Source organism: Saccopteryx leptura, chromosome 2, assembly GCF_036850995.1.
Source record: "Saccopteryx leptura isolate mSacLep1 chromosome 2, mSacLep1_pri_phased_curated, whole genome shotgun sequence".
In the NCBI taxonomy this organism is placed as follows: Eukaryota; Metazoa; Chordata; class Mammalia; order Chiroptera; family Emballonuridae; genus Saccopteryx; species Saccopteryx leptura.
In genome coordinates, this window is record NC_089504.1 from 118805874 (window position 1) to 118877962 (window position 72089).

A 72089-nucleotide genomic window follows, 5' to 3' on the forward strand; every position below is an offset into this window, starting at 1 on the left:
GTTCATATTGTTCGTTGAATTCCTCATATGATTGAGGTCATATGATATTTTTCTTTCTCTGCCTGGCTTATTTCACTTAACATAATAGTTTCCAGGTCCATCCATGTTGTCACAAAAAATAGTATTTCATTCTTTTTCATGGCCCCATAGTATTCCATTGTGTATATGTACAACTGCTTTTTAATCCAATTGTCCATTGACAGACACTTGGGCTGCTTCTAGGTCTTGGCTATTATAAACAACTAGAAATCCTGGCGGTCATACGAAATGACCGCTGTTCTAGATATTATAAATTGTAATTAAAATGGTTTGTGCAAAGGTGTCTGCTAATTCAAACTGAATTACCCAGGGCAGGCGGCGAGGACGCCCCTTTGCTTACTGCCCCATGGGGTTTCCCCCTTCTACTTGCTTAATTGCTTAAAGTAGAGTGCAATGAAGGAAACCACTGGTGGTACATTTCTTAAGAGCCACCGCTAGCTCAATAAATAAAGGTGATTTAAATAATAAAATGTTAATTCACATGTCAAAGATCTCTTTGTACACAACATCTCTTGTGTAGATCTTTCCATCATTTTTAAGCTCGCCTTGCAGAGGACCATCAATTATTTTTAATTTTACGTCCATTCTTTCACGAACTCTTAAACAGGCAACATAAAGTTGACCGTGTCCAAATGCAGGCTCAGGTAAAAAAATGCCAACACGCTTAAGCATTTGGCCCTGAGACTTATTGATGGTCATAGCAAAGGCAAGTTTTACAGGAAATTGTCTACGTCTCAATTGAAACAGCAACCCTGTTTGAGATGGAGCCAAATCAATTCTTGGAATGACATGTATTTTACCTTTAGAGGAGCCAGTCAAAGACTTAGCTATTATGACATTATTTCTCAATTGGAGAACCTCTAGTCTTGTACCATTGCAAAGACCCCTTCTGGTGTTAAGATTTCTTAACAGCATAATAATTGCTACAATTTTTAACCTCAATTTGTGAGGAGGCATGCCAGAAGGCGGGACTATTTGAATGCCGTGGCAACTTCACCCCATTGGCTAGTACAGTTACGCAAGCAACCAATAAGCTATTGGCAACAAACAGACACTTTAGCCGCATATAATAAAGATGCTGCCATAAACATGGGGGTGCATTTCTCCTTTTCAAACTGTGCTATGGTATTTTTGGGGTATATTCCTAAAAGTGGGATGGCTGGGTCAAAAGGCAGTTCAATTTTTAATTTTTTGAGGAATCTCCATACTGTTTTCCACAGTGGCTGCACCAGTCTGCATTCCCACCAGCAGTGCAAGAGGGTTCTCTTTTCTCCACATCCTCGCCAGCACTTATTCTGTGTTGTTTTGTTGATGAGCATCATTCTGACTGGTGTGAGGTGATATCTCATTGTGGTTTTAATTTGCATTTCTCTAATGATTAGTGATGTTGAGTATTTTTTCATATGCCTATTGGCCATCTGTATGTCCTCTTTGGAGAAGTGTCTATTCATCTCTTTTGCCCATTTTTTGATTGGACTGTTTATCTTCCTGGTGTTGAGTTTTACAAGTTCTTTATAAATTTTGGTTATTAACCTCTTATCAGACATATTGTCGAATATGTTCTCCCATTGTGTGGTTTGCTTTGCCTTTTTATTTTGTTCATATTGTCTTTAGCTCTGCAAAAGCTTTTTCGTTTGATATAGTCCCATTTGTTTATCCTGTCCTTTACTTCCTTTGCATGTGGAGATAAATCAGCAAATATATTGCTGTGGGTGATGTCGGAGAGCTTATTGCCTATATTTTCCTCTAGGATGCTTATGGTTTCATGACTTACATTTAAGTCTTTTATCAATTTTGAGTTTATTTTTGTGAATGGTGTGAATTGGTGGTCTAGTTTTATTTTTTTGCAGGTAGCTGACCAATTTTCCCAACACCATTTGTTAAAGAGGCTGTCTTTACTCCATTATATGCTATCGCCACCCTTGTCAAATATCAATTGTATATAAAGGTGCATGTTTTTTTCTGGGCTCTCTGTTCTGTTCCATTGATCTATATGCCTATTCTTATGCCAGTACCAAGCTGTTTTGAGTACAATGGCCTTGTAGTATAACTTGATATCCAGAAGTGTGATACCACCCACTTTATTCTTCTTTTTCAAGACTGCTGAGGCTATTCATGTTCTTTTATGGTTTCATATGAATTTTTTGAATATTTGTTCTATATCTTTGAAGTATGTCCTTGTATTTTAATAGGAATTGCATTGAATTTATAAATTGCTTTGGGTAATATGGACATTTTAATGATGTTTATTCTTCCTAGCCATGAACACAGTATATGTTCCCATTTGTTTGTATCTTTCTTGATTTCTTTTATCAATGTTTTATAATTTTCCGAGTGCAAGTCTTTAATCTCCTTGGTTAAATTTACTCCTAAGTATTTTATCTTTTTTTTTGTTGTTGTTGCAATAGTGAAGGGGATTGTTTTCTTAATTTCTCTTTCAGACAGATCATTGTTGGTGTATAAAAATGCCTCTGATTTCTGAGTATTAATTTTATATCCTGCCACGTTGCTGAATTCATTTATCAGATCCAGTAGTTTTTTGACTGCGACTTTATTGTTTTCTAGGTACAGTATCATATCATCAGCAAATAATGATAGTTTTACTTCTTCTTTTCCAATTTGGATGCCTTTTATTTCTTCTTTTTGTCTGATTGCTGTGGCTAGGACTTCCAGAACTATATTGAATAAGAATGGTGAAAAGGGGCACCCCTGTCTTGTTCCTGATCTTAAGAGATTGCTTTTAACTTTTGCCCATTGAATATAATGTTGGCTGTGGGCCTGTCATAGATGGCCTTTATCATGTTGAGGTATGTTCCCTGTATTCCCACTTTGCTGAGAGTTTTGATCATAAATGGGTGCTGGATTTTCTCAAATGCTTTTTCTGCATCTATTGAAATTATCATGTGGTTTTTCTCCTTCCTTTTGTTTATGTGATGAATCACATTGAATGATTTGGGAATATTGTACCAACTTTGCCTCCCCAAAATAAATCCCACTTGATCATGGTGTATGATTTTTTTTATGTATTACTGGTTCAGTTTGCTAATATTTTGTTGAGAATTTTAGCATCTAAATTCATCAGGGATATTGGCCTATAGTTTTTGTTCTTTGTGTTGTCTTTGCCTTGTTTTGGAATCAGAATTATACTTGCCTCATAAAAGGAGCTTGGAAGTTTTCCCTTCTCTTGAATTTTTTGAAATAGCTTGAGAAGGATAGTACTCTTTGAATGTTTGGTAGAATTCACCTGTGAAGCCATCTGGCCCAGGACTTCTGTTTATTGGGAGTTTATTGATAACTGTTTCAATCTCATTTGTTGTAACTAGTCTAATTAGGTTTTCTGATTCTTCCAGATTGATTTTTGAAAGATTACATTTTTTCAAGGAATTTTCACTTAGGTTGTCTAATATTTTGGCATACAGTTCTTCATATTATTTTCTTACAATCCTTTATATTTCTGCTGTATCCATTGTTACTTCTCCACCCTCATTTCTAATTTTATTTATTTGAGTCCTTTCTCTTTTTTTCTTGGTGAATCTGGCAAGGATTCATCAATCTTTTTAACTTTTTCAAAGAACCAGCTCTTGGTTTCATTGATCCTCTCTATTATTTTTTTAGCCTCTGTGTCATTTATTTCTGCTCTGATCTTTATTATTTCCTCCCTTCTACTTTCTCTGTTTTACTTGCTGTTCTTTTTCTAGTTCTTTTAGTTGCAGGATTAAGTTGTTTATTTGAACGTTTTCCAGCTTTATAAGGTATGCCTGTAAAGCTATGAACTTCCCTCTCAGGACTGCTTTTGCTATGTCCCACAGATTTTGAGTTGTTGTATGCTTATTTTCATTTGTTTCAAAGAAATTTTTTATTTCTTCCTTGATCTCACTGTTGACTCAGTCATTGTTTAATAACATGCTGTTTATTTTCCAAGTGTTTGAGTGTTTTTCAGTTTTCCTATTGTAGTTGATTTGTAGTTTCATGCCATTGTGGTCAGAGAAGATGCTTAATATAGTTTCAATCTTCTTAAATTTGTTTAGACTTGTTTTATGCCCTAATATGTGATCTATTCTAGAGAATGTACCATGAGCACTTGAAAGGAATGTATATTCTGCCGCTTTAGGGTGGAAGGTTCTGAAGATATCTATTAAATCCAGTTGATCTAGTGTATCCCTGAATTCTATTGTTTCTTTGTTAATTTTCTTTCTTGAGGATTTATCCAGTGATGTTAGTGGGGTATTGAAATCCCCTACTATTATAGCATTGCTATTGATCTTTCCCTTTCTGTCAATTAAAATCTGCTTTATATATTTAGGTGCTCCTATATTAGGTGCATATATATTTATAATGGTTATATTTTCCTGTTGGATTGTTCCCTTTATCATTATGTAGTAACCCTCTTTATCCCTTACTATAGTCTTCATTTTAAAGTTTACTTTGTCAGATATAAGTATTGCTACCTCAGCTTTTTTTAAAACTTCATTTGCATAAAGTATTTTTTCCATCCTTTTCTCTTCAGTCTATGTGTATCTTTTGTTTTGAGGTGTGTCTCCTGTAGACAGCATATGTATGGGTCCTGTTTTCTTATCCATTCAGCTACCCTATGTCTTCTGATTGGAGCATTTAATCCATTTACATTTAAGGTTATTATTGATATGTAGTTGTTTGTTGCCATTTTATTCTTTAAAGTTATATTCCTCTTTTACTATATTCTTTTCCCACTTTGATCTGTTAACAACAGGCCCCTTAACATTTCTTGCAGCATTGGTTTGGTTGTAATAAATTCCTTGAGTTTTTTTTTTTTTTTTGTCTTGAAATCTTTTTATTTCTCCTTCAATTTTAAATGATCGCCTTGCTGGATAAAGTAGTCTTGGTTGTAGGCTCTTGTTCTGCATTACTTTGAATATTTTTGCCATTCCCTTCTGGCCTCAAGTGTTTCTGTTGAGAAGTTGGATGTCATCCTTATGGAAGCTCCCTTGTAAGTGATAGCCTTCTTTTCTCTAGCAGCTTTTAATATTTTCTCTTTATCTCTTAGCTTTGGTATTTTCATTATGATGTGTCTTGGTGTAGATTTTTTTGGGTTTCTCTGTGCTCCTTGAACTTGTGAGAGTTTTTCCTGCATTAATTTAGGGAAGTTTTCAACTGTGATATGATTGAACAAAGTCTCTATCCCTTGTTCTTTCTCTTCTTTTTCAGGAACTCCTATGATCTGGATATTTTTTCTCTTCATGTTGTCACAGAGCTCTCTTAGAGTTTCCTCAGACTTTTTGAGTCTCTTTTTTTTCTACTTTGCTTCTGTGCCTTTGTTTATCTTATCCTCTAACTTGCTGATTTGATTCTCAGCTTCATCCATCCTGCTTTTAATTTCTTCCATTGTGGTCTTCATTTCTGATATTGTGTTTGTCATTTCTGCTTGGTCCTTCTTTATGATTTCTGTGTCCTTTTGATGCTTTCAATTTCTTTCCTGAAGTGTTTATTAAGTCCCTCCATTGTAGCTTTGAGATCTTTAAGCATCTGAAAAATCATTCTTTTATACTCTGCATCTAGTAATTCAATTACATCTGATTTGTTCAAGACTTTATCAGAGGATTTATCTTGTTGAAGCATATGACTTATGGTTCTCTGCCTACTCGTTATTCTCTATGACCTGTAGGTTTCTTCCAGCTGTGATCTCCTTACCTAGTAGAGCCTCTTTGAAGTCTTGATTTGTTTGTTTTCTTCTCAGTTTTCTTAACTTAGTGGTAGTCTTGTTTACTGATCTCACCAGGGGGCTTATTTGGAGCTGTATCCAGGAATGTGATGGGTGTAACCTGAGACTCTGAAGGCCCATCTGCTCCAGCTTCTCTCCCAGAGGCGGGGTGCTTTCTCCATTTCAGTAGGAGGAGGTGTATCTCAGATCTCCATGGAGACCTGAGTTACTGCCCCTCCTCTCCACTTCCTGTTTTCACCTGTGTCTTGTTCTTATTGGAGCTGGAGAGCTTTCTGGAGGTAAGTCACCCGGAACCACTTTAGGCTTGTGCTTTGTTGAGGGTTCAACCCCTCCCCCAGCTATGGCCACCTCCGCACTGAATGATTCAGCTTCTCAGATCATCCCATGCATTCCTCTGCCTGTCATCGTCTATCTATCTCTCCCCACTTTCCTTTTGGAAGACAAGCCAGCCCTCTCAGCTCATCTCGTTCCCAGGTCCCCAGGCAAGTGGCTGTGAGCAATATTCTCTGCTCTTCTTCTTGTAATAAGAGCCCTTCTGGGTTCTCAGTCTCAGCCCACCTTTGTTTCTGGAAGCAACATACCTCAGTGCTCCCTACCAGGCTTGGTGTGTCTTCTTCTTCGCTCCCTAGTTTTTGAGACCTGTTCTTTTAATTTAATGTTGGTTTTTCACACTGATTGTTTCTAAATTAATTTGTAATCCAGTTTGGTGGTATGAGCTGGGAGTCTGTGCATCTGCCTACTCTGCTGCCATCTTGGTTCTCCCCCTATTTTTAATTTTTTGATGAGCCTCCACACTGTTTTCCATAGTGGCTGCATCAATTTGCAACCCTAAAACAGTGCATGAGGGTTATCTTTTCTCCACATCCTTATCAACACCTATTGTTTGTTAATTTCTTTTTAAAAAATAACCATTCTAGCCCTGGCCGGTTGGCCTAGTGGTAGAGTGTTGGCCTGGTGTGCAGGAGTCCTGGGTTTGATTCCCAGCCAAGGCACACAGGAGAAGCACCCATCTGATTCTTCACCCCTGTCCCTCTCCTTCTTCTCTGTCTCTCTCTTCCCCTCCAGCAGCCAATGCTCCATTGGAGCAAAGTTGGCCCGGGCGCTGAGGATGGCTCTGTGGCCTCTGCCTCAGGTGCTAGAATGGCTCTGGTTGCAACAGAGCATCACCCCAGATGGGCAGAGCATCGACCCCTGGTGGGCGAGCTGGGTGGATCCCGGCTGGGTGCATGCAGGAGTCTGTCTGACTGCCTCCCCGTTTCCAACTTCAGAAAAATGCAAAAAATAAAAATAAAAATAAGAAAATAACCATTCTAACAGGTGTGGGGTGATATCTTATTGTGATCTAAATTTGCACTTCTCTAACAATTACTGACATTGAGCATCTTTTCATGTCTATTGGCCATCTTTAGTTCTCTTTGAGAAATGTTTATTCACACCTTCTGCTCATTTTTAACTGGATTGTTTGTCTTTTTGGTGTCAAGTTGTATGAGTTCCTTAGATATTTTGGATATTAACCCTATATGGTATACATCATTGGTAAATATATTCTTCCATTAAATAAGTTGTCTTTTTGTTTTGTTGATGACTATCTTTGCTGTATAAAAACTTTATAATTTGCTGTAGTCCCATTTATTTATTTATTTATTTTTGTTTCTCTTTCCTGAGGAGAAATATTCACAAAAAAAATTACTAAAAACAATGTAAGAGATTTCACTGCTTATTTTTTCTTCTAGGAGTTTTACGGTTTAAGTCTTTAATCCATTTTGAGTTTATTCATTGTATATTCTTGCCTCCTTTATCATAGATTAATTGACCATTTAGGCACAAGTATATTTCTGGGCTATTTTGTTCCACTGATATATAGATATGTCTATTTTAAATGCCATTAACATGCTTTTTTGATTACTATAGACTTATAGTCTAGTTTGATATCAAGTATTGTGACCTTTCTTCTTTCTCAAGATTGTTGAGACTTTTTGTGGTTCCATATAAAAATTAGTATTATTTGTTCAAATCTGTGAAAGTAAATTCTGTTTTGTTAACTAGCTGGGTGAGCTATAAAAATAACTGACAATTTGTTTATCTAATGAGTAAGTTAAAAATTAAACATCAGAAAGTAACATAATCATAGCTTTTATTATTAAAACCTATTTTACAAACTTAAAAATTGTATAATGGATGTGTGTATCCTTAGATATAAATTAAGCCAGTATTTTCAAAGTGTCTTATGCTAACCAATATTATAAATACAAAAAATATATATACGGTAGTTAAACAGAAATTAGGGAGAAAAACGTGTTGGGTCATTTAAACAATGAACATTTGCTTTAATATATTTGAAATGAACATTATGCATCATTTTTACTACCCAGTTGTCAGAGGCTGTAATCACAAGTGTTGATCAAGAATGTACAAGCTGTGAGCAGGTTAATGGTTGAAGCATGTCTGGAAGGTAAGTTGGCAATGTGCATAAAATTGGAAAGATAAAAAAAATCTTTGAGCCAGTAATACCTTTTCTAGGAATCTATCTTAAGTAACTAATTATTAATGTTCTTCAAGCTTTTGCTAAGAATATTTATCACAGCATTGTTTATAACAGCAAAGCAATTATAAGTAGCCTATGTGTCAAATACATTGATTAAGAAAGTTATGGTACAAAAAAGAGAAATTTATGCTACAATCATATAATGAAATTTTATTTTGCAATTAAAAATTATACCATTCTATGCTTTATTATTATTATTATTATTATTATTATTATTATTATTATTATTTTAAGTGACAGACTCCCATATGCACCCTGACCAGGATCCACCCGGTAACTGCTGTCTGGGTCCAGTGCTTAAATCAACCAAGCTATCCTCAGTGCCTGAAGCTGATGCTTGGCTGCAAGAGGGAAAGAGAGAGAAGGAGAAAAAGGAGGGGAAGAGAAGCAGATGGTTGCTTCTCAAGTGTGCCCTGACTGGAGATCAAACCCAGGACATCTGTAAGCCTAGCTGATGCTCTATCCACTGAGCAAGCTAACCAGAGCCTATGTTATATTATTTGATGAAAAAGATGCCAACGATATACATTTTTAGTGAGTAGGAAAAGTTAGAAAATAGTGTTTAGTGTGATTATGAAGATGTGGGTACACACATTCATGTGTGTATGCGTGTGCACACACACATGCATAGGAAACATCTAAGCTTATACAACAAAAGGCTAACAATCATTATTTCTGAGTAGTAGGTATTCATCTTTTCTCTTTTCCCTTACCTAGGTTTTCTTATTTTTTTTCATGAGCACATATTATTGTTGCAATTTGTAAAATTTTAACTGTTTTAATTTTTAAATAGTAAAATATTGCAGACAACTTGTACAGAGGGCAGATAAGTATGTACAGTCAGTACCAAACCAAGATTGGGTCACACCCCACCCCTAGTAAGAAAGGAGCCTGACCATGAGAAACGGTGCCTCAGGCCAGAGTGTGAGAAGAATGTTATAGTATCACTTGAGGAGCCCTCAGGGATTTTAATAAAACAAAAGGGCAAAGAACACACTCTTTGACAACAGGAAGGTAAATGGTCCGTTCTCTGTGTTTTTCTTTGTTTCTATACCAAAGAAATAACATGTTTCATTTCTAAGAAAGCTCTTGAAATCTTTGAAAGTTGCGGGTGATCTTGTATATCACCTTCTGTTAGTTCTGCTCGTCTTTCTCTCTTCTCATTACTCAGAGTGTGTGACTTTGCTGAAAGATTTCTTTGCTTCATTTTTAGGAGGAAAACATGGCATTTATTTATTTATTTATTTATTTATTTATTTATCTTTTCCAAGTGAGAGGAAGAGAGATAGAGATTCCCTCATGGGCCCTGACTGGGATTTACCCTGCAACCTCATCTGGGGCCAATGCTGTGCTCATTTGGGGCCATGCACACAACCCAGCTATTTTTAGTATCTAAGGTAGAGTTTTCATGAAGTCATCCTCAGCACCTGGGACTGATGCACTCAAATCAATTAAGCCATGTGTGCAGGAGGGGGGAGAGAGAGAGAGAGAGAGAGAAAGCAGAGTGGAAGGGGTGAAGAAGCAGATGGTCGCTTCTCCTGTGTGCCCTGACATGTTGGACCAGGACATCCACATGCCAGGCCGATGCTCTACCACTAAGTCAGCTGGCCAGGGCCAAGACATGGTCTTTAATCTGCAAGATTTAGTCAGTCCCTGTGTCCTGTCAATTAGTTCGAATTTCTCCTCTTTTTGCCAGTGTTCTCAAATTTATGATATTTATTTTCAATGTCCTACAAATGTCTCCTATATTTTTCTCTCTCTCCCACCTCTTCTTTCCTTCCTCTCTCCTCCTCTCTCAGTGAAAGCAAGAATATCTCTCTTCATGCAAATCCACTAACCCTATATCTTTGGAAAGCTTTAAGGCAGGCATCCCCAAAATATAGCCCACGGGCCGCATGCGTCCCCCTGAAGCCATTTATCTGGCCCCCCTGCCACACTTCTGGAAGGGGCACCTCTTTCATTGGTGGTCAGTGAGAGGAGAACTGTATGTGGCAGCCCTCCAATGGTCTGAGGGACAGTGAACTGGCCCCTGTGTAAAAAGTTTGGGGACCCCTGCTTTAAGGGCTTAGACAGCCATCTTCCTTTGATGGTTCCTTATTTATATTTTTTTGCTATTCTAAAACTTGGGTATTCTATGCATTGTGAAATGGTAAGTAATGGACATTTTCCAGGGCACAGAGGCTAAGGGAGCCCTTTGGAGTCAGGGTTAGGCCAGGGAACACACAGGCTCCTGAGAGCAAACCAGAGCTCTATGAGGCTCCTCCTGACCGGTGACCTCTGTGGCAGCGCCCCAGACAACCTGTCAGAGAGCACTGATGGCTAGTCTCAGTTCCTGCCACTCACTGGTAGCTGATCTAAACACCTCCCATGTTGCAAATGGAGAAATTTGAGTGCAGAGTGAGTGAGCTTGTTTGCCCAAATCACACAGAAGAGTAGGAATACAAAGTCCAGTTCTATCTGCCTCTACTCAATTATTGAATAATAATTCCACCCAAATGCTAATTTTGATCAACAAGTTTTCTTCCTCTAACAGGGTGTGGAAGTCTGATGTCGAGTTTGGTAGTAAGCTGGGTTCAAATCCCAGGGTGCTGACCTCGAGGCTGTAATCCGACAGGGAGGAGCCAGGTAGTGAGTCTGAGCAGACTTTCTAGAACTTCCATGGAGGATCGTGCTATTCCCCTACTCCCCCTCACAAACTCGGGGCAGTTTGGAAAAGCGTATCTACTTTGTGGTTGTCACCAAGACTGTAGACAGTCCTAACATTTAATCAGCATGGCCAGGAATGTTTAAAAGTCCTGCAACATAAGAGGCAGTTTTGCTCAACAAAAATATTGTTCTGCACCAAATGCTAATCATGCCCCTGTTGAGAAACAGAGCAGACTGCCCAGGGTCAAAAAGTAAGTGAGCCAAATGCAATCATCAAGTCCAAAGGGCAAGGGAATGATGAAGAAGGGGAAACAAGCCAACAAGGGGCCAGGCCAGGCAGCCCTGGGCTGGTGCCAGCTGGGCTGCAGGAGCCAGCGCAAGCCCGATGCCGTGACCACAGCCTGCTGTTCTTCCCGGCCAGTCTGCGGGGCACAGTGTGTCTGGGCCACTTTAAAAGCTCAACAAGAGGAGGCATCAAGGTGGATGTCATGGGAACCCAACAAGAAAGAGACTGTATGGCATTAGATTCATGGTTCATTTATTTATTCCAACAAACAGGTAGTCAGCCCTGTAATTTTCTGGAGCTGTAGGGAGCACTGAGAAAATCAAAACACATCAGACTGTTTGGACGCCCGTCAATGCTGAAGAGTAGGTGCAGGAATGATTTGCTATGTTTTAATTTTGGCTGCCCAGCATTTGAACCTCATCCTATGGAGGAATTCTTTACCTTTTAAGTCTTGCTGGGCAGGAGGCCACCTTGTGTGTGAAAACTGAAAATGTCAGATACCCATTTTTCCACCTCCCTTGCAGGTGGGCCTGGACAGCTGTGCTGGGCTTTTAATTGAGAAATAGTTACCCAAGAGTGAGGAAAGAGCAAAGACATGTCTTCCTGCCAGATGAAAGCTGGGTGTTATTTGGGCCTCCTTTCCAGCCACAGGGAGCTGGAGTCTGGATCTTCAGGCTGCCTCTGGGAACTACGCAACATCCTTTGAATACATTTCTTTCTTGCTAAGTCATCCACATTTCATTTCTTTTGTGGGCAAGTAAAAGCACCTACCATGCACCAGCTGCTGGGAAAACAACGATTAATCAGACAAGGTCCTGTGTTTTCAGTCAGGGTGACAAATGGGTGCAGACTCAGGGAGTGCTGCCTAGTGAGTAGAACAGAGAACCATGGAAGCTTCGAATAGGAAACTATTAATAACATGTATTGGGCTCAAACTGTGGGGAAAGCTAAGAGCCAGGGAAGCTAGTGTGAGACATTAAAAAAAATTAAATTAAAATAAAAAAAGAAAGATGGAGGGTGTAACTCATGGATCTTCTGTTACAAAGTGGTACAAAATGAGTCACAGGACACACCCAGACCAGCTAGATCACAGAAGACAAATTCTGGAAACAGGGATTGTAGTGGGACAGTGGCCACAGCAAGCTGGTTCACTGCCAGCTTCCGGGGGAACGCTATCCATGACTCTCATTTCTCCCTGTTTTTCTGTGAAAATAGAAGATGAAGAGCTGTACGTAGCAGTCAAATTTCTGGCCCAGTTTATTTATAATCCTGAACTTACCAAAGATGGTCTGATCTGTTCCATTAAAAGTTTGAAAGCCGGTGATTTATAGTATACTAGCCAGCCTGCCATAGTTGGTCCTATTTTGTATAAATGAAACAGAATTTTAGGGTGATGGGTGTGGAGAATGAGTTCAATGTTCTGATTCCCTTTTGTTGCATAACTGTCGTGCCTTGAGCATCTCTTTGATGCCAGACTATTTCCCACATATCATCTTTAATCTTCAGAACAACCCTCCAAGCAGACATTATGAGGTTAGTTTTATAAGCAAAGTCTAATGACTTGGCCAAGATCACAGAACTGATTGGTGACAAAAACATGGACCCCAGGTGAGTCTGCTCCCATCTTACTTGCTTTCCATCATGGACACCATGGTGCCTCCTCCCCAGATATCGCTGTAAATGAAAGAATTACATGTCTTACCCTAGGGGTAATATATTCATTGATCCATTTTAAATTCACAACTCACTCCTACCAGGTGTGCCTGAGATATCTATTGAGCATTCCTCAGGGATTAAGATCACTTAGGCAATCAGGAAAGATCACTGGTGAATAACTCTTTCTGATTAAAAAAAAATTCTACAATTAAGACTCTGGGTAAGATCTTGTCCAGGCCTGGGTTTTTTTTTTTGTTGTTGTTTTTAATACTGATTAGTGTGGTTGGTGGGAAAATGCCACTGTTAGCTGGGAGAGGGCTGTTCTGTGGTGAAAGGCCTCTGTGAGCCTGTTATAAATCCCAGCTTTGTTAAAGGTTTACCATTGTGCCCAATGGGGATGTGGGCAAGTTAGGGTGAGTAGACCATTAGGATCAGTGGCAATGATAATGGACAATTTTGAGTGCCTACTATGTGTCATTACTATACAATGCGTCATCTTTAGTCCTCAGCAAAACTTATAAGATCCCACTTTTTAAACGAGGAAACAAAACTCTAGGAGGTTTAGCAACTACAGACTGCAGGTGGGCTGTCTAGAGTTCAAACCCAGACTTCCTGCCTGCACAGCCCAGGTCAGTGAACCCGGTTTAGTGATACCAGCCATGGATGAGCAGCAGTTCCAGTCACACCGGAGTTACTGTCCAGTCATGACTCATTGGTTTAACACTGCTTTCCAGTGCCTCCTTCAGGATGGCAATATGCTCCTGAACCAAAGGGACATGGCCTCTGTCTCCATGGTGAAGGAGAAAAATAATCAAATACACCCACAAAATATATATATATATAATTACAAAGGGTGCCATGTGCCATGATGGAAAGAAGCAGAGGGATAAGGGGAGCTTATCAGAAGGGAACCTAATCAAATCAAGCAGATCAGGGAGGACTTTCTGGAAGCAATGACTTGGGTAAATTCCAGAGGGATGAGTGCAGTTAAGTAGGAGAAAGGGAGGGAAATGGAGAGGAAAGTTACCAGCAGAACGAAGGACAGTGCAAAGGCCCTGAAGCAAGAAGAAAGAACCTTCAGTCTGTGGCTCTTGGACACCAATAGCTTGTGGGTAAATTTAGTTTGTGGGTGTTTGTTTTGGCTTACAGGCTCTTCTGGAAAAATTTGAGCCTCAAAGAGGAAACATTGCATAAATATTCTGACTTTAAGCTCCTCTTGAAAAAGCATAAGAGCTCACAACCCTTGGCCCTCAGGGTTTCATGGCAACAATGACAAAGTGCTGAGTCTCTGACCAGTCTGGGTGGGGCACGCGCTCCCCATTTTGTCAGTCTCCCAACTCCCTATTGCCTTCCCAACACTGAAGTGAGGCTTCAGGAACTACTTACGAGGTCTGCACTGTTGCTTTTCTTATCGCGGAGAATGATTTCACTGTATCCCTGCCTTGATCACAAATGAGAGATAGAACAAGAGAACCACATGCTTCTCCTCATACTCGACATGCGCTGCTCAGGTACTGTAGTTCCTTGGGCATGTGCTCATTTGACCCCCTCACCCCCATCCCACCTTAGGAGGAAATAGAATAAAGGCTGGTAGGGTGTACCACTATTTAACTGCCTAAAGTATGTTGACTTTTTCACAACTGCAAATGCTTAGTGAGAAGGGGATGTGCTTTTATGCATTTTGAACTCTACCACCATAGTAGGCCATGGAGGGCTGAATATACAATTGAATTTTGGTCAAAGATATAAAAAAATGGGGCTGACCTGTGGTGGCGCAGTGGATAAAGCGTCAACCTGGAAATGCTGAGGTCGCGCCGGTTTGAAACCCTGGGCTTGCCTGGTCAAGGCACATATGAGAGTTGATGCTTCCAGCTCCTCCCCCCTGTCTCTCTCTCTCTCTCTGTCTCTCTCTCCTCTCTAAAATGAATAAATAAAAATAAAAGTTTAAAAAAAACAGCTAAAAAAACCCCAGCAAAGATATAAAAAATCTTGGTTCAATGCTTCTAAATGTAGGACTGCACCTGTTATTTTAATTGCTGCTCAATATATTCAGCAAAATAGATTATAATATAGCCCCTGCACTGGAGAAAATACTCATTCCTTCTTTGGTCAGATAAGTTAACCTTGCTATCTCTAAACCATATGTGCCTTACATATAAACGCGAGAGCAAAAATTAGTTTTGAACTTTTCCTCAGCATGTATAAATACATCAGATCATGCAGACATCACTGGTATAGTATAAGAGCTCCAGGTTGAGATGCAAGAAACCACTTTATTTTACACAGTTAACATGTTCCCCCAAATAGAGTGTAAATCACATCACGTGTTCAAAGCTCTTAGAGAAACTCACTTGGGAAACTTGTGATGAATCATTTTGTGAAGCAGAGAATTTGAATGCAATATGCAGTATCTCTCATCAATAGACACTTTTTGCAATAACAAAGTATTCTCTTGGGAAATAATAAAATACATATGTGATCACAGATATATGTGATATGATGCCTCAAATGTCAGTTTCTTTGTATATAACTGAAATTAGTTGATTTTTTGTGTGTTTGCCTTTTCTGTCCTGGTCTATAGTTTCCATCTAGCTTTCTTTTCTTTTCTCCTTCCCACGTGTTGTCAATGTGACTAAGCCCTGCTACAAATCAAATCTTCAGCTCAAAGGCGACCAGCAGAGGGTACTATTTGAGCACTTACGTGGACTCCTCATCTTTGTCTTACCCATCCATAGAGAACAATATCTGAATAATAGCCAGGGAGAATACTCAATAGGCAAGGTGCTGGCAAGATAATACACATCAATGATCATGTTTCAGCATCAGTTTTCAGGAAATTCTCTTTGTTCTCAGTGCTCACAAAGGACATGCCGTGCAAAATGCACCTGAAATGGTTCCTGGTGATATTGTATTTGAAGGTAGATAAAGAGAAGTGGTGGTAGTAGGATGAAATCTGCTTCTAAATTTACCAAATACTTATATCCATTTTAGGTTTAGGGTTCTGAATCAAGATCTCAGCCCACATGTTCTCAGCTTGCTAGTGAATGATCATGAATAATTTCTGAAGTAGCAAATAACATAATAAAATAATCAGGCAGTCCATGCACTGTAGTCAATGAGCACAGATGTCCCCAGTTTAGGGGATATTTGAAGATATTTTACGTCTTTTTGGATTTGGATCATTTGAGAGCTAGTGACTTTATCAAAATAAAATGAGCATCTCTCTGTTCTGAAATCATGTTTAATGCTGACATTAAACATAATTAAATACATTGTAGAATACTTTGCTACTTAATATTTACATAAATTTGATCAATAGTGTATCACACATTTCTTAGTTAAATTTATACAGTTGAATTTTTTTTTTTTTTAGGTGAGATAGTGAGGTAGATGTCTGTGTGCACCCTGACAGGGATCCACCGGGCAACCCCCATCTGGGCCAATGCTTGAGTACTGAGCTATTTTTAGCACCTGAGGCTTATGCTCAGAAAAATGGAGCCATCCTCAGTACCCAGGGGCCAACACTTAAACCAATTGAGCCATGGCTGTGGGAGGAGAGGAGAGAGAGTAGGGGGAAGGGGAGGGGTGGAGGAGCAGATGGTTTCTTCTCCTGTGTGCCCTAACCAGGAATTGAACCCAGGATGTCCTTATGCCAGGCCAATACTCTATCCACTGAGCCAACTGGCTAGGGCTATGTGCTTGAATTTTTATATTAATAATTTAAAAAATTTATCAAAGTGAAAATTGCACATGATAACCAAAAAGGTAGAAGCACTTACGTTGAAAATTAATAGTTCCCTATCCCACTCCTTACCTTCAGTCTCTTCTCAGCTGTAACTTTTAATTTTCATAGCATTCTTCTATATCTTTAAAAATATTCTTATATTGTTAGTTCTTGTGTTATTAGTCCTAGATATAATATATGTCTTCCTATGCTGACAGAGAGAATGTAACTCAATTAAGTTACTCAATACCTCCCTGCTAGTCATATTAAGATCTTCATTGGTTACCTATGCAACTTCAGAGAAAATATTTATTCCTTTATTAACTTTAGATAAATACTTTTACTGTTAATAACAGACAATTAAATGAGTCCTATCTTTTTAGTTCTTCTCTTCTGTTTCTCTTTCCAAATTTTTGTAATCTGTACTTCTACAATGTCAAAGTATTAGCCTTTGCCTTCTGTTCTGTAATCATAATTTTCCTATCTTTGTCTACAGGTTAATTCTAAAATTGTAAACTAGTAAATGGTGTTTACATTGGGGCTCAATATTGTTTATTGCAGTGTCACATACTATATTATTATACTTCTTGAACAATTTCTTATTTTTCTAGAGTTTTTTTTAATGATATTGGGATTATTATTTAGTACCTTTTTTCCCTTTCCATTTTTTAAAAGATTTTACTTATTTATTTTAGAGAGGAGAGAGAGAGAAGGGGAGGAGCAGGAAGCATCATCTCTCATATGTGTCCTGACCAGGCAAGCCCAGGGTTTCAAACCAACAACATCAGCGTTCCCAGTCAATGCTTTATCCGCTGCGCCACCACGGGAGAGGCTTTCTGGAGTTTCTAATTGCCTTTCTTTTCTTATTCGAGGTGTTACCTGTCTTTGTTTAGCTTCTCATTTCTGGAACTCAAGTCTTTTGCTATCTTTGTTTACTTTTTTTGCTGTAGAGCAAACTCAAAAAAGTTCCTAAGAAATTATATGTGAGATGTAACTTTTCTGGTTCTCTGAATGTGTTAAAATCAACACATGCAAGTGTGATCTATGTTCACACTTGTATAATAATTTAATTAAATATAGGAAATATAGTTTAAAATAACTTTTCCTCAGAATTTTAAAGTAATTGTTCATTTTTCTTGAGCATTCAGTATTGCTGGTGTGAAGTTTATGCCAGCTTACTTCTCATTCTTTGAGGCTCTTCATTTTCTTTCTGGTTTTTCTTTCAGCAATGATCCTAGATTAAGACCTTCTTACAGCCACTGCTAGGTTATTCCAATATGGTTTTAAGTTTCTCAGCTATCCAAAATTCTCATGTATCACTCAAATGAACAATTTCTTCCTTCCATTTTGCTACTCATTTCCCATGATTCTTATTAATTATCTAGTGGTCCTCTTTGTTTGATACTTTTGTCTATTTTTATTTTATTAGACCCTGGCTGATTGGGTCAGTGGTAGAGCATTGGACTGCTGTGTGAAATCCTGGGTTCGATTCCCAGTCAGGGCACACAGGAGAAGTGACCATCTGCTTCTCCACTCCTCCCCTTTCTTTCTCTCTCTTCCCCTTTTTGCAGCTGTGGCTGGATTAGATTAGTGAGTTGGCCTCAGGCACTGAGAATGGCTCCATGACCTCCACCTCAGTCGCTAAAGAATGACTCCGGTTGCAATGGAGAAAAGACCCCAGATGGATAGAGTATCACCCCCTAGTGGGCTTTCTAGGTGGATCTGGTTGGGGCATGTGTAGGAGTCTCTCTACCTCCCTTCCTCTCACTAAAATAGATAATAATAATAATTTATTTTCTGAGAGATTTTTTAAATTTTATATTCTAAAATATATTTTTTTTCTTGTGTCAATCAGATTTTTTAAACAAAGATTTTTTCTTAACATATTTGTTCTTTTTTATAGTATACTCTTCTTGTCTAATAGATACAACACATTCCTGAATCTTTCTGAGGATATTAGAATTTCTGTAAAAACTCATGTTCTTCATATATCTCTTTTTATTTTGAAATTAGTATTTCCTGTTTGTTTATCTCGATCGGAGTCTCCTATGTTAGGGACTTTTCCATATGCATATTCATCTTGGTTTTTTTTTTTGTTCACATTTTAGAGTGAGACAAATGCCAAGACCAGGGTCACAGTTTACATAGTGGTGAATCAGCTGTTCCATAAACAGAACTTTGTTTGATTTCTCTATTTTTCAGTCTTATATATATGTCACATATATATGTCACTACCACTCCTATGTATTTGAATTTGTAGAATTCTGAGCATTTAAATGGTTCTAGGCAGCTTGTCTCCACAACCTGTTACTATACAACCCACACTCCTTTGATGGTATCTGAACTGATCTCTGATTGCTTTTCATCTGTTAGCATGTCTCCATCCACTTGTCATCTACCAAAAATTTGTTGAAGTCATTTATCAGCTAATGACCACTTCTTATTCGTTTATACGTATTTCTTATGAGTTTATATGTATTACATTACATTACTGACATTTTAATGGGATTCTGAATAGAAGAGAATATAATTATGTGTGCACAATCTGCCATCTTTATCTGGAAGTTCAAATTAATTTTTCCCCAGTTATTTATGTATGTATGTATGTATGTATTTCCTCTGAATGTCAGGTGTATATATATTTTTAATTACAATTTGCATTCAATATTATATTAACATTTAGATGTACAGCATATTGATTAGACAATCATATAGTTTACAAAGTGCTTCTGATATTTCCAGTACCCACCTGGCACCATAGTTATTACAATATTATTGACTATGTTCTCTTTGCTGTACTTTATATCCCCATGACCATTTTGTAACTACCAATTTGTAATCTTAATCCCTTCACCTTTTTCACCCTGTCCCAGAACAACCTTCCCTTCAGGCAACTAACCGTCTTTTCTGTATCTATGAATCTGTTTCAATTTCCTTTGTTCATTTATTTTATTTTTTCTATGTGTGTTTTTCTACATATAAGTGAAATTATATGGTATTTTTCTTTCTCTGACTGTCTTCTTTTAATTAGCATAACACCCTCTAGGTCAGGGGTCTGGAACCTTTTTGGCTGAGAGACCCATGAATGCCACATATTTTAAAATGTAATTCCATGAGAGCCATACAATGACCCGAGTACGTTACGCATTATCCAATAAAAATTTGGTGTTGTCCCAGAGGACAGCTGTGATTGGCTCCAGCCACCCGCAATCATGAACATGAGCGGTAGGAAATGAATGGATTGTAATACATGAGAATGTTTTATACTTTTAACGTTATTATTTTTTTAATTAAAGATTTGTCTGCGAGCCAGATGCAGCCGTCAAAAGAGCCACATCTGTCTTGCGAGCCATAGGTTCTCGACCCCTGCTCTAGGTCCATCTATGCTGTTGCAAGTAGTAAAATTTTATTCTTTTCATGGCTGAGTAATAGTCCACTGTATACATGTACCACCACTTTTTACCCACTTGTCTGTTTATGGGCATGTGGGTTGTTTCCATATCTTGGTTATAGTAAATAATGCTGCAATGAACATAAGGGTGTAAATATTCTTTCAAATTAATGTTTTGGATTTTTTTTTAGATATATACCCAGAGGAGAATCACTGGGTATTTTCATTTTAATTTTTGAGGAACCTCCATACAGTCTTCCACAGTGGCTGCTCCAATCTACATTCCACCAATGGTGCATGAGGGTTTTTCTTCTCTACTCCACATCCTCACCAACACTTGCTGTTCATAAATTTATTAATATAGCCATTTTGAAAGAACAAGGTAATATTTCATTGTGGTTTCAATTTACATTCCCTTGATGATTAGTGATGTTGAACATCTTTTCATATGTCTATTGATCATCTATATATTTTCTTTGGAGAAGTGTCTTTCAGATTCTTTGCCTACTTTTAATTGGTTTTTTTTTTTTTTTTTTTTTTTTTGCTGTTGTTGAGTTGTATGAGTTCTTTATAAATTTCTTTCTGCTGTACAATAACTTTTCAGTTTGATGTAGTCCCATTTGCTTATTTTTTTTCTTTTGTTTCCCTTGCTCAAGGAGTTATATCGAAAAAAAATATTACTAAGAGAAATTTGCAAGATTTTACTGAATACGTTTTATTCTAAAAGTTTTACGGTTTTGAGTCTTACCCTTAAGTCTTTAATCTATTTGAATTTGTTTTTGTATATGTTGTAAGAAGGCAGTCTAGTTTCATTTTTTTTTTTTTGCATGTATCTGTCCAATTTTTCCAATACCATTTATTAAGTATACTGTGTTTATCCCATTGTATATTCTGGCCTACCTTATCAAATATTAATTGAACATATAAGCATGTTTTTTTTCTGGGTTCTCTATGCTGTTCCACTGATCTATAAGTCTCTTTTCATGCCAGTACCATGCTGTTTTGATTACTATGTCCTTGTAGTTTGATATTAGGTAGCATGATGTCCCACTTTGTTCTTCTTTCTCAAGGTTGCTTTGGGTATTTGTGGTCTTCTCTGGTTTCATATAAATTTTTGAATTATTTGTTCTAGTTCTTTAGAATACACCATTGGTATCTTGATAGGAATTACACTGAATTTGTAGATTGCTTTGGGTAATATGGACATTTTAATGATGTTAATTCTTCCAATCCATGAACATGGTCTATGATTCTACCTATTTGTTTATTTGATTATTATTATTTTTTTTATTCAGTGTTTTATAACTTCCCAAATACAGGTCTCTTACTTTCTTGGTTAAATTTATTCCTAAGTATTTTTTATGCTATCATAAATGGGATTGTTTTCTTAGTTTCCCTTTCAGTTGGTTCATTATTGGTGTATAAAAATGCAACTGATTTATAGATATTTATTTTGCATCCTGCTACTTTACTGAATTCATTTATCAGTTCTAGTAGTTATTTTGGTGAAATCTTTAGAGTTCTCTATATACAGTATCATGTCATCTGCAAATAATGATGGTTTTTGTTTCTTCTTTTCCAGTTTAGGTACCTTTTATTTCCTCTTGTCTGATTGCTGTGTCTAAGATAGAAGCCCATGTTAATTTTTGAATACACATCTGTATGACCTAAATTTTTTTATGCATTTATTTATAGCTCACATGATTTGTAAAAATGTATTTTCAGTGAAGACATATGTATTTTTTTCAGTTAAAATATTTAAAATATTTTTTAGCATGTATCATATTTCTTTTTTATTAATATTTGAAGGTATAATAACAAGTCAAACATTTGTTTAATCCTTTTGATGTATAGTTTACTTCAAATGATTATATCTGGTCTTTGACACAATACTGTGAAATGGGTATTACCATTGTCTCATTTTACAGATGAGAAATGGAGTTTTAAGCCTGACCTGTGGTGGTGCAGTGGATAAAGTGTCAACATGGAATACTGAAGTCACTGGTTCAAAACCTTGGACTTGTCTGGTCAAGGCACATATGGAATGCTTTCTGCTCCTCCCTCTGCCCTTTTCTCTTTGCTTCTCTCTCTCCCCCTCTCTAAAATGAATTAAAAAAGGAAATGAAGTAGAGTTTCTGAGAGAGTTGAATAGACCTAAGGTTCAAGAACTGGTGGATATTGGCCAGCTTAGATCCAAGCCTTTAAATGCCTTTTGCCCTGAACCACAGCATGTCTTTTAGGTACTACCCAATAAAGCCCCAGTAAGTACAACAGCAAAATAACAGATTTAATGTGGACAAAATTAATCCCCACTTTCACAAAGCTTTGTGTGTAACTTTTCAGTTTTAGTCTTGGTTGTGCTTTTGAAAGAACATTGAAAACTATTCCTGAATATTTGGTAGGGAGATAGCATTTCTCACTTCTTCTCCCAGTGAATTTCAGGATAACTTCCACTCATAAAATATGTCATGTTGCATAAAGGAAAAGCTGTTGTTTCAAAATATTGGGGAAGGGGTAAGGTAGAGTTAGACTATTCTAATTGTCTTCAACTATTCTATATCTTACTACATTTTAGGTCAGATCATTTGGCTTGTGATATTCAAAACTGTATTAATTATAGGATTTTATAACAAGGTTATGCAGTATATGTTTGCCAATTGGGAAGAAAAAAGATAATTATGCTTGAATGTAGGTCACATTTAAGAAACTCTCTTAGGCCTAATGGGAACCATGTTTCCTTGAAAATCAGGAATTAATGATATTCAAGAGAATGGTGTTTCTCTCATCTGTGACCCACTTCTTCTGGTCAGAGATTTGTTTTTAACCTGTTTTGGTGGCTGTTCTTAGGGGGAAAAAAAACTTGCATAATTTCCTGTAGGGCAGTTTGAGCTGCTAGATTGGATCTTGGATATAAGGAACTGGTGGGTGAAGTATTACTGATTAGGATATTTATAGCCATCATTCTTACGATTCATATTATAAGCAGATAAATCTCCTAACTCCCCCCAAAATGTTTTATACTGACTTTTTATGAGGAAATTTTTGTTTACCATGTCATAGTCTTTGTTCTTAAAAATTGCTGATAGGTTCAAATTGTCAGTACTTTTAATTTCTTCCTTTTTCTCTGAGCTTTTTAAATTTTCAGCAGTACCAAATGGCAAACTGAAAGAACATTTAAAATGAGAGTGAACTCCCTATCAAAATTCAGGGGTTTGATATTGTTGGGCAGATAAAATGTATTATGCTCACTTTGTTAAAGAGGCCGTTGCCCAGGTGATATTAATGTGTGTTGGGGGCAGGCAGGATCGTTGTAGCCTGGGGCTTGGTTTTGGGATTAAGCCTTTCCCACCCTTTTTGATGTGGGGTGGTACAATCCAATCATGCCTCAGAGAAGTGACTTTGTATTAGAGACTTCCCTATTTTGTATATTGGATTGGAGGTTGTGAAGCTACAATATAAAATGGGGGCAGAACAGAGTTTGTGCTCTTGGTTCCTGGGATGACTAGCATGAGAGAGCAGAAGGAGGCCACGTGGAGGAGGCCAGGAAAAGCAGCCAAGATGGCGGAGTGCTGAGTGAGATGCCAGTGTGTGTAGAGTTTGTATCTGGGATAAGGAAGGAGATGGGGAACTGAGGAGAATAAGGCTGGTGAGCTAGAAACCTTTGATTCTAGGAAACTCGGATAAGTCAGTGGCTTTGTGAGCACTGAATGTGAGTGGGTTTTGGAGCCCAGTGTGTGTTTTTACTTGCCCGCCGGGTGCAAACTAGAATTAAAGACTATGGCCCACCAGTTTGTGGCTCCGTTGTTTCTTTACCGACTGTCTGAATCCAATGCGAACCTGCATGGGCCAGAAGGCTGCTTTGATGGTGGCCACGGCTGTGCCTTCTGGCTTTACAGATATCATTTTGTAGCATCCAAGGAATTTCCGTTGTGACTAATTAACCATTTTAACTGAGGCATGACCAAATGCTCTGCTCACAAATTTCCTACTTTCTGCCCCATCCTGCTCAGGCCAGCTCCTCACCAGGAGAAAGGCTCAACAAAATAACAGATGATTTGAAATTCATTGTATGGACAAGGAAGAAACAAAGTTTTCTCTGATAGTGTAGTTGGATTTCCTAAGAATGGTGAATGATTTTACAAACTATATTGTTTGTAAAACTAGATCTCAGTGCCTGATAGCTAGAGCAAAGCTATGATTTTACCACTGTAATTTAGGTAGTTTAGTGGTTTAAAAGGGAGAGAATGAGAGAGAAGGGGAGATCTGAATTTTAATATCCAATTTTAACTGGGATGAGATTGTAGTCAGTTTGAAATGTGTCCATTATCAGTTAGTTTTTATCTTTGCCTTATCTTACTACTAATGGAATATGATAGCTAACCAGTCAGCCAATGAAATATTTTGAGGATGAATTTTATAGCCTCTATTTTTCTCTTTATCTTTTTTCCATCTCTAAAGAATCAAGTAATTTGAACAAACTGCTTTAAGAAACTAAAAATATAACAAAACAAAATGCACGTTAATCGGGATCAGGATTTTTCAGTGCAGACACCAAGCCTTGGAAAGACATGGTACTTGAACGATGATAGGGGGATGAAAAGATCTGGGTCTTGAGATGTGGTTCCTGATTGGGTCGTCCAAGCCTTGCTCCCAGCAAATACTTGGCTTCCAGGACTGATACTTAGCTAGTCATATGGTTTATATTTATTCTCCGGTTTTTCATCCACCCCACTTTCCTGTGGATATTTGTGTGCAGCTAGCTTCCTCAGATTGGTTTGATGATAAGTTCTTAAAGGGAAGCCTCAAATTTCTTCTCCTCTAGTATAGCTCCATGAAATGCATTTGTTGACTACAGAGCATGGCAAAAGCTCACAGCAAGCTATAGATGAGCTGGATGCATCTCTTGGCTGCATCTTACATATATGTTAAGATATAAAAAAGAATTCTAGAATCCAGAATTGAGAAAATATAGTTCTCCCTTAGCCTATTCAGGTCTATCTAGCTGTTAATTTCCAATTCAGTATTCTTTTGCAAGGATGCATGTGTGCTGTGTGAATTCCTCCAGGTTTGAGGTTTCCATGAGATCAACTATGATGAATAGGTGAGCTGTGGCCCAGTAATCAAGCTGCTGCTAGTTTTGGGGGCGTAGTACATTTAGCTAATTCTACTGACTATCATTCTAACCTGGTGGGTGTTCCATCTTTGAGGAAAGATGTAATCTTAAGACCAAGGGCACATGAAGAAAATACTTCAACTATTCTATACCATTCCCCAGGTCTCAAAGCAAGAATTTGATTTATTTTTTTAAACAAGATTTATAAGCCTCCTAGACTGATCTCCACTTAAAGGTTGTAGCTGCAACCTACTCAGGAGGCTTATTCAAGCCAGGCATTGTTCAAGGTTATAATGCAGAATGAAGGAGAAGTAATGAATATCATGCTTTAAAGACATGTCGAACTGCTGGAAGATCATTCACGTAGCAACCCAATAGATCTGCCCCAATGATTTGTGGGAAGATAATCTTAAATGCTGGGGAAGAGTGAGACTGATAATAGGGAAAATGCTGTGTTTAGCCGAGTCTCCTTAAATTCTTTTTTAATCCTTAGGATGACTTGAGGTGTGGACGTGACAAAATAAATGAAAGTGTTTCTGAAACTCTAAGACTCTGTAAGAGCTTTTAGGTCGATCTAAAAAATTTTGAAGTAGCAGAAATGGTGGGGATTGCATAAAGAGTATCACAGGTTGAAAGTCTAAATCTGGTGAATGTAAGTTAAAGATTCTACCTTTCCTTGTTTGGATAACATTCACTGGTTTGAAATGATAATTGTGGGACCTCTGGAAAAAACTTTAGACTAAATAGCAAGGTGTCTGTTTTAGTACTCAACATAGCAATTTATTTCTATAAGGAGATGAGTAATTTGGAGGTAATTTTTGATTTTTGGAACACTGCATTTGGTAACCCTACTATAAACTTTGGAATATATATTGCACTCCATTAAATTGCTTCAACAGTTTAGATTTTTTTTTTTTTTTAATGACAGAGCCATTATGTGCGGCTGTGCTTGGACTTGATCCATAATGCTTCTCAGTCCAATGGTAATCTCTAGAGCTCAGAACCCTGGGACTGATTCCAACAAAACAGTAGGTCAGCACTGGAAGAGAAAGAAGTTGTTGCTCAGATTGCCACAAATGGAAATGGGAGAAGAGAAATGCTTATCAGGGTAAATAAACTCAAAGTCTTATTATTAGCAAGGGGGAGTGTGTGGGCGGAGGAAGGAACAGGCGCAGGGCTGACATTTACTAAACAGTTAGTTATTCAAAGTCTCACAGGTTATTAGACACCTTAATAGCTTTCTTCCCCATCTAGTCCCCACAAAATCCTAAAGATTTTTATTATCTTCGTTAACACAGATAAGGAACGTGAAGAGAGAAGTTCAGAAAATCACCCAAGATCACGCAGCTGGCATATGGCAGAGATGCTGGTTCACTCAGATGACAGACTCTAAAGCGTATACTCTTTCTACTCTACTACAGGGAGGTATTATTTAGATGAGTTGTTATTAGTGTCCGTTGCAGATTTGTTATTGTTCAGATCAATAGGCAATGATCATGGGTAATCAAGTCATCCTGATTCTTAGGGCTTCAAAAAGTCAAGGTACAAATCCATGGAACCTTGATAATCAGCATTAGTCAGACATCTTTGGCTTTATTCACTCATTCAGCAAATATTTGTTGAGCTTCCACTACATGGCTGGTACTGAGCTAGGTAATGGTACTGCAGTAGGAAATAAGAGATGTAATTCCCGTCTTCATGAGCTCACCCTTTAGAAGCAGTAAACAAGTAGAGAAGGAAACAGATTCAAATCCGTGAAGGGATTAGTTCAGCAAGTAGAACCATAATGTGATTCCAGTGCTCCAGTTACAGGGAGGGGAGGCATAGGTAAACTGAATGTTCTGCTTATCCAGACTTCCTCGAGAACTGGATCTGGCCTCGCTGCGTGGCAAATGCCCAGGTGAGGCTTTCATCTATCGGTTGTTTAACTTCCAGATTAGCTGCTATAGAGGTTCCCCCTCAACTTGTTGCATCTTCAATTTTTTTCTGGCTTTTTCCTTCGGGGGACTTTGCTTGATCCCACTGATACTGAATGGGGAGACATACAGCACTTCAAATAGGGTTATGACATCTACATATATTTCGATGAGGATAGTTTTTTTAAGAAAGGGGAATGTATTTTTTCTTTTAAAGATCACACTGTTTTGATTTAGCATGCTCTCAAAGACATAGATGAATAAAAAATAAAATTTGTGAATGAATGATATAATAACGTTTGTTTTTAAAAATGTCAAAAAATACTGTAAAAGTTTAAAGGCTCATATGTATGAAGAAAGATATCTAAGAGGAGACACAGCCGACCCTGAGAAGAAACGCAGGATTGCAGCTGGTGCCCAAATGGGATTTTGTCTAATTCATGCTATTATGTAATGTTTTACTTGGAGAATGTACACAAATATTATTTCTGTAATTAAAAAATAATAATGTAGCCTGACTGGTGATGGCGCAGTGGATAGAGCATCAACCTGGGATGCTGAAGTCCCAGGTTCAAAACTCCAAGGTTACCTGCTTGAGCACAGGCTCACCAGCTTGAGTGCCAGGTTGCCGGCTTGAGCATTGGATCATCAACATGATCCCATGGTGGCTGGCTTGAGCAAGGGGTCACTTGCTCTGCTTGAGGCTCCCAGTAAAGGCCTGCATGAGAAGCAGTCAATGAACAACTAAAAAGTGACACAACTACAAGTTGATGCTTCTTACCTCTTTCCCTACCCATTTGTCTGTCTGTCTTTCTTGTTCTCTCTTACAATAATAATAATAATAATGTAAAAAGAGGTAAGTTTAATGGAAACCACTTGGGAAGCTGTTGTAGTATTCCAAAAGAGCGTTGATTCTGACCTGAAATAAAATGGAGACAGCATGACCAAGTGGTTGAGAACAAGAGCTCAGATTCCAGACTGCTTGGACTTGAATTTCTGCTCTTACCCTCTCCAACTGTGTGCCAACTGGTTAAATTATCTCACCTATTTGTGTCACAGCCAATTCATCTGTAAATGGATATGCAAAAGTAGTACCTACTCATAAAATAGTTGTGATAATTAAATGACTTACTATATGAAAAGTACTTAGCATCGTGGTTAGTACTTAGTAAAGGCTCTGTAAATACCAGCTACTCTTTTAGAGGGAATAAACGGTATTGGGTTGGGAAAAATGGGAAGTGGTGAATAACTAAAGGAACTAGTACATTGGGGACCAAACTGATGCTGAATATCTTGTCAGGCCTTGTAAATCACCATGCTTTTGCACCTTCCCCTGCATGTCCTGAGGTCACAGGGGTAGAGAACATCATAATAACTCTCTACTAATCTATGGCAGGTACTGGAAGTTGCTTTTCTAATTACGAGTTGCAATCTGGAAGAGATGGTTACATCATTTAGCCTCCTGTCTATTTCTTTAATTAGTCAGTTGGTAACCATGTCACTTATATTTAGTGCTTAGATATTTTTTAATTAAGGTGAATATACACATTTCAAACAGATATAAAATGCCTCTTCACTTTTCCCTGCTTGCTCTATTGCATTTTTAGTCACAGATAAATCTGTTTCTCCAGAATAGTTTTGTGGAAAACAGGACAGTTCAAAGGAAAATTTATTACCTCTCAGGTTTCGTTAGTGTGAAAACACAAAGGTGAATATCACCCAGGCTGTACTGGGGTCGGTGGGGGTCCTGGGATGCTGCCTACTTCTGAATTGTTTTAAGCAGTCAGTGAGGAAAGCTGTGCTTTGACAACATGTAACACACACACATATTAACATTTAGTTCATCGGCCTCTTATTTCTCTTATGTTCTATTCTGTGCGAGAATACTGTATAGAAAATTCTAGATCGTTGCATTCTGAATAAACTGTATTCACTGAGTTAATATTTCTTTCTTTCTAGTTTCATTTACCAGTCTCATTTTTGAGTTTACCAACTGTTAAGAACTTGTTTAAACCTTGGCATTTTATTCACTTCAATTTTTAGGACACTGGTAGGACAATTGCTGAACTTTTGGGAAAGAGCTAATATTTAATTTATGTGTTATTCTCCCTTCCCTACCCCATGTATCCCAGTACATTTTTACCATTTTGACCCTACATGAAGTTTTTTGTTTTGTTTTGAAAGAGGGAGACAGGAACATCAAGCTGCTCCTGTTCATGCCCTGACCGGGGAATCAAACCAACAACTTCTGTGCTCCGGACAATGTTCTAACCAACTGATATATCTGGTCAGCGCTTAATTAAAAACAATATTTATTTATTTATTTATTTTAGACACAGAGAGAGGTAATGAGAGAGAGGAGTGGGGAAGCAGACATTCATTTGTTGTTCCACTTAGTTGTACATCCATTGGTTGCTTCTCAGTGTGCCCTGACCAGGGATTGAACCTGCAACCTAATGAGGTTTTGATGATACTAAGGCCTGTTCATCTATGCTCAGGGAATGCTTTGAGTCTCTCCTGGAGGTCTTAATTTAGCTTTTATTTGCCTCATTTTGGTTCAATGTCTAATCTAATTCAATGTCCAGCCTTTTAGATAAGTCTGCAAAAATCAACACACTGCAATCATAATTCCAGTGCTTTCTCTATGCTAGCCCATATTTCAGGTCATAATGCCTTTTTGCTTTCTACCATAAGAAAAAAGTTATTTTGTTACTATTGATCTTGTTCTTATTATTATTTGTAAAGCAGAACTATTGTTTTACATATTTCTGCAGTTTTTGCATCCTGGATTGTTCTTTTTTTTTTTTACTTCTTTTCCAAGTGAGAGGAGGGGAAATAGGGAGATAGACTGCTGCATGCACCCTGACTGGGATCCACCTGGCAACCCTCATCTTGGCTGATGCTCTGCCCATCTGAGGCCATGCTCGCAACCAAGCTATTTTTAGCACCTGAGGCAGAGGTTCCACAGAGTCATCCTTCTCAGTGCCTAGGGCGATGCACTCAAATCAATTGAACCATGGCTGCAGGAGGGGGAGAGACAGAAAGAGAGAAGAGTGGGGGGTGGAGAAGCAGATAGTTACTTCTTCTGTGTGCCAGACTGGGAATCAAACCCAGGACATCAACATGCCAGGCCAGTGCTCTACCACTGAGCCAACTGGCCAGGGCCTTTTCTTATTCTTAGACCAGGAAATATCTTAATGTGCTATGAATTTGAAATTTGACTTACAAATGAGAAGATAGTGATATTTTATAAAATTTTAAAACATGCTTTTAAAAAAATAACACTGTATTGAGATATAATTGGCATACAGTAAACTGTACACATTTCAAGTGCACAACTTCAAACCTACTTTTGAGTAATAAACATCAATTCATTTTCTACTGAAGCTCCTTTGTAAGCACAGAAACACTTTATTTTTCTCCTTATCTTCAAGGCTACGCTTATCAAAGACACCATGTTAACTCTCTTTGATTACTCACCTCCCAGAAAGTCCATTCCCAATCTCTCTCAATCAGAACTCTTCCCATTACTCAGGTGAAATTGCTATGGCAAAACTTGACTTCCAAACTCACTGGACAGTTTTCTAGACTTTTCTTCTTTGGGTTCCTTGTGACATTTGCTGCCATTGACCATTCTCTATCTTCTTATAAATTTCAACTCTCTTGGCATCCAAGAGAGTTCTTCTAGCCCTGGTGAGGTGCCTTCTCAGTGTTCTGCCACCTACCTCCTAAGTGGTGGCAATACCATGGCTCCGCCCTCCATTTCACCGCTTCTTAGTCTCTGCATTCTCCCCAAGTGAGTTCATTGCTCTCAAGTGGTTAGTCAAACTAAACATATGTTGATGAGTCACAAATGAATGACCTTATCTTAGCTGTCTCTTCTGACATCAGATATATATATATATATATATATATATATATATATTTCCCTTTGGACATTCCTATCTGCATTTATCATAGGCATATAAAACTTAGTATCTTAAAAAATCAATTTATTATCATTCTTTCAAAAATCTCTTTCTTCTCTAGTCCTTGACCTAAGTAAGACATAGGCCCTCCCTATGGGAAACAAGATATGCATAAAGTAATCCCAACCAAGCTTGTGCTGTTCATGTCAATTTGGTGCAATGAAGCAGCAAAGAGTTTAGAGGTGTTATACAACCATTTGCAAGGAGAAACTTGGAGAACAAAGTTCTGATGATGAGGAAGGGATGATAGGTGCAAAGAGTATTCAAGAAAGCGAGAATGTTAAAGTTAGATAGGAGTTGTCAAAAAAGCCTGCAGAGAGCCGATGTGACTTCATTTCTCCAATCATTCAACAGATACTTCTAGAGGATTTTCCACATGTCAGAAACTCTTCGCTTCTGGAGAAGTATCAGTGGATATGAAATAAAGCTGTTGCTCTCATGAAGCTTATATTATACCAGGAAGAATCAGACAATAAACATGAAAAATTTTAATAAAAATTTAATTTTAGATAGCAATAAATACCTCAAACGAATTGAGTATAATAAACTAGAAGGTAATAAAAGGGTGAGGAGACTCCGCGAGACATTAGGGTGAGGGGAATCTCTCAAAGGTGTGACATGTGAGCTCTTGCTGAGGGAATACATTAACCTTACTCTCTTTCTTAGCTTTAAAGAAAATGAGGTTTAAAAACTAAATCAAACTATTAAAAAGAACCCAGAGAGTGAGTGTGAGGCACTGAGTGTACTGGAAGCTCTCTAACAAATCTAGAACATGTCTCTCTGTTTCACGTTGTTAATATTTGAAGTAAGGTGCAGATTTACTGGACTTTTTTTTCTCACCTAAGTGGTTTGTGTTTGTAATGCAAAAGAAATAGAAACGTTTTGAATGAGGAGACCCCTCTCTGCAGTGTCTGAAATGAAAAATGCTTAATATTGAGCAAACTTTGTCTCCTGACATTTATAAATTATTTTTTACATTGATTTGAAAGAAAGAGAGTGAGAGAGAAAGATCAACTTGTTCCACTCAGTTGTTCCACCCAGTTGTGCACTCTTTGGTAGTCTCTCATATGCCCCTTGACCAGGGGTTGAACCTCTATCCACTGACCATCTCGGCCATGGCCTATCTCCTATTCATCTTTAATGTCATCCTCGAATCCTAAAGTTTCTCCAACATATGAAAGAAAAAAAGATAACAATCTTATAAGTGGTGTCCTGAAAGTCATTCGGGGAATTGAATTCAGAATGCTGGTTTCTGTGAAATAAAAAGAAAACAAATTCACATAAAGTCCTTATCTTCCAGTAGGAAGGAATAGACAATAAATATGTAAACAGATGAAAATACAGTATTAGACAGGGATAAGCAATATTAACAAAGTGGGGGGAGGGCATGGGGATAGAAAGTAATGGAGGAGGAGCCACTTCAGAAGGCATCGCCTGGGAGGAGACATTGGAGCGGACACCTGAGAGAGGAGAAGGTACCAGCCCTGTGAGGGGAAGCACGTCAGGAGGGGCAGTGAGTGCCTCAGATTCCAGGAGGCAGTCTGCTTTATTCAGCAGATGGGTTATTTTTCACTTTGATATGTTGCTATTTACACTATACCATGTTCACAAACATGTCAGTTAGACTAGGAGGGGAAGTCCGTTGGGTCTACAGACCTCTTATATCAAGGGATTTTTTTTCTCAAGTTGTCTCATCATCCTGAGTGAATAGATGTCCTCAAAAAGTACGTACTCACTTCTCTTGATGGAGACAAGAGTCATAAAGAGTTGATGCACCACATACGTAGCTTTGCTATAGTAGCAGCAACAGGAGAAAAATAATTCATTACTAATCTGGCCTTTTTGGGTCTTACTGACTTTAAACTCAGTGAAATAAAATTGTGAGAAAATAAATGTGTATGTAGCATTTCCTTCCATATAAGGGAAGGAGAGATGATGTCATTCCTGGAAGTTTCATTTCCTAAGCTCGCATCTCATTGCTTAACCCTTGGAAAGCCCACCTGGCCCCTTGGGAGTTAACATTTTTCACAGGGAATAAGAAGAACTAAGACTCGCTGCCATTGAGGAGAAGCCAGACCCCGTTTATACTTGGTTTTCATTGTTTTTGGTTTCTGTTTGAAGATGCTTGCTCTTGGAGAGCAAGCTGACACAGGGGATTTCTGCTTGAGGTTTGCTGATGACCCAGATGAGCTGGCCCATGAGACAGACATCTTTACTTTAACAAGGATTTTAGGAAGAAGATGAGGATTTGAAGTCAGAAGCTGGGAGTTGAATCCTGCCACCATTGTACTTGTATGGCTCTCAGCGAGTCACAGAACTCATCTTCCAACACAGTGAGGAGCCAGATGAGTCTGGCATTTGGTAATTCATTGCAAAGCATGTTGAACATGTTGGTTATTGGCCATTTTTACTCTGAATGGTGTTTTTATTCTCTTTTCAGGGACTCATTTTTCATAATAAACTTACTGATTTGAGTTTTTCTGTGTCAATCTTTTTATTTTTATTTTTTTGTATTTTCTGAAGTTGGAAACGGGGAGGCAGTCAGACAGACTCCCGCATGCGCCCGACCGGGATCCATCTGGCACGCCCACCAGGGGGCGATGCTCTGCCCATCTGGGGAGTCGCTCTGTTGCAACCAGGGCCATTCTAGCACCTGAGGCAGAGGCCAAAGAGCCATCCTCAGCGCCCAGGCAAACTTTGCTCCAATGGAGCCTTGGCTGTGGGAGGGGAAGAGAGAGAGAGAGAGAGAGGATGGAGAGGAGGAGGGGTGGAGAAGCAGATGGGTGCTTCTCCTGTGTGCCCTGGCCAGGAATCAAACCCAGGACTCCTGCACGCCAGGCTGATGCTTTACCACTGAGCCAACCAGCCAGGGCCTGTGCCATTCTTGTTTTGAAGGAGGAGTGTATTGTAATTACTCAATTCAACACAATCAATATTTAAATTTGTAAAAAAAAAGGGAAGAAGTTACATATTAGAAGGGGTTAACAAGACAGGTATGGCATCAACTTAATCTAATATAGGTTGAGAAAAGAGCTAGAAACAGAGCATAAACCAAGATTGAGGATTATAACAGAGGGTGTGAAGGATGGATTCTGTCAAGGAGAGCTGAGGACTGGACTCCATGGAGAAGTGGGCATAGAAAAAGTCCGTTCCTTGCACAGGGGTAAGAGAGGCTCAGGAAGGCCTGGCCCGGGAGTGGGCCAGCCTCCCGTGTAGGGGCAGGCATGGCGGGGGCAGGGAGTCCGGAGCAGCACACACTCTGCATGTCTGGCCAGCATGGCAGCAGCCAGCCTGTGATTTTCCAGTATAGCTGTCAACATTAGAAGGCTGAGAGCAGGAAGGAAGGGCACGTCCCCACAGGCCCAGTGACAGGGGCACAGGAGTGAGTGATAATAACAGCTCCTGGCAGCCAGGCAGTAGCTAATCAGGACCAGAAAATCTGGCATGAGTCGCAGTATCTCAGAAAGCTTTCTCACTATCAACACCTGCCTGCCCCTGTCACATACACACAGACACACACACACACACACACACACTCTCTCTCTCTCTCTCTTTCTCTCCTCTTTCCCATGGGGCAATTTCTCAAGCCCTCTGTCACATGGGATGGCCGGCTGTGCAGTGCTCCCCAGCACAGGATACTGTGAGGACTCAAAGAGATCATGTGTTGAAGGCATGTGACACAGAGTCTGGGGCAAAATGAATGCTTAATAAACATGATGAATAAAAATTAAACCAGTGCTGGAGCCAAAACTGGGCTCACACATGAGATTCAAGTTGCTTTTCACAACAGATGCACTTGAACCTGGAAAATCACCAAGCCTTCGGTAACGTCGCACCTCAGAGGGTGGGGTGAGTTATATTTGTGTCTCTTGTGTCTGACTCAGGGCGAGTCTGGATTGGCACAGGGTTGCACTTCAGGCCAGGGTCAGGGAGAAAGATGCAGGATCAAAAGAACTAGCAGGTGCATAATGTGCTTACAGGCAGAGGTGTGAAAATTCTAGAACTGAGATAGTGCAGCAGAAGTAAAAGCCTACATCAGTCCAGAAAACCAGGTATAAGAGCTGAGAGGTGAATGAGTCACTAGGCAGTGAATTCAGTGATCCAACCAAGAGGTCCTGTTATAAAATTCCACAGAGTTGGAGGATGACTGAAAAGATAAACAAGTTTGAGTGAGAACCCTCCAGGAGAGGGGAGATGGCAGAAGTGAGGGAGCAATTCAATAAACAAGAACGAGTGTGATGGTGGAACAAGTCTCTGGAAGAAAGAGGAAGTGCAGGAGCACGTGGTTCATTGGAGTCACTTTTGGAATCAGGAGGCATTGCCCTCTAAAAAATGGAGGGTGTAAAGGAGAAATACCAAGATGGACAAGCAAAAAGACGAAGGAGCCCTTGTCTGCTGGCCTCGATCTTAGAGGAGAATGAAACAAAGTCATTGAGGGGGCAGGTAGAGGGGACTTAAGGAAAACGTGTCAAATGGTGACTGTGGGGAGTTTGGGAGGGAAACCACTGGAGATGATCACTCCACTGCCGCGACTTCTGTGTGTCTGGAAGGTCCCTTCCCTGGCTGGCTCAGATGGAAACCGAAAGTCGCCTGTGTTGATGGCCTGAAATAGCAAAACTATGCTCATCCTCCCCTGCTCCAGGGACCTCACAGGGCCTGCCCCCACTTCCTACTGAGCGTTCTCCCCTTCACACCCACTCCGCTCTGCAGACACAGCTCTCAGAAGCCGCCCCGGCAACCTGGAGGAACTGTTGCTTGTCTCAGTTTCATTCTTACAGCCATCCCTAGAGAATAAATACCCCCTTTCTTCTTGAAACCTTCTCCCTTACCCTCTACGTCTACTTTCTCCACAACGGAGTTCCTTCTCGGTTTGCAGGTCTCATTTTAAAGGTCACCAGCTCAGAGCTGACTTTCCTAAAACCCTATCAGAAGATCTTCTCCCAGCCCACGTTCTTGTAGCATTCCCCCTTGCACTCCTATCACATAGGAAAAGGAAGAAATAAATCTACTGCTTTGTTCATTTTCTGGGTCCCCAAATAAGTGCCTTGTCTTATTGCTGATGCCCAGTAAATATCTGTGGAAATTACAATAAATGCGTAAAACTTCCACTTTGTGTCAGACTTGGCTTATTGACAGAGAGCACCTTCTTCCTCCCTTTTCCTTTATTGGCATCTCATCTCACTTTTGCTAAAACATGTAACCTCAATCGTGGGCCCCATCTGTGACTAGATGAAAACTCCTTTACACTACTACAATGTGACTGATACGAAGTATTATCCATCTCAAGAATATTAAAAAGAAAAAAGAGGCCCTGGCCGGTTGGCTCAGCGGTAGAGCGTCGGCCTGGCGTGCGGGGGACTCGGGTTCGATTCCCGGCCAGGGCACATAGGAGAAGCGCCCATTTGCTTCTCCACCCCCTCCCCTCCTTCCTCTCTGTCTCTCTCTTCCCCTCCCGCAGCCAAGGCTCCATTGGAGCAAAGATGGTCCGGGCGCTGGGGATGGCTCCTTGGCCTCTGCCCCAGGCATTACCGGTCCGGCGCATGTGGGAGTCTGTCTGACTCTCCCTGTTTCCAGCTTCAGAAAAAATACAAAAAAAAAAAAAAATAAAAATCACCTGAGAGGTCAGTATTTAACATATGCAATATACCATAGTCTCTAGATGATGTTTCCCATGTTCCCTTAGGTAATGAATTTTATAGCATCTTGCTGAGTGGCACAGTTCTCCTGAGTATATCTGAACGATGGGAGAAGAGTTTGTGCCACAGAATGTTATTGGGAATTTTCATAAACTCAAAGTCCTTTATATCAGAATTGTATAAGCACATAATTTTTCATTTGCCTTGGTTTCCGAATGCTCACCCATGTGGTAATCTGGAGGGGGTATTTCTTTGTGATTTAGACTTCACAATTTCCCACTGTCCTGGAACATAAGTGAACATCTCCTCCATGGTCCACATCATACCATAGTATCCACATGATATGCTCAGTCTTGGGAAAAAGAGGGGGAAAACCCCCCTTCTAATCCTCTCTGTGCTTGTCCTGGGTGGCACTGCTGCATTCTGCTGCAGTAGCTGTTTTTGAGAATTGATGGACCTTGTTATCAATGCACATCAGCTCTCTACCCATGGACACATATCAACAAATTCCCATACGTCTTGAAAGAGTGAGAAGGTAACTCTTAACTCATCACCTATTTTAATTTTTTTCTTTTTTCTTTTTTTTTTTTTTTGTCATCTGAACTGTGGTGGGGAGACCTTGCTGGACAGACCTTTCTGGTGCTTAGCCAGGCTTTTTTTAATCAAAGTATCTCTCTTCCCCCACTGCCCCCAGCCTGTACTCCTCTCTATGGTAATGCTTCTAGGGCAGTAAGAGCATAAAGGAACTAGGTTCTCACGATGGGATTTCAGAGCCATTAACACTTATGTAATCAGGACTTACTTGACCACAGGGGACTTCCCAGACCCATAGAACGCATTCCATGTAGCCAGTCATTTCCTACACCTGTGCCTAAATTCACTCTGACCAGGGAAGGCCATCTCTTGCATGAATCATAACTGTGGGATCTATTTTGTCATAATAGCTTCATGTAGGCACAATCAAGTTTCAGAATGTGGCCCTTTCTCGAGCCACTTGCTACTTCCCACTTTGAACCACTGATGTTTAGAGCTGTGTGTGATATAGCATGTAGGGCACTTGGCCAATAGAATATCATGGATTGAGACAGAGGGGCCCCGGTGCTTTCTTTAGGTGAGATTCATGACCCACCATCTTGATTCTTCATGGTCAACCATGGTTTTTATTTTATTTTTTTTAATTCTCATTTATTTATTTTTTTAGTGAGAGAGAGAGAGAGACAGACAGACAGGGAGGGAGAGAGTTGAGAAGCATCAATTCTTCATTGTGGCACCTTAATTGTTCATTGATTACTTTTTTATACGTGCCTTGGCAAGGGTGCTCCAGTCAAGCCAGTCACCTCTTGCTCAAGCCAGCAACCTCTGGGCTCAAGCCAGCAACCCTGCACTTTAGCTGGGGAACCTGTGCTTGAGTTGACAACCTCAAGATTTCTAACTTGAGTCTTCAGCGTCCAGGTCAACTCTCTATCCGCTGCACCACTGCCTGGTCAGGCAACCATGGTTTTGTTATGACTGTTTAGTAATCATTTGTCATGCACAAAACAAAAGCATTTTTATGCATCAACATCCTGTTTTAGTCTCTTTTGTTGGGGAGGATGAAGCTGTCACACAGAATTATTTGAAATGACCTCTCTTTAAAAAGGACATGTTAAGGGTGTGACCAACGGATCATCTGAAACCCCAGAAATTGGAGGTGAAGAGAATTTCACCACCTGTTTGAGAGAGGCCACCCTGATGTAATTATTAAAGGTCTGGAGCAGTAACTATCATGAAGGCTGTTTCAGAAATTAACTTACTGTGAAAATAGGAATCATCTGACTTGCTTAAGTGTAAGGACAGGGAACATATGGGCCCAGATTTGGCTTCGATTTCCCTTTGAAGTTAATGGGTGTTGCAGGTGCTTATCTAATCATGGCATTTGGGCCAGTATGTTTTGCACATTCAGGACTTTGTAATGAGATGCAATGTTTACTTACTTTCCGTACTCTTCCCCACAGACAGTAAAAATACCCTTTGCTCAACCCTGTCTAATCATTGCAAGTGTCAACAGAAAAATCTAATCACAGAAGGTAGGTTTATGGGGCAGTAACCCTGCCCAGTTGGCATAAAAGATCTCTTCCCAGAAAAGAGATTTAAGTAATCATGTGAGCTTTTGTCTGCCTCAGGGAAACTCAGTGGCTTGGCGACTCCAAAATAATGATCTTTCATCAGGTTGGCTGTCAGTGTAAAAGTGAGGGGTAGGTGGGGAAGGGTGCACTCGATGGCTGTTTAATATGTAGAACAGGAGGCTCAGCCTTATAGCTTTCAAGTTCAAGATTAAATCACTAAGTCCAGTGCCCCTGTCCATCAAAACAGTTACTGGTCAACCTCTAAATTTAGTTTTATTTACTAAACATTTGCCAAATACCTACGAAGTTCCAGATGCTGGTTTAGGCCTTGGAGAGTCAAAGATAAAAAGATGTGAGACCTGGCTTTAGGAGTTCTTGATCTACTTTTGAATGAATCCTTATATTATAGTTTGTTTAGCATGGTAGTCCCAAACCTAGCTACTCAGTGGAATCACCAGTGTAGCTTTAAAAAAAAGTTCTAATGCTCTGGTCCCTCCCCAGACACACATCAAATCAGAATCTGTCAGATTGGGGCCCCGCACCTGTATATTTCACAAGTACTCAAAACAATTCTTATGCAGCCAGCTCTGCGTACTCAGCAATGTTATTATATACATTTATTACTTGCTTTATATAGTAAACTCATACAACCAAATTTAAAATTACTTGAAAAACTCTGACTCTTATATTTTCCAAGTTAATCATGGTATTGGGTACAAGCCTATGATGAATCAACATTTCTTAAACCTGGGAGCATGTTAAGAGTTTTTTGAAGAGCTTTATTTATTTTTTTTAAATGCTGATACAAGGTCCTCACTCCATACCAAGTAAACCAGAAACTCCAAATAATGAGTCCTGGACACTGACATTGACATGAAAAATTTCCTCCATATTTCGGGACTATATTAATCTCGAGTGGAGACCCATTGGAATAAACGTTTGCTGTTGATGTGAATAAACACACTGATGGTGCCGTCTTTCTGGAACCAGCCTGTATCTTTTGATAATTTCTTCCACTTGTATGGTTGTTATCTTCAGTTTCAAAAGTGCTTTCATCTGTCTACACATATTCTTGTAAACCCCTGAAAGAGACCCTTCAAGGTGGTCTCTGCTATGGGGTCAGCAAACATTTTCTGTAAAGGGCTAGACAGTAAATATTGGCTTTGTGGCTGATACGCCACAACCACCCTGCTGCTATAGAATGAAAGTAGCCATAAACAACGTGAAAATGAACAGGCAGGTACGTGTGTATGCTCCGTCAACTTTATTTACAAAGCAGGCTGGAGCTGGGTTCGGCCCTCAGGCTGTTATTTGCTAACCCCTCATCTATACCAACACTCTAATTTTCCAGATGAGGAAACGGAGGTCCACCTGGTGATGTGATTTGACTCAGATCTTCTGACTAGGAAAAGGCAACAATGGGCCTAACATTCAGGTGTTCAGACTTCAGACAAAACAAAACAAAGACCCACAGTCAGTGAGGGGTGTTTTTTTTTTAAAGTTAAAGCATTGAAGAGAGGGTTTGTTTGCCTGGATTTTGGTGGCTGTGATGCTGGTCTGTCTCCCAGGCTGTGAGCTCCTGGAGAGGGGACCCTGAACTTGTTCGGTGTTGTGATCTTGTGGGCCTGGGACCAAACAGTGCTCAGTACACGGAAGTGAATTAACATATCACAACTGCATTTGGAGCCTAGTCTCAGGCATTTATGTCAAGACAGCCTGAGGCTGGCTGGCTCGTTGGCTTCCTTAGCTACCTTTTGTTAATATCTAGTTTACTACACTGAGCTTGTGCATTTTGTAACTTCAAATGCTGTTTATATGATGACAGAAAAAGTCATGAGGATGGGCGCTGGGATAAAGCAAAGGACTGAAGTCTAATTATTTTTCAAGTATCTACTGTCGTGTTTGCCAACAATACTGTAAGAAATCACTTTGAGCATGATTCTCCTGGGTATTGTTTTCTCGTCACTTTTTTCTCAGTCTGTGGGTGCAGGATGGTGCATATGCAATATGTTACTCTCTGCTCTCTTTGTTATACCCAGAAGCCTTTCCCCCTCTGTCCCCCAGCTCTGTGCAGACTCCAGTTTGACCTTGGGAGGTTCTGTTTACAGTTGGGTGAACCTGGAACTCTCCCTTCTTGATTCAAGCTCAGCACATGAACAAGAGAAACCTGCAGAACCTGTTCAGCAATTTCAGACTATAAACAAGCAATCCAAAGGGAATAGAGGGTACATATTACTTTATGACTACAATTAAAGTCTTCTCTCCCAATGTTGTCAACACACCAGATTGAACAGAGGCCTGAGAAAGTTGCTCACTTCCCAGGCAGTTTTGCTGGTTAGCAAGCAAGTAATGCCATCCTGGGTGCTTGCTTAATGCAAGGGACAATTGGCTGTTATCCCACATCCCTTGCCTTATCACAACATATGTTTTCCATACACGCATAAATCCACCTTCACACACACACACACACACACACACAAACATGGTTGCTAGTATAAAAAATGCAACATGGAATATTATAGTCTTATGAGGGAAAAAAACTTTTAAAGGACAATTCACTCTGGCACAGAGTTGGTCAAATGTTAGGTAATGAATTAGGAGGACATTTAGTCAAAAAATACAAGGTGTAACTTTAATGTAATATACTTTTCATATCTACTGTACAGAACCACATTATTTGATTTATACATTTTGTGCCAATATAAAATTTGAGAGCTATGAAAGAAATAAACAGCATAGTTCCTGCTTTTTACTGGTTGACAATTGAGAAGAAAGGCTAATGAATGTGTGTATATATATTATTGAATGAATGATGTACAAATTTTAAAAAATAAAGACTGCAGATGAATAAAGTAGGCAATAGTTTTGACATGAATTCAGTGCAAAGACATTTTTTGAGTGACATAGACAGAGAGAGAGACAGAGAGAGGGACAGACAGGGAGGTAGAGAGATGAGAAGCATCAATTCTTCATTGTGGCACCTTAGTTGTTCATTGATTGCTTTCTCATATGTGCCTTGACCAGGGGGCTACAGCAGACCGAGTCACTCCTTGCTCGACCCAGCAATCTTGGGTCCAAGCTGGTAAGCTTTGCTCAACCAGATGAACCCACGCTCAAGCTGGTGACCTATGGGTTTTGAACCTGGGTCCTCTGAGTCCCAGTCCCATGCTCTATCCACTGCGCCACTGCCTGGTCAGGCACACAGATATTTTATTTTTTTAAATTTTTATTTATTGATTTTTATAGGGAGGGAGAGGGAGAGCGAGAGTAAAACATTGAGTTTATTTTCCACTTATTTATGCATTCAGCTGTTGCATCTGCTATGTGCCATGACCAGGTATTGAACCCACAATCTTGGTGTATCGGGAAGGTGCTGTAATCAACCTACCTACCCGGCCAGGCAATATGGAGAATTTTCAGGAATAGAATGGCTAGGAGAAGGTGATATTTGAGTTAGGTCTTGAAGGAAAACTTTGGAGAGCAGAGTGGAGGATGAAGACCATTTCAAGCAAGAGGCTGAAATAAAGCATAAGTAGGTGTCCCACCTGGTTGGGGAAGTGCATCTTCCTGGGCCCCGGTCGTGCCCTGGCTGCACAGTAAGGTGGAAGTGGCTTGTGAGAAACCAAGTAATGTCATGGTAAAGTCTACGAGCTTGGGATTCTATCCCAGCTTCACCACTCCACCTAAAACTCAGAAAAAGTAGCTTAATTTTCCTGAACGTCACGTACTTCTTCTGTAAAATTGGGTAATGAAAGTGTCCATTTCATTGGTTATTTTGAGGATTAAATGAAATAATCCATATTTAATTCTCTGTGCAATGCTGGGCACACAGAAAGCACCCAATAAATAACAGCTATTAAATTACGGCATTTGCCGAAGGTCAAGGGTATTCTAGCTTTTCAGACATGTTAGTGCTTACCCTCTTTAGGCATGTCTTTGTGACCTAAAAATCTCTCCTCAGACTATGACTTCTTTCTACTCCTGTTCCTGATTCAGGCTAGGCTGCCCCCATCACAGATACTCACGATGGTTGAACTCTCTGAGGTCTGGCTTGCCAGACTAAACATCATGAGTCATGACTTGGAAGATAAAAGCTGAGTGATATGATTGACATGTTCTCTGTGCTCCTGAAGCTATAAGATGGACTTTAATGTTTTAATACAAGGAGAGAATAAACATAACCCCACCACCATCTTTTACCCCCTAAAAACATATAATGCTAAGATAATGTATCTCTTTGTACACTTTATTGCATGTGTGCTAAGTCTCAACAAAAGAGTTTTAAAAGAAAAGAAGTGCATAACTATTAGATGGAATAACTCAGCGGAACAAAAAGTTAATGCTTCTCTCTCTCTCTCTCTTCTCTCTTGTGTTCTCTCTCTCTCTCTCTCCCTCATAAAATGGAAAAATTAAAAAAGAAAGAAAGAAATGGTTTACAGATGAGTAAATTGAAGAAGAAGCCTAGATGATTGACCTAATAAGTGAAGGTGACCCAGAACTTGAGGTCTCCTGATGTGAAGTGGAGGCCTCCTTGTCCATCATACTAATCCATTTGGCTGATTTATAGAAATATAAACAGCTTAATTTTCCCAATCATAAGAACCTTTGGTTAGGGCAAAGAGTAATTCTCATTATTGGGCCAACTAAAGATTATGCATGGGACATTTGTTATGTGAAGGGCTGTCTTTCCTAAATAGACTCCACGTACTGTGTTCTCCTTCCTGGAGCTGTGTCTCAATTGCCAGAAGGGTCTCCCCATATATGGGCCTACATATATGGGCTGCTCCTTTGATGAGCCTGTCATGGCTGTTTGATGGCCATGAAATATCACTTAAGAGAGGGGGTAATGTCTTTTTGTTGTTGGTCTGCTTTCATGTCATGAGCACAGAAAAGTTTTGCTTGGCCTGAGCCAGTGTGGTGCTGGTTGCCAGGGCTAGCACATACTGACTGCCACTGAGTTTCCCAGCAGAGTCGGGGGGTCTTTCTCTCCTTAGCTTCTCCCTAAGCAATTCTTCCTGGGGCAGCTTTGTGTGTGCTTCTCCATGGGCTTGAATAGTTGGTGGCTTCGGGTAGACACATCCTGCCTTCTCCTTTGTGTCTGAGCCATTGGAATCTGATTCCTGATTCCTGGGCAGTTGGAGCTTGGGCTGCACCTCAGGGCATCCTCTTGAGGTGGCTACTCTATCTTGTACTATTTGGAGGGCCTAGAAAAGTCACTTGGGAAGCTTATCAGATGGTCTGATGAAAATGGTGGGAGCCTGTCTCCATGGTCAGATTGTCCTTTTGTCATCATCTTTGCCTTTGTATTGCTCTTGCAAGCAAACCTGTGAGAAAGACGTACTCCTAAAGACTGACAGGTTTTACCATGATGGTTCAAAGAAGCCTCTCTGTGTACACACCTCTCCTTCCATTCTCCCGTGGCAACTTCCTTGTTTGCTTTGAACCTAGGTCAGACCAGGTGGTCTTATAACCTCTCTTCGCTCCTCCTATCCCTACCTTCTCACCCTCTGGTGTCCCCTGGCTTTTCTGATTCCCAGAGGGTGGCCAGAGAGTTCTCCCAGAATGGGTAGGGCCAGGTCAGCTTCTGAAGGTACCTGGGCACCTCAAGACCCTGAGAAACAATGTCCCTGAGAGAAACTGACCAGGCCTGAATTCTGGGAGAACATGCCACAATAATAATCTTTTACACATACTGAGTGTTTGTTGTTTGTCAGACCAGAGGTCAGCAGGTTACAGGGCATTATTTGCTGTTCATAAGATTGAAAAAAAATTGTTTTTTATTTTATTATCATTTTACATATTGAGGCTCTGAAAGGCTAACTGGGTTGCCTTAGACCACATAGTTCATGGCAGAGTTCACATTTTATCTTCAGGGCTGGTGGACTCTGGAGGCCATACACTTAACCACTGGGTTATCCTGATTTAGTTCTAGTGTGTGGAGACTATTGCCAGTTTTAAGAATAAAGTGTGCCTAGATATAAATAAAGACAAATATGGGTGTGTCCAGCTCGTGGGCACATTCCTTTCAATCTACAAAGGACAAGAGGCTATCCTTGTGACTTTGATAGGAAACAGAAGACAGGTTGTGATATTTCTTGGGTAATTCTAGGTATTTTGGGCACCTGTTCAGCTATTCTGGGATACTGTGGTGTGGGTAAGGGGAGCATGGGGTGGGTGAGCTCATTATTAGAAAAGCCATTTCCTGAGAGCTCAACTTCAGGAAATGCTGCAGCATTAAAAATACCAGTTGTGTAGGAGCAGTGGTGGAAACATGACTCGCATTCAATAATTGTGTCCATAGGTCACAAGGTACTTGGAGGACACAGAAGATGTTCATACAAGATTGTATTTGTAGGTGGTTCACTATGACATTTTTAGTAGAATAAGCAGCATGGCCAAATTTTGAGAAGAGTGACATTTAAGATTCTCCATGGAAATTATGAGACTTGACTCATCCATTCATACAATAATTCACAGACATCAACTGTCTACCTACTAAGTGCAGGGTCTTGTGCTGGTGTTTCTGGGTAGTGCAAGAGAAATAAAGCATGGTCCTTGCCCTTTAGTGCAGAGAATGAATTGGTAGCAATGAAAACAGGCTGCTTTCTCTAATTCTTTATTCCTTTGCCCCTTGAAACTTTGATGAAAAGAAGACTAGTCTTTAAAGAAAGACATTTTGTCTTATTTCTCAGCACAGATGATTTCCCAAAACCTGATCTGGTAAACTACCAGGCCTTCTAATCAGGAGGAAGTGATTATCAGGAGGAAAGAGTCAGGAGTGTGGCCCAGCTCAGACACTTTTTTGTCACTGTAGAAGGAGGCAGAGTAGGAGTAGAAGATGTTAACTGCTCATGTTCTATACTTTCGAAATGTGCACAGAGGATGTTTGGCTTTGTTTGATGGTTTAAAATTATATATTATATAAAATTTGATGCTCATGAAACCACCACTCAACCCAAGTATCAGATAAAGTGTGGCTATTTCAAATCTGTTGATCTGTATGTAATGCTGTGCATAAGGAGAAGCTGGTGAAAACAGAATTCAACTGAGTAAATTTTAAAGATTTTATTGATTTTATTCAGTAATTCATAAGTAAGCAACACCTCATTTAGCAGATAGAAAGGAGCTCTGAGGAGCTGTACAAAATAAAAGACTTTGGCAGGTAGAAGAGAGTGGGGCACAAAGAAGTTATATCAAGCAAAAACCAGATTGGTTGTGGCAAGTTCATCTTCCTTTAGGGGATGAGAGGAGTTTGTTATGGAGATTACCTCACTAGTGTTGACCAGGTAATTTCTCATTGACTGGTTTAAGATTTTATTTCTGAAAAAGCTCAAAACTGTAATCAAATTTCAGTTTGGTTGGTGATGTGGGACTTAGTATAAGTGAGTCCATTTTGGGCCTGTTGTCTTGTTTCTAACACTGTCCAGGGCTTATTATGCTACCACTGATAGATCAGCAACTGTGATCTATCAACACGACAAAGAAATGTCTTTGTTTCCATTGAGGGGCACAACTAACACACGGATACCATTCTTTCTGAAGAGGCTGCAGAGCACAAGGCTATAATAGTGGACCCTAAGATCAGTAGGTCTGGCTTCAACTCTTACTTCCATTGATATGAATCAGCTGTATGACCTCAGGCTCATAACTTCAACTCTCTGAGCCTCAGTTTCCTCATCTTTAAAACAGAGATGAAACAAGTAACACCATATCATAGTGGCAGTAAGAATTGAAGGAATAAATGCATGGAAACTGCTTGGCACATGATTGACACTTAATTAAAAGTGGCCAAATTCAGCTCAAAGTAAAAACTAAAAAATATGGTACCATGCACCCTGGCCAGGCAATTTGTTGGTTAGAGCATCATCCTCATGTGCCAAGATTTCGGGTTTAATCCCAGGTCAGGGCACATATAGAAAATGATTAATTAATGCACAACTAAGTGGAACAACAAATCAATGTTTCCCTCTTTCTCAAATCAATAAGCCAATGAAAAAATAAAATAAAAACTGTACAGTGTCCTAGCTATCACTAAGGAAATATGAGGAATCTAAATTTGGAAATCTATATTACTTCTACTTTTGCTTTTTCCTTTCACCTTTTATGGTCTTTTTCTCACTCTTTACCACTGGGTCTTTACACATTTTCCAATATTATATAATATTTAGGTCATTAAGAAAAAGTAACTCAAACAGTAGCTATTTTAAGCAAGATGTGATGATGGAATTCTAGGTTAAAAGTGTACATGCTTATAGCTACAAAAACTAATGCAAATTAAATGTAATGACAAAGATTGATTTAATCATTTCTCTGTGTTGGTGGTCCCTGACTAACAAAATTTTGGTGGTTTAATAAGTTCATTATTTTTTTAATTGCATTAATTTTTAAAATGTACGGGTATCAGTGCATAAGAGTAAAACATTTTTTAAAAGTCTTATTTTTCCCTTAGTAAACAAAGCTATTTTTTCATCTTAGAAAAACTTTGTTTCTGAATAGTATATAAAAATATATATGTATTCACGTATACATATGTATGTATGTGTATTTACTATGTTTTGAAGATCTTTTTATTGAAGTTGACAGAGAAAGAGGTATTCACTGTGAACTACTGCCTATGAATTGCCCACAAACAAATTTAGAGTTTTTTTAAAATTTGAACTCATTCATTTAATAACATATTCAGCAAATATTTATTGCATAAATATTATGAAACAGGTGTGTTTTTTAGGGTCTGGAGGGAAGTCATAAATGCCAAGAGTCATTACACTGAAGATGATTTTCCTTTTCTGTGAGATAGTTTTCAAGTTGGGTTTTAATCACAGAGTTGAGAAATTTAAGAACTATCTATTTGAAAATATGTTTATAGTAGAAAAATTAGAAATTTAGGAATAGAACAAGACATTTTCTTCGTAAAGAATATATTCTAGATGGAATTAAAATGTATTAAGCATCGGTCATGTGTGTCAGGTGCTTTACATGCTATGTTTCAGTTATTCCTGCAACTCTGGGATATAAGTGCTCATATCCTCATCTTATTGATGAAGAAGAAACTTGGGTTCAGAGAGATTATGGGATTTTTCCTGGATTTCAAGCTAGTAAGACACACTGTCAGTATAAAGTGACCTTCAAGTCTTATTCCAAAGTCTCATTTCTCCTAATAGAAATGTTCCATTTCAAATAAGTAAGAAAACAAAGACAAGCATTCCCATATGTGTTAAATATTGTTTTGGAAATATTTTAAAAGAGAGGTCTATATTATATCTTATTTAATATAAACAAAAGTGTAAACTTTAATTGATTAATAATAGGGAAGACAAATGGAGAGGTACACTATTGTCTTTTAAAATAAGGATAAACAAATTCTGTTTTATCAAATCAAATTAAAGGTTCAACCTAATCTAACTGAAAAATATTAATAGATTTTATTTTATTTTAATTATTTTTTGCGACAGAGACAGAAAGAGGAACAGTTAGGGACAGACAGAAAGGGAGAAAGATGAGAAGCATCAATTCTTCGTTGTGGCTCCTTAGTTGTTCATTGATTGCTTTCTCATATGTGCCTTGGCCTGGGGCTACAGCAGACTGAGTGACCCCTTGCTCAAGCCAGCGACCTTGGACTCAAGCTGGTGAGCCTTCCTCAAACCAGATGAGCCCGCGCTCAAGTTGGCGACCTCAGGGTTTTGAACCTGGGTCCTCCTTATCCCAGTCCATCGCTCTATCCACTGCACCACTGCCTGGTCAGGCAATAGAATTTTTGAACTTAATCATTATAGTTTATATTGCATTGATATTATACATAGTATTTGTTGATCATTTACCATATAGAAGGCATTATTTAAAGCCTTCTCAAGTGAGTAAATACCTCACTTAATCATCACAAAAAACAGATATTTTTACTATCCAATTTTACAAATAAAAAAATTGAGATCCAGGGAAGTTAAGTAACTTTTCTAGGTTCACACAATGACTAGTGAATTGCTGAAGCACGGTTCTAACCCAGTGCTATGTGTTTTTTTGTTTTGTTTTGTTTTGTTTTTTGTACTTTTCTGAAGCTGGAAACAGGGAAGTAGTCAGACCGACTCCCGCATGCGCCCGACCGGGATCCACCTGGCATGCCCACCAGGGGGCGATGCTCTGCCCATCTTGGGGCGTCGCTCTGCCACAATGAGAGCCATTCTAGCACCTGAGGCAGAGGCCACAGAGCCATCCTCAGCGCCGGGGCAAACTTTGCTCCAATGGAGCCTCGGCTGCAGGAGGGGAAGAGAGAGACAGAGAGGAAGGAGAGGGGGAGGGGTGGAGAAGCAGATGGGCGCTTCTCCTGTGTGCCCTGGCTGGGAATCGAACCCAGGACTCCTGCACGCCAGGCTGATGCTCTACCACTGAGCCTACCAGCCAGGGCCCAGTGCTATGTTTTTAACACTACAATGCTCAGCTAAGAACAGTAACTAGCATTTTGTAAAGTGGAACCTTAAAGCAGAACTAAGTCTTCTCCAAATAAGCATGCAGATAAATAGAATAAGATAGTCCAGAAATAAGCGTATTGTGTTTAAGGATATAATAGTAACAAGAGACATCTCAAAAGAATGTGAAGGGAAAAATTATTTAATATACTTTATTTAGGATACTTAGCATTGTTTTAAAGAATGAGTTTAGTACCCCAATTTTGCACCCCAAGATCAAAATAAATTTTGAATGGCTAGAATGATAGATAACAGAAATGTAGCAGAAAATGTAAATCATTTCCCATCAGATGTTTAGAAAAACTACTATTTTTTTCCTTTGAAGCGACAGAAGAAACCACAAAGGGAAGGATTGACAGATTTGATGACATAAAAAATTGTAAACTCATGTACAACCACAAGAGCAAAGCAACTTAGATCAGCAGAGGTCACATTAGACATGACAAGCAGGCTATCACCTGTGCTGAAAGCCCTCAACGGAGAAGTGAAATCAATGGACCAGCTCCTTTTCAAGTGCAGGGCTGTAGGGACACAAGAACCTCTTCCAGGCAGGAGCAAGGACAGGTCATGGGGACCCGCCTGGGGTTTTCCCATTGCCTGCTGTTTGTGCACAGAGCCAGGGGGCTGAACTGATGCTTGTGTGAGTCTGGCGAGGCTCTGGTACCAGGGAACCGAAATGGTCCTAGGGGAGGGCAGGTTGGGGTCACCCAGGAATTTTGTCTTCCCAAGAGGGTCCTTTACTCCAGAAGAGAAAAAGGAAGGAAAAACAGAGGTTATAGCCCTGGATATGGAAAGAGTTGGGAGCGCTTTTCTAGGAAATCAACCTCAATGACAAGGAGAGAAGCCGCTTCTACAGGCAAAGAAGACCCGCTGAAGAAATGGAAGCTCTGCAAGCCGGAGAAACCCAATTCCACGGCAGGTGGATTTTTCTCAGCAGGGAGTAGCTTCTTTATGGGGTGGTGACAGGGCAGCGATTTCTAAGGACAGTCATCCCAGGAATCAGGAAGCCACGTAGGAACTTGGAGGAAAATACAAGCTGTGTGTCCCCTGCACATGAAGAAGCCACGAGAAAGCAGTTTCCACAACTGCAATGACAGCAAAGAAACACCGAGTGCTGATCACCTTCACAAGTAACCCAGAGGAGGAAAGCCAAAGCAACATTGCAAATGACTTTATGTTTAGTAGACCAGCCTCCTTCTACTAATTCTAAGCTTCATGCAGGCAGAGAATTCGGGGTTTTGTTCACTGTTCTCTTGTAGTCAAAAGAGCAGTCAATCATAGTAGAAACTCAGTAAATATTTGTTAAATGTAAAAAACAACATATAGCTGTCTTGTTTGTGACAAGAGCTTGATCACTCAAACATTGCTGATGGCATGCTAAATGGCTTCAAAATCCTGGGAAATAAAAACCAAAAAGGTGGTGGTTTACTTCACATCAGGCGAGTATTCAAAGCTTTTAAACCTATCAGTGTGCCCTTGGGAATTTATAAAAAAAATTTTTTTTTTAAATTTATTGATTTGAGTGAGAGAGAGGTAGGAAGACAGACAGAGTGAGCAAGCAAGAGAGAGAGACATTCATTTGTTGTTCCATTTATTTATGCATTCATTGGTTGATTCTTATATGTGCCTTGACTAAGGATGGGGATCGAACCTGCAACCTTAGTATATCCAGACAACACTGTAACCAACTGTGATACCCAGCCAGGACAAAGGAATTTATTCTAGGAAAATAATTGAGTATCAAAACAAAGTTATATGGCCTGACCAGGTGGTGACGCAGTGGATAGGGCGTGGGACTGGGACACGGAGGACCCAGGTTCAAAACCTTGAGGTTGCCAGGTTGAGTGTGGGCTCATCTGGTTTGAGCAAGGCTCACCAGCTTGAGCCCAAGGTTGCTGGCTTGAGCAAGGGGTCACTTGCTCTGCTGTAGCCCCCCAGTCAAGGCACATACGAGAAAGCAATCAATGAACAGCTACAGTGCCACAACAAAGAATTGATGCTTCTCGTCTCTCTTCCTTTCTGTCTGCCCCTCTCTCTGTCTCTATCACAAAAAACAAACAAACAACCTCCCCAAAACACAGTTATATGTGTGAACTTTAATAATCCTAGCACAGAACCAAAAATAGAAAGATTAATAAACTACATATATCATATCAATAAAATATTATTAATCCATTTAAAATTATAATTAAGAAGACTATAGCAATGTATAGAGACATTTTATAATGTTAAGTGAATAAAACAGAATGCCCTGGGTGCCCTGCTGCCTCCAGGGCCGTTATTGAAACACACCTTCCTGCTGCTTCAAATTCTGCTGCTGTGGTGCAGACTCTGCGCTACAGTGCAGACACCTGATAGAGCCCCCGTGTTCCCTCGGTGCCGCCGAGCCCAACGAGTGTGACTGCTGCAGCTGCTGACACTTGGCGTGCTCCCTGCTAATGCCCCTGAAATCTTACCACCTTAGTGCCTTGTCTCCTATGCTGGTCCCCCAAACTGTGCAACCTTATCTTCTCAACTGGTTCACAAAACATTAAGTAGTAAGGATGTTATGTTTACTTTTTGTCCTTATGCTGTGCTCCAAATCATTGCACCCTACCCAGCACTGGTTAACCAAAGGTATGTGTCCTGCTCTAACGTGTCTAAGGTTGACTTCCTTAAGAGGCTTCACAGTTCCTCATGCAAACGGGCCCCTCGGTGGGCCTGACTCCGTGCATGCCCTGCCATGTCTGAATCTTACAAGAACTACTTAGGTGCAAAGTAGGACTACTGATATGAAAGTGATATATTTTGTTAGGTGGTTAGATATGATGTTTTTAGATTTGAACAATATTTTGATATTTTATTTCTATATTTTAATGTATAATATAGAAAAGTGAATCAGAGATGTTTGTTAATTTCTTTGACAGTTCTTGAGTTACCATTTTGTGCTCTACTCTAGTATTTTTTAATTTAATTTTTAAAATTACTAATATAAAGCATACTTGAAACCATCCAAAGATTATAAAGAAAAAGTGAATAATCTCAGCGGTAGAGCATCAGCCTAGTGTGCGGAGGACCCGGGTTCGATTCCCCGGCCAGGGCACACAGGAGAAGCGCCCATTTGCTTCTCCACCCCTCCGCCGCGCTTTCCTCTCTGTCTCTCTCTTCCCCTCCCGCAGCCAAGGCTCCATTGGAGCAAAGATGGCCCGGGCGCTGGGGATGGGTCTGTGGCCTCTGCCTCAGGCGCTAGAGTGGCTCTGGTCGCAACATGGCGACGCCCAGGATGGGCAGAGCATCACCCCCTGGTGGGCAGAGCTTCGCCCCTGGTGGGCGTGCCGGGTGGATCCCGGTCGGGTGCATGCGGGAGTCCGTCTGACTGTCTCTCCCTGTTTCCAGCTTCAGAAAAATGAAAAAAAAAAAAAAAAAAAAAAAAAAAGTGAATAATCTTTCCTTATTCCATCCAACCCATTTTTAATTCCCTGAAAAATAAAGGTTCTTTATTTTTATTCAAATAAACCTACATGCATGTCCTCATATATGGGGAAGCTGTGTTTATACTGATGTAATCATCCTATTCACATACATTTGGAACTTGCTGTTCTTTACTTACTAATTTACCTGGACATCTCTTCTGGTCAATTGATATAGATCCCACCAATTATATTTATAGGAGTGTAATATTCTGACTCATAGTTAACATCTCCACTTTTGGACAATCAACTTATTTTTGTGATTATATGAATATACACATTATAAAGAAATGTATATTTACATACACAGAAAATTTTGGCACTTTAGTTTCTCTCAGATATAATATTAACATCATGTGTTTGTTTCATACAATTGTTTCATTATGTGTTTTACATTTTAGAAGGTGTTTCCATCTTTCCCAAAATGAGATGGCAATTTACAAGCCCATTAGTCCCATACTGAATGGGCACATTTGTTTTCTTCATGAAATTGCATGCATCTTAATTTTCATTTGATGGTTGAAAAATGGAATCTCATCATTATTTATTTATTTATCATTGTTTTAATTGGCATTTCTCCAAATACATTGTTAGGTTGTGTGTTTTTCATTAGTCTATTGTCCTTTGAATCTCTCTTTTGATAACATGTTTTAATATATATATTTGTCTATTTTTCCATTGAGATATTAGTCCTTTGCTTATTAATTTGTAGGAGCTTTTTATCATATGATAATACAGTCTGTGGTAGAGAGGAGGAAAAACGATTTCCCGTCTACCCATCTTAGGTTCACTGACTGAAGCCTTGTAAATTAAACTGACAAAAGGTAGGTTGATAAGATGTTTATGACATGTTTATTAACATATGCATTGCACTTATGCATGAGAGTACCCGATGATGAATAACTCAAAGGAATGTTTAGAACTTGGCCTTAGATAGCATCTTAGCAAACAATAATACGTTTTCACAGAAGTGACAAGACAAAGGACAACACCTGAGTTTCTAGGTGGCAAATTGTGGGAAGGTAAATATATGAGGTACACTAGGAAATGAGAGCTAGTTAGTAAAGTTTATTATATGAATTTCTCCTGTGCTATCCCTGGGCTGATATGGGTCTGGAGTTGTCTTGAGTGATCAACTTCTCGTCTTCCTGGGAGAGATGAGAGGGGGATGCTTTTAAAAATTTAGGCCCTACTTTTATGTAAATAGGGGAAGGGCAGAGAGTTTGCTTGTGTCTATCTGCTGGCTTTCAATAGCCTTTAGCTCCAAACAATTTTATGCCAAAGTTGCATATTTTGGGGTGGCATCTTCCACTATTCTTCAGTTGTTTACTTTTCACTTTAATAGTGTCATTTGTCATGAAAAAACTTAAGATGCATGTAATTAAGTAGTGTTTATCATTTCCTTTATGATTTATGGGTTTCCTGTTTTGCTTTTCAGAGGAGCTTGTAAACTTTTTTAAGTTTTCTATTTTTTTTTGTTCTATTGTTTACTTTTAAACTGTTTCTTAGAGATCAGTCTCAATTTTCTTTTTGATGTCCACTCTGTTCTTAGATGATCTCATTTACTCCCATGGCATTAACTCCTGACTATATACACTTAAGTCTCTTCTTTTTTATTTTATTTTATTTATTTATTTATTTTTTTTTTCATTTTTCTGAAGCTGGAAACAGGGAGAGACAGTCAGACAGACTCCCGCATGCGCCTGACCGGGATCCACCCGGCACGCCCACCATGGGGCGACGCTCTGCCCACCAGGGGGCGATGCTCTGCCCATCCTGGGCGTCGCCATATTGCGACCAGAGCCACTCTAGCGCCTGAGGCAGAGGCCACAGAGCCATCCCCAGCGCCCGGGCCATCTTTGCTCCAATGGAGCCTCGGCTGCGGGAGGGGAAGAGAGAGACAGAGAGGAAGGCGCGGCGGAGGGGTGGAGAAGCAAATGGGCGCTTCTCCTATGTGCCCTGGCCGGGAATCGAACCCGGGTCCTCCACACGCCAGGCCGACGCTCTACCGCTGAGCCAACCAGCCAGGGTTAAGTCTCTTCTTTTTTAGATGAGAGGAGGGGATATACAGAGACAGACCCCTGCAGGCACCTCAACAGGGATCTACCCGCAACCCCCATCTGGGGCTGATGTTTGGACCAACCGAGCTGTCCTGAGTGCCTGGGGTGACACTCAGACCAATGGAGCTACCCTGAGTGCCCAGGGCTGATATTTGGACCAATAGACCCACTGGTTGTGAGAGACCAAGAAAGAGAGAAGAGGGAGAGAGAGAGGAAGAGAAGCATATGGTCGCTTCTCATGTGTGCCCTGACTAGGGATCAAATCCAGGACATCTGCACTCCAGGCTGATGCTCTATCCACTGAACCAACTGGCCGGGGCCCACTGATGTCTTCTAAATCCATATTTTTTATCTAATTCCATAACTCTTACCATATCTCCAGAGCAAGTCCCATGTGTTCCCCAGTCTACTGAGCATCTCACATGCACTAAACTAAATGCAGGACTGTATTCCCTATTCTCATCAGGCTTTCTGTCCTGAGCTCTCCAGCCATGCGTGGCACCACCACCAACAGTAGCTTAAGTCCAGAACCTGGAAGGGATCTTGCAGTCTTCCTCCTCATTTATGTCCAATCAACTTTTATTTCTCATGACTTTTTTACTGTTAATTTCTCTTGAATCTCTTGACTTTTCTCTGTTTTCATTTTAACTTCCTGGACTACTGTAACAGCCTATCTTTCGAATCATCTTCCTCAAAGGCAAATCAGATTAGTCCTATATATAAAATCCTTCAGTGACTTTTTTTTTTCTTCGAAGAAGAGTCTAAATTTCTAGTCATGGCCTGAAAAACCACTCATGATAACAAACTCCTTAAGGGCAAGTTCACATCTTATTTATCCTGGCATAGTAAAGTGCTAAATATGTATTAACGGGATAAATATAAAAAAACAGAATTCTGGAAAAAAACTATTACATACATGCATTTCATTAATGTCAAAAGCTAGAATTAGTTTTATGTTTTCTTTGTAATTATTTGAGTAGTTTTCTGTTAAATCATAAGTAAGAGCTAATGTTACATTGGATGCCATAAAAAAAAGCTCAGATTGAGGACTGAGAATACAACATCTTTTGAACAATTGTTTAGGTGTGATATTATTATATTGATTTTATACCTTGAGCCAAATTTGTTTAGAAAGATATTGTTCATATTCAAACACTTCCAGCTTCAGGTTAAAACCTTGAGCCTGAAGCATCATTATGTCTGCAACTAACTTTTAATAGTTTAAAAAATTATATATATATCATATATATATAATATATACACTGATATACATGGGCATATATGGTGAGAGTGAGAGAGTAAGCGAAGTGACAAATGTTAACAATTAGTGAATATAGGTGAGGGCTATACGGGTATTCCTTGTACAATACTTTTAAATACTTCAAAGTTTAAAAAATTATCAAAAGAAAATTTTAAGAAAAAGAGTTTCAACAGCAGTATTTGAAAGCATGAATTTTAAAATAATCTTAGCAACCCAAACACTATAATAAACTTGAAAAAAATCTTTGTTGATTCAATAGAAGTTGTATATAATTTTATTCTTTACTTGCTTAGTTATAACAATGAATGCTTTTCATATGTTTAAAAGAAATTTTATTTCTTTTTTATGAATGGTCTTTGTTCATGTTCCCATAGAAGGTCTATTTCTTAAAACCTTTTATATATGATATAGTGTATTGTCATTTTGTAACATATAAACAGGTAACCCTGAAACACATGACAGTATATAAGCATTTTATATAGTATAAAGAAGTAGAACAAACCAATGGAGAAGAGATAAATTGGTAAAGTTGGCCAACTCTCTCTAGCACACATATCTCCCATCAGGACAAAGACCAAAACTGATGCTACATGATTTGAAAGTTGATTGTCAAAAAATTAATAAATCTTAAAAATGTTAAAAAATATAGATAATTATTGGTTGACCTTAGGATTGAGAAGAACTTTCCATAAAAACAATGAAAGAGGCCTGATTAGGTGGTGGCACAGTGGATAGAGCATCGAACTAGAATCTGGAAGACCCAGGTTCGAAACCCTGAGGTTGCCAGCTTGAGCGCAGGTTCATCTGGTTTGAGCAAGGTTCACCAGCTTGGACCCAAGGTCTCTGGTTTGAGCAAGGGGTCACTCGGTCTGCTGAAGGCCCGCGGTCAAGGCACATATGAGAAAGCAGTCAATGAACAACTAAGGTGCTGCAACAAAGAATTGATGCTTCTCATCTCTATCCCTTCCTGTCTGTCTGCCCCTATCTGTCCCCCTCTATGTCACACTCTGTCCCTGTCACACACACACACACACACACACACACACACACACACACACACACACATACACATACACACACACACACATACACACAAAAAAAAAACACAAAGAAAATTAAACTGTCAATGTATTTGATTTGCTACAAACCTGAAAAAAATACATAACAAGCACAAGAAAGTTGAAATTCTTAATATAAAGAGAACTCTTGAAATCAATAAAAACAATAATGACACATAGAGAAAAACATTTTAAAAAATAGGAGGAAGAAATTTTAAGTCAGAAAAGAAGAAATCTAAGTTCCTCAGAAGCATATGAGCAGATTTTTAAAACAGAGAATACAGGGTGTTGGTTCAGCTGGCTGAGGTGAGATTCAAATTTAGTTTATGATGGTCCAGGAAACTGGCAATAATGCCTGTGAAAATGTTAATTAACTCTCTGTTAGCAAGGACACAGCAAGTGAGAGGGGCAGGTCATTCAGCCCTACTTGGCATTGGTCAAGTCTTCATTAGAGTAATGCAATCTATGTGGGGCTCCACCCTTTGCAATGCATGTAGGGAAACTAAAGAGGTCTCCTAAGAGGCACTACCAAATGATTAGGAGAAAGTTAAGCCAACCAGGGAAGATTTAAGGGGATTGTATTTATTTAGTCTAGAGAGAAAAAAAGCGAATAAGTAGTATTTTCAACTCTGTAAGTATATGAAAAAAATATTATCTTGAGGAAAGCCAGACTATTTTATCTGCATGATAAAAAAAAACCAACAACAAAAAAAAGAACTAAGAGGAATATGGTTAAATTGCACCAAGAGACTTTAATTACCACTAGGTCTTGCAAAAATTCAACTAACAAAGAAACAAAGGAACCTCTGTCTTTGTGTATCTTTCTGAGCAATTTAGATACCTGACTATCTTGTGGCTTAGTTATAGAATAGCAGGTGGCTGGATACTTGATTAGAATTACAGGGTTATAAATTCTTAGAATTGAAAAAATAACCTCAGTAGATTATAGTTTCTTATTTATAGTTTTGTAGCTTTCTGTCCCCACCCACTCGCCAATAACATATACAAGTGAAAGTATAAGATGTGAAGTCTTGAAGGTTAGAAATTTATTATGGTCAAGTGACTGAAGCTTGTTAAAGGGTCTACTCAGATAATGTGAGCAGATCTTAATTATCTGGTATGAAAATACAAACTGTAAATTAGGGCAGTGTAGTACTGGATGCTAAGCTTTTGTCAGTTTACAGACAAAAACCTCCACACTTATTTCTGGTCTACTTCAGTGTTCTCTGTCGATCTGAGACTTTATCATTGACTCTCTTCCCTCAGCCTAAATAACCTCAAAAAAAAATACATATAGTTTCATATTTCCATTCATAATATTCAGGTCCCCCAATTTTTTTTAAAGCATTTCTAAAATTTTATTTATTTTGTGACAGAGAGAGTCAGAGAGAGGGACAGACAGGAAGGGAGAGAGATAAAAAGCACTAATTCTTCGTTGCAGCACCTTAGTTGCTCATTGATTGCCGTCCCATATGTGTCTGACCGTGGAGCCACAGCAGACTGAGTGACCCTTTGCTCGAGCCAGCAACCTTGGGCTCAAACTGGTGAGCCTTGCTCAAACCAGATGAGCCCACGCTCAAGCTGGTGACCTCGGGGTCTCAAACCTGGGTCCTCCGCATCCCAGTCCGACACTCCATCCACTGCACCACCGCCCGGTCAGGCTGGGTCCCCAAATTTAGTGGCCAGGTGGAGGTAGTGTGATATAGTGCTTAATAACATAGCAATTGTTATATCTACATTGATATCTTCCCTTTTCTACTTACTAGCCTTACAATCCTGAGAATGTTAATATTTCCAAGTCTGTTTTCTCACTTCTAAAATGAGGATTACTTAGCTTCTGTGTATTTTTTGGTGAACATCAATTAAATAACAAAAGTAAATTTAAAAATATTTTGGTCTTTTTTTTAATTGATTGATTTTAGACAGATGGAAGAGGAAGGGAGAGAAAAATAAACATTCATTTTGTTGTTCCACTTATTTATGCATTCATTGGTCACTTCCTATACGTGGCCCAAAGAGGGATCGAACTCACAATCTTGGTGTTTTGGGATGATGCTCTACTAACTGGCTTGGTGAAATTAAAAACATTTAAAGCAAATTATTTGATACATAGTAGATACTGCAGAAAAGGGTTTTTCTAATTTCAAGCTGTGACCAACTGTAAGAATTTGATAATAAGATTGATTCAATAGGTTATGATTGGTTTAAAAACAAAACAAAACACTTATCATACTTAGTAATCATAAGTATTGATTTGGGCCCTGGCTCATTGGGTCAGTGGTTAAGCATCGTCCACCATGTGAAATTCCTGGGTTTGATTCCCGGTCACAGCACATAGGAGAAGCACCCATATGCTTTTCTACCTCTCTCCCTCTCACTTCTCTCTCTCTCTCTCTCTTCTCCTCCTGCAGCCGTGGCTCAATTGGAGCAAGTTGGCCCCAGGTGCTGAGGATGGCTCCATGTCCTCCACCTGAGGCACTAAGAAGAGTTAGGTTGCTGAGCAACAGAGCAACGCCCCAGATGGGCAGAGCTTCACCCTCTAGTGGGCTTGCCGGGTGAATCCCACCCAGTCAAGGCACATGTGGGAGTCTGCTCTCTGCCTCCTCTCTTCTCATTGAATTAAAATAAATAAATAAATAAAATAAGTATTGCTTTTGATAATTCTCTTTTGTTATATATTTGTGTGTGAGGGTGTTGTGGGGCATTTGTGTTTGAATTGTGATAGCAATGTGATTTTTCTTATTGCTGATTATAATCAAAAGCTTTTGGTCACTATAAGTTGTTGTTTTAAATTTAATCCTTTTGTTTTATTTTTCTAGTGCTTTCTGTAGGACCACAACATATATCCCCCCCCCCCCAACACTGTCTCTGTTGAAATAACGTGATATCATCTTATATATAAAGTAACTCTTTTATGTAACTCTACAACAATATACCTCCATTCACCCTCTCCAGTCTTGGGTACCATGATCCTCACATATTTTACTTCTACACATGATGCAAACCTACAGTATATTGCCATCATTTTTGCTTTAAATAGTCAAATTTTTACAAAATAATTTACAAAATTAAAAAAACTTCCATATGCATTATTTCTGGTCTACCTCAGCGTTTCCTGTAAAACTGAGGCTCTATCTTCCACTCTCCTCCCTTAGCCTGAAGAACCTTCTTCTACATCCTTTGTAGAGTGGCTCTGCTGGTAATAACCTCTATCAGCCTTGACAATCTAAAAATATCTCTGTTTCATTCCTACAATTCAGGGACATCTTTGCTACTTATAAACCTTCAGACTGACAATCCCCCTTTCTCTGCACCTCAGAGATGTTCCATTGCCATACTTTGCTTTTAATGAAAAGAAAATTTCTCCGCCATTGTTTATCTGTATGTTGTCTCCTCTTGTTGCATATAAGGTTTTCTTTTAACCCTTGGTTTTCACCAACTTGGTCATGACATTCCACAAGTGCTGTTTGGCTTCCGTTCTTCTGCGTGACATTCACTGAGTTTATTGAACCCTGGAGTGGATATTTCTAACCAGATTTGAAAGTTGCATAGTCGTTAGCTCTCCCGATACTATATCTCTCTCCTCTCCCCTTTCCCTGACTTCTCCAGGCTGCAGCCACACAACTTTATTTCAGTTTCTTAAGTGAGCCAAAATTTTTCCTACCTTGAAAATTTAACCCTTGCTTTTCCTTCTGCCTTTCATTTCCACATCTTTGCATAGCTGTTTTCTTGTGACACGGCCACCTCCTCATGGGGATCTTCTTTAAATTTCTCTTCAAAAGAAGCCGCAGTCCCTTTGCATGGTACTCATAAAAATTTGAAGTTATCCTTCTTAGTTATTTGTCTCCCTGATCATTATACCTCCTACCACTAAAAGCAAATCCTACAAGAAAAGAATTCTTGTCTGTTTTATCTACTGTTGCATCTTCAAATTTAGAGGAGTGCATGATGCATAATATGCACTCAAAAATATGCTGAATGAATAAAAGATCAATGAATGCTTTTATATTTATTGATTATTATACTTATTCTTTGAGGAATACTATGGACAGAACCCTGTCTCCCCCCCCCCCAAACCATATGTTGAAGCCCTTATCCTAAATGTGATATTAATTGTAGAAGGGGCTTTTGGGACATAATTAAGCTTAGCTAGGTCATGAAGGTCTTCCTGATGGGAATAGTGCCTTTATAAGGAAAGGGAGACATCAGAGCTCTCTCCCTAAACCATGTGAGGACACAGTGAGAAGGTGGTTGTCTATAAGCCAAGAAGAGCATCCTTACCACAAACTGACCATCTTGGCACCCTGTTCTTACACTTCCAGCCCCTAGAACTGGGAGGAAGTAAATTTCTGTGGTCTAAGCCACCCAGTCTATGGTATTTTGTTATGGCAACCTGAGCAGACCAAGACTAGGGTGTATAAGCACATATGTTTTCCATTTTTTCATATTAGGGTCTCTATCCTTTTCTCTTTTGTAATATAGAGTTAACCTTTTGATTTATCGTGGGATTTTTACAGCAGAAATAAGTGAAGTTTCCCAGAGTCCTCCTTCCCTCTGCATCACTGTCCAGGTTGTCCTGTTGGTTTTTACTATGAAGTGATGGCTGAGGACTTAGGGCTCATTTATCTGTAGCTGAGCTAGAAGCTATTTAGTGTTGATATAATATTATCTATTAAAATGTGGAAACCAGAGAGAATGAGGGGGTCTGAGGTCAACAGTTTTGCTTGTTTTTAGAACACCTTCTCTCACTATGGTACTTCCTGTTGTTCACGCTCACTGGCGACCGGTGATCTGAGGGGAGGACCACTCTCCCCTGTGTGTTTTCTCAGTGTTGTCTGGGCAACCTTTAAACTGATACCTTTTTATGCTTGGCTATTATTCTCCCTCCCTAGAATGCCTTCTTCCTCTTTTTTTTTCTTTTTTTAACCACAGTACATTTTACCAAAACCTACCTCATGTGTCATCTCCTCTGAGAATCCTTTCCAAAATCTTTTAGAGCAGGAGCCAGTAAACATTTTCTGTCAATGGCCAGAAAACATTTTAGATTTTATATGTCAGTCTCTGTTGATACTACTCAACACAACCAGTATAGCATGAAAGTGAAGGTTACATGGCCTCCTTGGTCATTCCTGCCTTTTTACCAGTAAATGAATGACGTGGCTATGTTCCTATGAAACATAATTCACTGAAACTGCTAAACTGGAGTTTACTGACACCTCTCCTAAAATTGTAGACCTAAATAATTGTGCTTGTCAAATTGTAAGATGGCCAGTTGTTCATTTGAGCTACTTTGAATATAGTTACTATGAAATGTACTCTGTTCCTAGCAGATATGTTGGGCACACCATAATTCTTTGCAAAATAAATGAAAGAAAAAAAGAAAAGGATGAAAATGTGAGATGACTATGAAAATGAAGAAACAGAAGTGAGAAAATAACTGTATTTGATAGTGTTAGTTGCTATAACAAATAAACCCCCAAACCTCAGTTGTTGTTTTTTTTTTTTTATCACAACAAAGATTTATTTCTTGACCTGACCTGTGGTGGTGCAGTGGATAAAGCATCAACCTGGAACACTGAATTCACCAGTTGGAATTCTTGGGCTTACCTGGTCAAGGCACATATAAGAGTTGATGCCTCTTGCTTGTCCTCCACTTCTTTCTCTCTCTTACTGTCCTCTCTAAAATGAATAAATAAAATCTTAAAAAAATATTTATTTCTTGTTTCCATATAGTTTAACATAGAATGGCAGGGTCAGGTGGAGCAAACTCTGTTCCATAAAGTCATTTGGGACCCAGGTCCTTTCGTTGAAAATCTCCACCACCTATTCTAGATCCTCAGGTTCTTTTGTATTCAGGTAAGGAAAGAAAGCAAGAATCACAAGTAAAAGGTTCTAGTAGCCCAGGACTAAAAATGGCCTATCACATTGCCCACATTCTGTTGTCAAGATTTCAGTCATAAGCACCACTGTATATGGAAAATGGAGGCTGGAAAATATATCTTAGCTCTATGCCTGAAAAGAAGAGGGGGTTATAACTATTGGTGAACAGTGGCAATCTGGTTTAGGTTGTATGAAAAGAAGGCAATGAGGTCCTGAGCTGTGGTAGTGCAGAGGATAAAGCATCTACCTGGAACTCTGAGGTCATTGGTTTGATACCCTGGGCTTGCCTGGTCAAGGCACATATGAGAAGCAACTATGAATTGATGCTTCCTGCTCCGCCCCATCACCTTTCTCTTTCTCTCTCTCCTTTCTTTAAAATTAATAAATAAAATCTTTAAAAAAAAGACAATGAGGGATAAAGCAGTTTAGGTGACAAAGTCAAGCAGACATTTCACAGAGGAAGAAGCAGTATTTTCAGTGATGACATCCAGGTTAATTTTCTCAATAGAAGCATGCGGCACTTTTAAGTGCTGTCATGTGCAAATACATAAACTATTTTAGATAAATATAATTGTGGGCCAATGTGGAAAAATCCCACAAAACTATGATCGGTCTTCAAGATACACAACAACACCGTAGCAGACATATGAGAATGCACCTGCTTTGGCCTGGGTGAGGTTATAGGCATTAAGTTTGGTTATCTAAAGCCCAAGGTATAATTATCAATCTCTGAAAACAATTTTATCCTAATTTAATCTTAATTACAATGAGTCTCTTCCTCAGTAGTTATAATTAGGTCCTTCAAAATAATCCCACTGGACATTTCTCAGAGTTATTGAGAGTGCTTGCTTAGCAGCATTGGTGGGAAGTACTGGTTAGAATGGGAAGACAGAGATCATGTATGTAGGAAAGCACTTGTGAAACATTGTATGGAAGAAGTACATTGATAATGCAGTAGTGTATGGTTATTATAATATGATGATCACCATTATTTCAGTTTATTTATGGCATTTGGATTGCTTATGGAGTTGACACACCAGTAATGGTACCTGCCTAAAGGATAGTAATCCCTGAGAACTTTTCTTTATTAAGGGATTGTGAAGAAGCTGTTTTTCTGGTGATGCAAACAAGAATTGTGGGTCCCTTCTGAAATTCTACTTCCTTTAAAAAATCTGGTTTCAAAGTGGGTTTTACAAGATAGTAGATTATGTGGAGCTACTGTAATTTAGCATGAGTTCCCAGGCTTGAGTTCCTATTGCCCTTCTAGTGGTTTATGACATAAATGAAAAACACCTAGAATTAGATTCAGGCTTCTGAACTGAGACAACCTGAAGAAAGCTGCAAGGGGGTTGGAAAGAAATGGCTGCCTTTTTGTTGATGAAAGGATGAGGCATTGCCATGGAAGCCACAGTGTCTTAAACAGGCCACCTGTTCCATTCATGACAGTCCCAGAGCACCCAGCACTGGTCTCCCTCATGATCTCCAGCAAATCAGCAGCATTTCAAAATTGCTGTCATGCCTGTGGCTCCCTTGGCAGGGTGTACCATCTACCTGACCGCCATAGAGCATGGATATATGTAGCTCAGTAACCATGCTTAGCAGTTGGCCAGAATGGGTTGCCATGACTTCTGGTTTCTGTCCTGTCTTTTCTTTTGCGATGCGAGTTATCTCTGTTGACACTACCGAATAAATAGAATGCAAGTGTAGTGAAGGCAAGTAAAGGCTATGATTTGTTTTTATGATTGTTAAATTTTTATTTTATAGATTCAGGAAATTTGTATGTGTATTTAATTAAGAATGTAAAAATTTACCATTACAAAAATTAAAATGGCATAGATGTGTGTAATATCAACTAATGATAGAGCTAACAAAAAGAAAAAAGAAAGAAAGAACACATTGCCATTAAATCGCTAGTTGAAATTTGATTTCACTTTGGTAAGTAGAAATTCGTGGTAAGATGTAAGGAAAGTGTGCTACATGGCGGGCACTCAGAAACACAGTGAGCTCTCAATAAATGGTAGTCATCGGTAATCATTTTAATTAATACTGACTGAGTGCTTACCACGCGCCAAGCATTATTCTAATAACACTATGATAAAATAACTCTATGACAGCTAAAATAACTCTATATCTCTATAATGTAAGCCTTATGACTTCCATTTTATAGATGAGGAAACAGAGGTATATAGAATTTATGGATCTTGTCTAGGTTCACAAAGTAATTTCAGAGCCAGAATTCCATCCCAGCTGGCTTGACTCCAGGAACCCACCTGATAATCTTCCTTACATTCTATTGCTCACCAAATTGAAATATGGGTCTACTTTCCTGTGCTGCTTCTCTTTTTTCTGTTTCTTTAGGGTACAATTCTAAGAAAAAGGGGGACTCGTCCTTTCTCATGAGATGTTCACAGTTTTTCTTCTGTTCAGGCAGCAGCCCTAGTTCCAGAGCTTCACTGAGGAAGCGCTGATGTCTGCAGCTCAGGCTGAGTCAGGGGAATTGGAGAAGGTATAGAGGCTCTAGGCTAGTGAGAAAGGGGAAATGAAGGGCCTTCTGTCTTCTCCAAATGCCCCAACGGCCTCTAGCGCAGATGAGCTGGAATATCTGTGTTGCACTAGGTTGAAGAAACTTTTCTGCTGAGCATAATTAAACCACAAAAAACCTCTTCAGCCCAACACTCCCCCCTCAACACAGACACTACATAGTTGAAATTGTATATATATTTCCAGCATTAATAGATTGAAACTTGTTGCATTGTGGCTTCAGTGAGCAGATGAAAATCATTACAGCTCACATGGTTCTGCCCTTTTTACATAATGAATAAGAGGAGATAATAGTCTAAAATGCATAGCAAAACATTTTTCTGCTTTGGCTTCAAACCGTCTAATAGAGAATTTTTTGAGATATGCCTGTGGAAGAGTAAATTCCATAATGTTGGTTATTCAAGTAAAAAAGATGAAATTCTACGGAATGTGCTGGAGTGTGTCTTCCTGTAGTAGAGACTGGAAGGCCATGTGCTTATTCCTATGTTCTGGCCATGGCTAATCACATTTTCTTTAAATATACTTAAGAACCTGATTAATATGCTTTCTAAGTGATCTTGATCGGTAACAGATCATTGCCTTTTGAAGACAATTTTTTTTTTAATAGGGGAAAATAGTCAGGAGCTGAATCTAAAACAAATATGGGTGATTAAAAAAGGTGATAAAGTTTTTGGTGAAACAGAGGGTGTGGCTATAATCATAAAATTAAATTTAATTGTGTAAAGTCATTGTTGTGAAAGCAATTTCCAAAAAAGCAAATACTACAGGAGCAAAAACCGCATAGATGTGTGGCAGGCAGTGTTGAGTTTGTGGTGGTCTCTTGATCTAATAAGTGGCTACTTTATCTAACAATGATCTTTTGGATGTTTAAATTCTCTTAAGGGTGTTTATAAGATTCAGTTTCATATTATATAGTCACATGATATATACATTTAAGCAATAGTTCTGGTAGTAATTTAGATTTAATAATAGGAAAATTAATGTCCTAACTTTGTTTGATAAGGAGAAAAGTCAAATAAGGTCAGTGTTTCTGGTTTACAGCTAATTTACAATAAAATCTTGTCTTTCTTTTGTATGCCTTACATATAACCCTTTAGGATCATTCAGAATGGGTAAGAGTAATGCAGCAGTATTCTGAACAGAAAAGAATTGAAAGAGTTCTCCTGGTAGCTGATAGAGGAGTAGTAATTCTTTTTTTTTCCCCCTGTAGCGTAGAGGGAAAATGAACATACTCTAAACGTTTCTAGTAGAAATTCATTTTTATTATTGCCACTAGATTTAAAATTTCAAAGGGATATTCCACAGTTTTAAACTCTAATTGAAAGTTTCGCATTTCATGCTTGTTACTCCAGGGTTTTGTTTTGAAAAATGGTGGTTGTTTCTCAAGTGACATGGCAGAGAGGAAAACCCTGGGCTGTGGGTAAACAGATTAAGGCAAAGTCCTTTCTATATGTTTGTTATTGCTAGATTTGTGATGCTGAGCAAGATATCCTATCTCTCTGAGCCTGATAATCACATAGTTAAAATGAATAGAATGAACTATAAGATGTCTAAACGTTCCACTCAGTTCTAACTTTTAGTGACTTGGTGTTCACTAAAGTCACAAGTTATGTATTTTATGGTTTTAATAGAACAGATATCCTATGATAGTGGCTTACTTGGCATTTTGGCATTAAAGAAAAAAGCCAGTTCAGCAAGTTCATTTTGTCTTCCCTCAAAGTCTGATCTGGGAGAGGGAATGACCTCCCCAAGCACTCACACGGTCATTATTCTTATGGTGAGGCAACTTAACAACCAGCTTGCCTGTTTCTCGGTTGACATACCCAGGCATTATCATCATTACATGTTTTATGTATTGCTTAACTGATGGAGTGTAGTATTTTTGAAGTGGTGCATTTTGCAATACTCTCTTTCTTTTGATGGCTTTAAACCATAGAGCCATTATGGAAAATCAAGTCTCTTTTGTATGTATACATAATTGGCATTAAATTTTTATGCTGGTCAGTCTGATTATAACTATTATAGATTGCATTAAAACCATTCAGAATACAGAACAGTATATCATATTCATGATCTTGAAATTGTAAACCATTTACATTTGTTAGTTTACACAAATCTGTATATAAAACCATTTTAGATATCCCTAAGCTCCTAACTCCTCATCCAGCACCCTTTCACTATATCAAAAAGCTACCAAAAAAGGTAAAAATATTTGCCAAGAGTAACTCATTTTAAATCCCCAGATTACCAGAAAACTTTCCAAATTCAGATATCATGGCACATAAACACAAAGCATCCTACTCCAAGTTTTAGATGTGTTTCAGGGACTTAACACTGCAGTGTCTGCCTTGTGCATCAGTGCTCAACTTCCAGAAAGTGACTTGAGTGATTAAACCGTCTAGCTTTGCACATACACCTTTCATTGAACATTGAAAAAAATCAGCACATTTAGGGGGTGAATATTGTCTGGTGATAGGAAGTGATAATTGGTAATGTGCACCACAGTTCAGATTCAGAAACGTTGGAGGGGTGTTTAACTGGAATTGATATTGGAATAGAAAGCTCATGGCAAAAAGACTCTTCAGTAAAGTAATCTGTACTTTCAAACTGCAAATCCTAATGAAGGAGTGATTTATGGTCCTAGCAGACACTCAAGGAAAGCTTACAAAGTTGAGTTAAAGTTCATGGCCAGCCAACCTTGGGAGAAATGGGCATACACATTAGCATACTTAAAAGAAAATGTAAAACCCTTCAAATTTTAAGTGGATTTTGGAAGGTTTTTAAGCTTTAGATGTTTAGGTTTAAACAAATTCTTTTACTATTTCAGAATTATAGACTGAACATCTAGAAATAAATATATATTTATATTTTGCTTTCAATAGGGATCTACCTCTATATCTATGTATCTATGCATATACACACACACACACACACACACATATTTATCATCCTTGCATCTTTCAAAGATGGCCATGAGTATTTGGGGCAAGGACAACAAAGAAAAACAGAGAAAAAAAATTAAGCAAGAATTGGAGAAAGAGGAGAGGAGGAAGAAGAAATGTTAAACAAGAACTTAAGCCAATTTGTATAAACCAGTGGTCAACAAACTGAGGCTCACGAGCCACATGTGGCTCTTTGGCCCCTTGAATGTGGCTCTTCCACAAAATACCACGTGCAGGCACACAGGTATGCATGGGGGTGTCGGTGGGTCAGTGACGGGAGACACGGGCGCAGGCTGGCCACAGGATATGCAGCACGGGGGAGGCGCACACGATTCATGCACGAGTTGAGTGAGCCAGTCAGTCAGCAGTCTCATTGTACAGTGGTTAGTGCTAGTCGCGTCAGCAAATCCCGTGGGTGAAAAAAGTACCTACTCGAAGCATAAAGTTACAAGTATTTTTCCACCTAGCTGCAAATCCTATAGGTATTTTTGTCATCAATTTAAGAATTGTAATTATTTTGTGTTGGTGGCTTTATTACTATAAAATGAAATATTTTTTTAGGTGCCCTGTCTGGCATGGCTACAAAGAAGCAGCAAAAAAACCCCACAAAAAAACGGAAGATGAAAACCGTGAGTTTAAAGTTGAATGGATCAAGACTTTTGTATTTATTCAAAACTTAAATGGCTTCCAACCTGTCTTATTTGTCAGAAAAATTGGCACATAACAAGAAATCAAATTTGGAGAGACACTTTACAACTAAACACATGTCATTTAGTACTAAATATCCTGTTGGTGATGCAAGGAAGAAAGCAGTGGAGGAACTTCAGAAGAGTCGAGAAAAATCAAGTTCTGTATTTAATTACTGGATGCAATCTTCCAACAATGTTAATATTGCAAGTTTTGTGGTTAGTCAAGAGATTTCTAAGAGAGGAAAACCATATACAGATGGCAAATACATAAAAAGTTGTTTTATAAATGCATCCGAAGAGCTATTTCGGGATTTTAAGAACAAAGCAGATATTCTAAAAAAAATTAAAGAGTTACCATTGTCTGCTAAAACAGTGAAAGACAGAACAGTCAAAATGTCTTTGAAGGCCCTGGCCAGTTGACTCAGCGGTAGAGCGTCGGCCTGGCGTGCAGAAGTCCCGGGTTCGATTCCCGGCCAGGGCACATAGAAGTGCCCATTTGCTTCTCCACCCCCACCCCCTCCTTCCTCTCTGTCTCTCTCTTCCCCTCCCGCAGCCAAGGCTCCATTGGAGCAAAGATGGCCGGGGCGCTGGGGATGGCTCCTTGGTCGCGGCAGAGAGACCCCCCCCCAGGGGCAGAACATCGCCCCCTGGTGGGCAGAGCATCGCCCCTGGTGGGCGTGCCAGGTGGATCCCGGTCGGGCACATGCGGGAGTCTGTCTGACTGTCTCTCCCCGTTTCCAGCTTCAGAAAAATACAAAAAAAAAAAAAAAATGTCTTTGAATATAACCAATCAGCAAGTTGAGGATCTTAAATTGGTTTCAGCTTTATCAATAGCAGTTGACAATTCTTGTGACATAAATGATACAGTGCAAGTTTCACTTTTTGTATGATTTATTTCATCTACAGGTCCTAAAGAAGAACTTTTAGGATTATTGCCACTCAAAGGTCAAACACGTGGAGAGGATATAGCAAATGCTGTAATTGAGTGCATGGAAAAACATCCTATTCCACTCGATAAAATTATCTCAATTTCAACAGATGGGGCGAAAAGAATGACTGGCATAAGAAATGGGTTTGTTGCTATTTTGAAAGAAAAAAATAATCACGAAATACTTACTTACCATTGCATCATTCATCAAGAAGTGCTGTGTGCGCAGACATTTCCAGAAGAAATTTGCAAAGTTATGGAATTGGTGATTAAAATGATCAACTCCATTATAGCTAAAGCTCTTAATCATCCCCAATTTAAAGAATTTTTAATTGAAATGGAGAGTGAGTACAAAGATCTTCTGCTGCATATCAAGGTACATTGGTTATCAAGAGGAAACATTTTGAAAAGTTTCGCTTCCTTATTGTTGGGCAGATAAAATATATTATGCTCACTTTGTTAAAGATGGCACTGTCCATGTGGAAGCCCGTCACCCAGGTGATATTAGTTGCCCTTCTTCTTGGGATGGGCATGATTATATTAATGTGTGTTCAGGGGCAGGCTGTGGGCAGGCAGGATTCTTATAGCCTGGGGCTTGGTTTTAGGACTAAGCCTTTCCCACCCTTTTTGATGTGGGGTAGTGCCCTCTCATGAGGAATCCCATTATGCCTCAGATAAGTGACTTTGTATCAGAGATTTCCTTGTTTGTATATTGGATTTGGTTTTGGTTTCTACACTATAAAGTGGGGCAGACCGGGAGCTTACTCTCTCTCTCGGTTCCTGAGATTAGCATTAGAGAGGAGGGCAGAGAAAGGCCACATGGAGGAGACCAGGAGAGGCAGCCAAGATGGCAGAATGCTGAAAGAGAAGCCAGTTAGTGCAGAGTTTGTGTAGAGAGAAGGAGATAGGGAACAATGGAGAATGAAGCTAGAAACCTTTGATTCTAGGAAACTTGGATAAGTCAGTAGCTTTGTGAGTGCTGAATGAGTGGGTTTTGGAGCCCAGTGTGTTTTTTTACTTGCCCACCAGATGTAAGCTAGGATTAAAGATAATGGCCCACCAGTTCATGGCTCTGTTGGTTCATTACCATCTGTCCAAATCCAGTGAGAACCTGCATGGGCCAGGCTGCTGTGATGGTGACCGTGTATACTGGCCATACACTTATTAACAGAAATTAAAGCATTTCTCTTTGAGAAGGGTGTTCACTATCCAGAACTAACAAATGACTAGTGGATCCAAAAATTTTATTTCATGGTAGATGTTACGTCTCATCTAAATCAGCTTAATCGTATACTACAGGGGAAAGGAAACACAACTTTTTCAATGTTAGAAGTTATTTCATTCAAAAACAAATTATCTCTTTTTGCTCAAGATTTTGAAAGAGAAACTTTGATTAACTTTCCAAGCCTGTTGAAACTTTGCCAAGAAAATAATTTTGATATTGACATTTCCTATTTCAAAACAACACTTTTAAATATGAGAGAAGCTTTTCTCAACAGGTTTCGGGAATTCAGAAACAGCAAAGCGATGTTAGCCTTTGTTAAAAAACCTCTTAATGCTACTATAACAGAATTAAATTTTTCTCCCTTTAATATTGACATTGGCAATTTTGAAATACAATTGCTGGATTAAAAAAACAAAGAATTATGGCACTTGAAATTTGAACATCTTTGTGCTGATATAGAAATATTGGAGAAAAACAAATGTGAACTTAGTGCACAGCACAAGTGGTCTGCTTTGAAAGACCTGGAGAAGGAAGACATGTTGATTTTTAACACCTGAAATAGTATTCCTGACTCATATAATCTGCTGAAAAAACTAGCGTTTGCTGTTCTTTCCTTATTTGGATCTACATATTCATGCAAACAATCATTTTCAAGCATGAACCTTATCAAGAGTAAATTGAGAAGTCGTCTTACTGATGAGAACCTGGAATCGTGCCTAAAATTGAAAACAACAACATCCAAACCTGACTTACCCAAACTTTCCAAGGAGATGCAAGGCCATTGTTCACATTAGTGTTTGTCAGTCATTGTCATGATTTAATTTTATGGATACTTTACAATTTAATTTTATCAATAAATAATATCATTATTAA